Source organism: Muntiacus reevesi, chromosome X (assembly GCF_963930625.1).
Source record: "Muntiacus reevesi chromosome X, mMunRee1.1, whole genome shotgun sequence".
NCBI lineage: Eukaryota > Metazoa > Chordata > Mammalia > Artiodactyla > Cervidae > Muntiacus > Muntiacus reevesi.
Window position 1 is genome coordinate 80055854 of NC_089271.1, and position 72089 is coordinate 80127942.

The window sequence follows — 72089 nt, forward strand, 5'->3', positions numbered from 1 at the left end:
AAAATTATAAAAACCTATCAATATAAGTATCTATTTTATTGTGATAAGAAAACATTTTGCCCACTTTTACCTATTAGCAAACACTAGCATAAAAAAAAACCAGATTCAAGATTGAGTAACATCTTAACTAGCTGAAACAGTAAAAGCAGCAGGGAGGAACAAAAAATACTGGGTTGACCAAAAGGTTCATTTTTTTTTTCCTATAAGATGGCTCTAGTAGCACTTAGTTGTCTTTAACTTCATTTGAAATAACTTTGTTAGATTGTATTGTGACAGCTGTCATATCAGCATGCATTTTGGGAAAAAAACACATCAAAATTGGTGAATTTTTATGTCACCTGCTTCATATTGAAGATAGAACAAAAAAGCAACATAGTTGGTATATTATGCTTTATTATTTCAAGAAAAGTAAAAAAGCAAATAAAACTCAAAAGAAAAGATTTGTGCAGTGTATGGAAAAGGTGCTGTGACTGATCAAACATGTCAAAAGTGGCTTAAAATTTTTCATGCTGGAGATTTCTTGCTGGATGATGATCCACAGTCAAATAGACCAATTGAAGTTGATGGCTATCAAATCAACATATTAGTTGAGAAGAATCAATGCTACATCACGCTGGAGATAGCTGACATACTCAAAGTATCCAAATCAAGCATTGAAAATTATTTGCACCAGCTTGGTTATGTTAATCACTTTGATGTTTGGGTGCCACATAAGTTAAGCAAAAAAAAAAAAAAAAAAAATCCTCTTGACCATATTTCCACATGTGGCTTTCTACTTAAATGTAACAAAATGTTCTGTTCTTAAATTGTGATGGGTGATAAAAAGTGGATATTGAACAATAACTTGAAATGGGAAAGATTGTGGGGCAAGTGAAATGAACCACCACCAACCAAACCAAAGTCTGGTCTTCATGCAAAGAAGTTGATGTTGTGTATGTTGGAATTGGAGAGTCCTCTATTATGAGTTCCTTCCAGAAAACCAAATGGTTAATTCCAACAAGTACTGGTTCCAATTAGACCAGCTGAAATCAGCACTCGATGTAAAGCATCTGGAATTAATCATCACATAGTCAAGATTAGAAAACACATAATCTTCCATCAGGATAATGCAAAACCACATGTTTTTTTTTTTTTTTTTAATAACTAGGCAAAAAAGTGTTATAGCTTGTCTGGAAGTTCTGATTCCTCTGTCATATTCACCAAACATTGAAACTTTGGATGTTCATTTATTTTGCTCTTTATGAGATTCTCTTAACGGAAAAAAAGTTCTGCTCCATGAAAGACTATAAAAGGCACCTGGGACAGTTCTTTGCTGAAAAAGACAAAAAGTTTGGGGAAGATGTAATTACAAAGTTGCCTGAAAAATGGTAGAAGTTGTTGAATATATTGTTCAATAAAGCCCTTGGTGAATGTGTCTTATTTACCTAAAAAACTGAATCAACTTTTTTGCCAATTCAATAAAAATTAGCATCAGAGAATGTAGCCTCAGGTCTTGGTTCTGTCAGTTATCTGCTATCGTTGGAAAGACATTTCACCTCTATGAACTTTACTGTCTTCATCAATCAAATAAGAGAAAAAAAATCTACCTCACATAATTGTGAAAATTTATGGTAGGCTATGGGAAATACCTGGTATATAAGAGCTACCATTTATTAAGTTAGTTTTATAACACCAACCAGTTAAATTTGAAAGAATGAATAGAAAACCCTATATTCATGTTCATGAATAAAGAATAGGGATTGTCAAGATTAGTAAAAGTTCTTGATTCCAATGAGGAACGGTTTCCAACAGACATGAACACCATTCTTCTTGATGTTCAGATCAAAAACCTTAAAGTAACCCTTGATTCTTTCTTTCTCTCATATCCAAATTCAATGCATCAGAAGACTCTGTCAGGTCTGCCTTCAACTATCCAGACTATTCATATCTCACTATCCCTAATATTTTAACTATCATCTCTTTTATGAACAATTGTGATAGCCTAACAATTAGTCTCTTTATTTCTGTCCTTATTTATCTCCATGTGTGTGCATGCTAAGTTGCTTCAGTCATGTCTCACTTTTTTTTAAAATTTTTAATCAGGTTTATTATAAATTCTTAATCAGGTTTATCATAAAGTTGGTCAAGGATGATGAAGAGCTGTGAATCACCATGTCTCACTTTTTGTAACCCCAGGGACTGCACTCCACCAGGCTCCTCTGTCCTTAATATTCTCCAGGCAAGAATACTGGAGTGGCTTGCCATGCCCTCCTGCTGGGGATCTTCCTGACCCAGGGATAGAACCTATGGTTCTTATGTCTTCTGCATTGGCAGATGGGTTCTTTATCACTAGCACCACCTGCCAAGCACCTATTTACCTCCAGTCTTTTTACAAAATAGCAGCCAACATGATCATTAAGAAATATGGGTATCTATTGAAGTTTCATTTTATCAAACTTTTCCAGGTTATTCTATATGAAAGAATTCCTCTATAACACCTACATCCCTTAATTTCCTTTTAATTTTTTTCAATGTGTATATTAAACTAGCAAATATTAACTTATTAGGATTTTTGTGTTCTCTTCTAGAATGCAAGATGTGTATGAGCAAGAAGTTTGTTGGCTTTATTCATCACTGTACTGCAACACTCCTGAAACATAATAGGGGTTTTTGATCTCTTAATATTTTGCTATGAAAATTTTCAAACATATAGTAAAGTTGAAGGAATTTAACAATGAGAACCCATTTACACTGACTCCTAGATTCTAACACTAATAGTTTACTGTACTTTAAAACTTGATTTTGAGGCTAACCTTTGTGATCTAAGGCTTCCTAGGTAGCACTAGTGGTAAAGAACCTAACTACCAGTGTAGGAGATGTAAGAGAAATGGATTTGATCCCTGGGTGGGGAAGATACCCTGGAGAAGGAAAAAGCAACCCACTCCTGTATTCTTGCCTGGAGAATTCCATGGATAGAGGAGACTGGTGGGCTATAGTCCACAGGGTTGCAAAGAGTTGGACATGACTGACACAACTTAGCATTCAGCATTTATTTGTTGTCTAAAAAACACTTCTTATATATTATGAAGAAGGGAAGATATTACTATGCTCATTTTACAAATAGGAGAACTGAAGTTCCAATAAGAAAACCAGCTACTCGCTAGTTCATCCTGTGCTCTGCTATGCTAAATTGCTTCAGTCACGTCCAACTCTTTGTGACCTTATGAACTGTAGCCCACCAGACTCCTTCTGTCCATGGGATTTTCCAGGCAAGAATACTGGAGTGGGTTGCCATTTCCTCCTCCAGATGATCTTCCCCAACCAGGGATCAAACCCATGTCTCCTGCATTGGCAGGTGGATCCTTTTACCACTGCACCACCTGGGAAGACCCAGTTGCTAGTTTAGTACCATGTAGATTCCTTTACATATACAGTGTTTCCTTACCTTGGCTGTACATTGTAATTACTTGGGAAGCTTTAAAAGTACTCATGTTCAGGTTCTAATCTCAGAGATGTTGATATAATTAGTCTGGGAGACTACCTGAAGGTCAGTATTTTTAAACCTGACAGATGTGCACTCAAAATTAGGAACGCTTGCATATTTCTTTGTAATGGTGGTGCAGTTCAGTTCAGTTCAGTTCAGTCACCCAGTCGTGTCCGACTCTTTGCGATCCCATGAAGAGCAGCACGCCAGGCCTCCCTGTCCATCACCAACTCCCGAAGTTTACTCAAACCCATGTCCATCAAGTCAGTGATGCCATCCAACCATCTCATCCTCTGTGGTCCCCTTCTCCTCCTACCCCCAATCCCTCCCAGCATCAGGGTCTTTTCCAATGAGTTAACTCTTCGCATGAGGTGGCCAAAGTATTGGAGTTTCAGCTTCAGCATTAGTCCCTCCAGTGAGCACCCAGGACTGATCTCCTTTAGGATGGACTGGTTAAATGAATACTAAATAAAATGCTTTTAATTAACAACTCTATTTACCTCTAAGTCCCATAAAATATAATTCTCCAATTTTGAGTGTACAATTTAATACTTTTAATATACTCACAGAATTGTGCAAGCATCACCACACTTTTAGAATATTTTTATTACCCTCCAAAAAGAAACTCCATACCTAGTCTCAGTCACTCCTTGTGTTAGTCAATTTAGGCTTAAAAAAAATTACTATGTATTGGGTGACTTATAAATAACACAAGTTTATTTCTCACAGTTCTGGAAACTAGGAAGTCTGAAATCAGGGTGCCAGTATAGTCGGGTTCTGGTGAAGGTCCTCTTCAAAGTTGCAGACTACTGACTTCTCACTTTGTTCTTACATAGCAGAGGGAGTGATGGGGCTCTCCCCAGGCTCTTTTACAATGCCATTCTCATTCACGAGGGCAGAGCTCTCATGTGCTAATCATCTTTCATAGACCTCACTTCCTAATACAGTCATGTTGATTATTATAATTTCAATATCTAAATTTTAGGAAGACACAGATATTCAGACCGAAGCACCCCTAATTTCTTCCAAAACTCTCTACTCTCTAGACCCTTGCAACCACCAGTTTGATTCATCTCTATATATTTATCTTAGATATTACATGTCAATGGAATAATGCAATATGTGGTCTTTTATAGCCAACTGCTTTCACTTAGTATGTTTTCAAGGTTCATCCATGGTATATAGCATATATCAATATTTTGTTCTTTTCCATGTATGAATATAGTATGAATATCCATCTCCCACAATTTTTTATTCATTCATTAATCAGCTCAGTTCAGTTCAGTCGCTCAGTCATGTCCGACTTTGCGACCCCATGAATCGCAGCACGCCAGCCCTCTCTGTCCATCACAAACTCCCAAAGTTTACTCAAACTCATGCCCATCGAGTCGGTGATGCCACCCAGCCATCTCATCCTCTGTTGTCCCCTTCTCCTCCTGCCTGCAGTCCTTCCCAGCATCAGGATCTTTTCCAATGAGCCAACTCTTCACATCAGGTGGCCAAAGTATTGGAGTTTCAGCTTCACCATCAGTCCTTCCAATGACCACCCAGGACTTATCTCCTTCAGGATGGACTAGTTGGATCTCCTTGCAGTCCAAGGGACTCTCAAGAGTCTTCTCTAATACCATAGTTCAAAAGCATCAATTGTTCGGCCCTCAGCTTTCTTCACAGTCCAACTCTCACATCCATACATGACCACTGGAAAAATCATAGCCTTGACCAAATGGACCTTTGTTGGCAAAGTAATGAGTCTGCTTTTTAATATGCTATCTAGGTTGGTCAGTAGATGGATATTTAAGTTGTCTTCTAGTTTTTTACCATTATGAATAATACTGTTATGAACATTCATATATGAATTTTCATGTGAATATGTTTTTAATTCTCTTAGGCATATACCTAGGAGTATAATTGCTATGTCATATGGTAAACCCTTTATCTGAATTTTAGGAGAAGCTTTTCTAAAGCAGCTGTATCATTTTACATTCTCATGCATTATGAAGGGTCTGACTTCTCCACATCCTCACCAATACTTACTATTCTTTTTTATTATAATCAACCCAGTTTTTGTGAAGTTGTACCTTAACAGAGATATCTGATAAATATTTGTTAGGTGAATTAATCAAGTTAGTCCAGAAATGCTGTTGTTGATTTAAAGAATTATTTTATCTCTGAGTTAAAATCAGAACAGGTAGTTTTGCAGTTTCCAGTATCTCTGTCTACTCTGACCAATGGCACCTTCCATATCTCTTTCTTGCCTTTCCCATGCTTGAGTTCCAGTTAGGTAGCTTCTCCCCACACCATTTGGAAAACTGATGCAAGTCTTCATATGCATTCCTTTAACTCTTACTCCACTTCTCACAGAAAGTTAAACTTTATATTTTAATTTTAGTATTTCAGGTAATAGCCAAGAACAAAGAAAGTAAATATGTGTGTGGAGGGACATGAAGTTCATATCTTTATTTGAACAAACAACCATAGAAGCTGGATACCGGAGTAACTAACGCAATTCAAGCTCTAATCACATAAGTGAAAGTGAAAGCTTTAGTCGCTCAGTCATGTCCAACTCTTTGCGACGCCATGGATCCCCTGTCCATGGGATTCTCCAGGCAAGGATACTGGAGTGGGTTGTCATTCCCTTCTCCGGGACATCTTCCCTACCCAGGGATTGAATCTGGGTCTCCTTGCATTGCAGGGAGATTCTGAGTCACCAAGGAAGCCCCAGTCACATAAGTACAATGGTCAGATATGAACAAAACCCTTCTCTGCAAAGCCATTTGTAAAGGATACTGAAGAATGAGAGTTCCTAATAGAATGATTTCACACTGAACATTTTCATCAATCTACTGAACTGTGAAAATAGCTTTACCTCTCCATTAAATGAAGCATTGAAATATAATCAGGTCAGAAAGTCTACATTGCTGCCACTGATATCACATAATTATAAATTCCTCCTTATTTTAAATATATAAACTGTATTTTAACTTCTTTTTTTCATTTATTTTTATTAGTTGGAGGCTAATTACTTTACAATATTGTAGTGGTTTTATTTCTAAAGGTAATGGAAAAAGTACATGCACATTATATTTTTCCTGTTATGATTTTGGGTGTTTTCTAAAAATGTTGCATGCATATAAAAATATTGCTGACATGTAGGGGATGGCAAAAGAAAAGTATTTAGAGAAATGATTTCTGTGGTCTGTTCAGTGAGGAAAAGATAAGTAAAATTAGCAATCCCAGAACCAGGTACTGATAAAGCCCAGAATCACAAACTGCACTAAGAGTAACTTCATAGGAAAGTGCATGAGATAGTCTACTTATCTGTACTATTTTCTACTTGGAGTAGTTTCTTCTAACAATGAATTATTTTGAAAGTTGTATTATTTCACAACTTTTCTTTAGCAGTGTGTGGATGTGTATGGATGTGAATGCCTGCTCATATATTTTGCAAACTAACTGAAATGAAATGCTGATGAAGTCATTCATTTTTCATCATGTAAAACATCAATTTAGTCACTATATTTTCTTTGGTCTAGCAAGAGATTTTAAGAGTTAACATGCAGATATAATTGGTTTTACATTCTTAAAATCTCCAGGCATAATTTTTGTAAATTTATACAACTACAAATTTATCAAAAAAGAACAAATACAATGCATTTTTAGAGATTAAAAAAAAAAAAAAAAGAATCACATGTTCATGCTGCTGGTGGAGATGTATTCTGGCAAGATATTAAGTATTTTGTAGTCTTTCAGTTAAAATAGGATAGATTGGTGTTGATGATTAGTTGCTCAGTTGTGTCCAACTCTTTTGTAACCCCATGGACTGTAACCCACCAAACTCTTCTATGCTTGGGATTCCATGGGATTTCCCAGGCAAGAACATTGTAGTGGGTTGCTATTTCCTTTCTCCAGGGTATCTTCCCAACCCAGCAATCAAATCCACATCACCTGCATTGCAGCTGAATTCTTTATCATTGAGCTACTGGGGAAGCCCATAGTGTTATTATTAGCCTTCTTATATTTAAGGATTTGATTCATTTCATTAAGCCAGTTGATTCAGTGGTTTAAAATGGATGAGATATTCTGTCAGAATCTGATATATTAAATAATTTCCTATGTGAAATGACCTAAGGGATTTAAATAACAAAATTGACACTGAATCACTAAATAAATGATTGAACTCACAATTTTATTTTGTCCATCTTTTACTTGATCCTGGAATGAGATTACGCAAATTATAAGAAAATATATGTGTCCCAAGTCTTTTTAAAAACTTTATTGGAGCATAATTAATTTATAATGCTGAATTAAGATTCTGCTGCACAGCAATTGAATCAATTATACATAAACATACATCCACTCTTTTTTTAGATTTCCCATATAGGTCATTCTAGAGCATTGAGAAGAGTTCCCTGTGCTATACAATAGATTTTTATTAGTTATCTATTTTATATATAATAGTAAGTATATGTCTTTATTCAGGTGCAATTTCAACCTATATTCTAGAGTTTAAAAAACTGCCACCTACCTTGTACTGTCACAATATCATATGGTCATTATTCATGTTTAAAATGATAAAAGAAGCTTTGAATAAAAAAAAAATGTTTAATTAAGTTACCTATACTGTTTTACTAACATGAGGAAGGGGAGTAAATGCATATTAGAAGACTACTTTAAAATACAGCTTCATTACTAAAATGTTTTCAAAATAATTTTAAAATTGTTTATAATTCTCATGCCCAGGCTTCCCAATTGTTATGTATTCTAAGTTCCTGGGAGAGAAATAACATAATGCTGGTACTGACTTTTCATATGATATGCTCTTTTAATTCTGTCCAGATATTTTTGTATGACTACAAGGCAGCAAATGATCCCCTGAATTTTTGTACTACCATGGAATTCAGTTTAAGAAACAGATCTTCTCTTTAAAGAACTTACAATATGACTAGGTCAACAGATCACAAACCAACATTTAAAATATTTTAAGAAAGAAAAGTTTATAGGGTACAAAACTGCATTAGTACAGTCAACTTATACATATGTGGGTCTATTATTTATACCTTATCCATTTTTAATGCCATATTTGCTACCCTCAGTCACTACTATAATTACTGCACCTATTCTTACTAGCGTTTACTGAGTGCTTAAAATGAGCCAGACACAGAGTTTAGAAATTTGCAAATAATATTTCATTTAATATTTGCAATACTGTTATGAGGTCAGTATTATACCATTTTAGAACTATGTAAACTGAGATGTCGAGAGCTTCAATGACTTGTCTGCAAACTCTGAATCTGTCCTCCAAAGAGCTAAGATTTGAACTCAGCTAAGTTGACTTAAAGCTCAACATTCAGAAAACTAAGATCATGGCATCTGGTCCCATGACTTCATGGGAAATAGATGGGGAAACAGTGTCAGATTTTATTTTTGGGGGCTCCAAAATCACTGCAGATGGTGATTGTAGCCATGAAATTAAAAGACGCTTACTCCTTGGAAGGAAAGTTATGACCAACTTGGATAGCATATTAAAAAGCAGAGACATTACTTTGCCAACAAAGCTCCATCTGGTCAAGGCTGTGGTTTTTCCAGTAGTCATGTATGGATGTGAGAGTTTGTGAAGAAAGCTGAGTGCCAAAGAATTGATGCTTTGAACTGTGGTGTTGGAGAAGACTCTTGAGAGTCCCTTGGACTGCAAGGAGATCCAACCAGTCCATCCTGAAGGAGATAAGTCCTGGGTGTTCATTGGAAGGACTGATGATGAAGCTGAAAACTCCAATACTTTGGCCACCTCATGCAAAGAGTTGACTCATTGGAAAAGATCCTGATGCTGGGAAGGACTGCAGGCAGGAGGAGAAGGGGACAACAGAGGATGAGATGGCTGGATGGCATTACCAACTCGATGGACATGAGTTTGAGTATACTCCGGGAGTTGATGATGGACAGGGAGGCCTGGCGGGCTGCGATTCATGGGGCCACAAGCAGTTGGACACGACTGAGTGACTGAATTGAACTGAACTATGACTCCAGAGCTTCTATGTCTATCAGTATCTTATGTTGTCTCCCAGAATTGTGTTCATTTCATCAACAACGCTATATTTTACTAATGTTAAAGTAAAACTGTTAGGAAAGCTAATATGCTACAGCCCATTCCCTGGCATGTCTTAGTGCATTCAAAAACTAAAACTGCTTCTGAAGTACATGCTGGTTTGGATTACTCATGTTCAGGCTACCCTTCTTTAGAGTGAATAATTGACTGCTTTGTTTTTGTTTTTGTTTTGAGCTTACATTGCTTTTTTTAAATGTATTTATTTATTTTTTGGAGTCTAATTACTTTACAATATTGTATTGGTTTTGTCATACATTGACATGAAAAATTGACTGTTAACTGCACTAGTGAAGGGGAATGTGCAGTGAAGGAAAAGAAAGGAAGTGGTGAGTTATATGCTGAATTTGCTTATTTTTGGAAAATAGTGGATAATCCTCTATGACATCTGAGCATATTCTGAGTATAAAAGAAGAAGAATAGCCTATGACATACTACGGTTTTCCTTGCTGGCCTACAACTTATTATCTGTGCTTTATTCTTTGGTTTTGTAAAGTTGTTTTTTTGCCTTTCACACACACACACACACACACACACACACACACACACACACACAAACACATGAGTCTCCATATATTTTATAAGGGAAAAAAAATCTAAATTTATATTTTCCTTGTAATAATTGCAAGTGAAAGAAAAGAAAAGCATTTTTGCTGTCTCATATCATTTTTAACTACCGTAGCTGCACAAACGGCCATATAATTCAGCAATTCTAAGACAAAAAAAATGCCAGATTTTTATAAATTTTCCTAACTTTGTCACTTAACCTTGGAAAGATATTACTCACTCTTTTGCATATACTAATTACTCATACATACAATCTGAGGGAAAAAGATTGGTTACAAATTAATTTCCTTAACCCTTATAGATAAAAAAGCATTATTATTTTAGAAACAACTTCAATTAAATCTAGATAATAGAAAAATAAGAAATGTGTGCATTTTAATATTAAAAAATCACCAGTTTGAGAACACCAAACTAGGAAAGCAATCAGGAAAATATTGAGATATAAATTATAGAGTTAAATAAATAGAATTTGTTAAAAGTTCTTTGTTTCAGAATACCATGATAGATTGAAAAACAAAAGAACAATACTTGTTATGTATATTCTTTTAGAGAAATTTTAGGATTCTTTAAGAAGTAAATTCAGTAAAAAGGATAATACAGAACAAATACAATGTGTTAATTATAACTGTTTTATATTTATTCAAGATGTTCACTAATCTACATGTTCTCTGATTCCTTTCTGATTTCTGCTAGCATTTGAAAATCATATTTCCTCACAGTGGCTTAAAACAATTAGCTCCAAAACTATATCTTTAAATAGATTTCACTTCAGAAACACAGATTGGTTTTGAAGTAATTCATATATATATCAACACAAGATATTGTGGATATTATCATATGCTATCTTTATTGAAGTATTTACAATAAATTTAGATAAGCATAATCAATAGCAGTCTGTTTATAAGTAACACATGCAGTTCATAGAATCCTTCAAATTGAAGGAAAATGCAATTAAACCCTCTAAGAATTTATAGGTGAAATACTAGATGTAAATTTTGAAAACATCCTTTATTTTTCCTTTGAGTTAATCCTCTCCAAATTTAAATAATTTGCACAATTATTATTTTGTTACTTTGGTAAAACTCTAAAGCCCTACCCTGAGCTCTATGGCAAGGCATATCTAAAGAAATGTCTGAGAATTAGAGTAAGCTTAAAATGTATGCTTTCTTTACAATACTCTATTGAGTCATAATTTAAGGTCTGTAGCATAAGCCCATGTGTGTTAGTCACTCATTTGTGTCTGACTGTGGCCTCATGGACTGTAGCCCTCCAGGCTCCTCTGTCCATGGAATTCTCCAGGCAAGACTGAGTGGGTAGCCATTCCCTTCTCCAGGGGATCTTACCGACCCAGGGATCAAACCCATGTCTTCTGCATTGCAGGCAGGTTTTTTACCATCTGAGCCACAGGGAAGCCCAGCATAAGCCATAAATTAAATTGACCCATTAGGTCTGTCTTAATCATGGCAATAAGAATTTAGGTATACTCTTGGTGTATGCTTTTAGGTTTAAGACGAAATGACTTTCAGTTTTTGTTGAAGTCAACCAAAATAAACTTTGAAGTAATGAAATTGCAGACTATGTCAATTTAAAATGTCATTACAAAATTCCACTTGTGGTAAAGACACAGGTACAATTAAGGAACTATACAGAAAAAAAAAAAGAAAGAAAAAAAATTGACCAATATGTCAAGCCATACTTGATAGATTATGTGTCTAAACGTGAAAGACAAAACAATACAAATTTTCAAAGATAATGAAGGAGACTATCTTCACAATATCAGGAAAACTGAATATGCTTAAACAAGACAAAGAAAGCAACATGCAGGAGGAAAAGATTCACAAATTCTGCAACATTGAATTAGAAGACACTACTTAGGAGTGGGGAAAGACAAAATACAAAACTACAAACTGAGAGAAGTTATTTTCAACACATATCTCTAGAATAGGGTATTTGTTGAGTTTTTAATATTTATTTTTATTCATTTTACTGTTTACGTGCAAACAAGGATCTCTAGTGATTGTATGACTTCCCCTACTTGTCCTAGTCTTTGTGATGAAAGCCAGAAGGAAAAAAAATCTACCACATGTGAAATACTCTAGACACACCATAGTTGAGTGGATGGAGAAAATGAATTTTTTCTGCTTAGATAAAGGAGAAAGGGTCAGTTGCCTCTCGCTCCTCTCCTAAAAAATGATAAGACAAAAAAAAAAAAAAAAGACCTTTTTTTCTTGGAGAGATTGAATGGAAATAGTTCTGGGTTCTCATTATAAGCCTTGAAATGTAAATATATTTCCTCCAGAATCAGATAAATTTCAGAGTCTCCATCTTTTATAACCTGGATATACTACTGTCTTCTGGCACCTACTCTCCCCCTCGAAATGTAACCACATACCTCCAGAGTCAGATAAATCTTTTTGTAGTTCTCTCACTATTTTTTAAGTACATACCACAACTTGTTTCAAGAATATATAAAATACTCTTACAAATCAATTAAGGAAAAAACAGCCAAGTAGAAAACTAAGTATGAAACTTGACAAGCATAACATATGATACACCTCAGAGAAATACATCAAGTGATAAGTACCAAGGGGTGTGGTCAAGATGACAAATGAGGAGGACCCTGAACTCACAGCCCCCCGAAGGCACACCAAAATTACAACTACTTACATAGTAAATATCTATGAAAACAAAGTGAAAACTAACACATAGCATTTTTCACAGCTGGAGATATAAGGAAGGAAACACAGTGAGACAGGTAGGAGGGGCAGAAAGGCAGTGTAGTCAAAATCCTCACTCCCTTGTCATTGACTCACAAATGAGTGGAATACCACAATCTTAGAAGTCCTTCCCAAGGAACAAAGAGTCTGAGCTCCACACTGAATTTCCCTGCTCAGGGGTCCTGCCCTAGGAAAATGAGCCCTCAGAATGTTTGGCTTTGGAAACTAGCTGGCCTTAAGTTTGGGATAGTTGGAAGATGAGAGAAAACAGAGACCTTACTCTTATAGGGCATGTCCAAAATCTCACATGCTCTGAGTCCCAAATACTGACCCCAAACTTGCAACCAGGCCAACTCCCACTCATTGTGGGCACCACTAGGGACACCTTCTGTACCATTCTTTTGTGGAAATATTTTGGGCATTAACATCTGGTTGGGAGACTATATTGGAAGGGATAACTTCTAAAATTGTAAGTGCAAATCTTGACCAAGGTGCGTGGTGGATTTTGACTTGAGTGAAATTTTGGATAACGTAGGAGTTAGAGACATCATCTCAGGCTTAGGTCTGAAATGGGTCAGACTGCATCAATCCCAGCTGATACTCCTCTGGACCGTATACTCTGGGATTGGGAAAGATTAGGAAAGATTGGGAAAGATTTTCCTTTTAAAAAGGAAAAAAAAAAAAAAAGAAAGACTTAATAGATTATGTACTCAAGTTTGGCCACAATATGAGTTAGGAAATTTAAAATGGAGTGAAGGATCCTATGTTCAAATTTTCATGGCTTTGTATCTAGGTGTGTGTGTTAGTCACTCAGACATGCATGACTCTTTGTGACTCCATGGATGGTAGCCTGCCAGGCTTCTATGTCCATGGGATTCTCCAGGCAAGAATACTGGGGTGGATTGCCATTCCCTTCTCCAGAGGATCTTCCTGACCCAGGGATCAAACCCTGGTCTCCTGCATCATAGGCAAATTCTTTATCATTGAGCTACAGGGAAGTAATGGAATCCCAGAGGAATTTAAGCTCAGATATGTAACTCTAGGAAGGACACAGAAGCCATTTTAACTGATCCACCCATGGATTTCAAACGAATATGGATCCCTCCTTCCCTTAGGTACAGGCACCTTTGGCTATGCATTTCACAGTTCAATCTGCCATAGACATCAGATGCAAAATTCAGAAAACAACTGCCGGTCCTCAGACTCTGATGAATGATTTGTTCCAATTGGCTTATTTTGTTTTTAATAATAGGGAAATGGTTGAAAAGGCTGAATGCACCCAGAAAAATATGCAAAAAGTTGAAATGACGGCAGTGGCTTTGCCTGCTCAGAGACTACCAAAAGGGAAGTTGGCTTTTCTGGGCCAATCTTGCCCTGACAGACTGCTAGGCCCATGGGTACCCAGACAAGAACAATGTACCCTGTGTAGACACAAAGGGGCACTAGAGGGAGGATTGCAGCTGATGCACATTTTGCAAACAGCCAGGGCATTAGAAGAAGGAATGTCCCAGATGCCAGAGAATGATGAGGTACCCTCAGACATAGATGATTTTGCAATCAGAAGACTGAAGGGCCAAGGTCAAAAGTGACTCTGCTTAAGATACCATCTACAAAACTAATGTCAAGTCTTGGGTGGGCATTGATGTGGTGGGTCATTTGGTAGAATTTCTTATAGATACTGATGCAAACTTTTTGGTCTTAACCCAAAGGATTGGAAACCTTAGCAGGACTATGTAATGGAGGTATCAGGGAAGATGCAGGGGCACACTTTAGTACAAGATCAATGGCCAGTTGTTTTTATGTCCCTTATTTTTCATGCCTCATTGTCCAATCATTTTAATGGGAAGAAATTTATTAACTAAGTTAGAGGCCATTCTGTTTCTTGAAGGACAGGGGGACTACCTTCATCACCAAATGATTCTAACAGAATGTAGAAAGTGATAGATTAAATCTGGAGCAGATATAGAAGCCTTAGTAGACCCTGGAATGTGGAATATCAAGGTTACAGGCTTGAATGAAGATATCCAGCAAATAATTATTAAGTATAAAAAGTTATAGAGTGTCTGAATATAAGGTATATATTTCTTAACCCCAGGGAATATCCTCAAAAACTTTTGTAAATAAATTACCTATGGGGAGGCTACTGGTGTAACTAAATTGACCATGTCCTGATAGAAATTTTGAGGGGAGACCTTCTCCCCTAAGCTAAATGAGGGAAAATTAACCCTTGCAAATAGGTTATAACAGGTGTATCAGCCCTTTGATATCATTCAGGTGGCTACCCAATTCTTTGATAAAGAAAAGAAATAGTCTGTCATTGTTTTATAAATCTATCATTTACAGGATCTAAGGTGTGGGTCCAAATAAAACCCAAAGCCCAGCAATCCTTTTACCACTTTCAAACTCTTCCCAATTTATTTTAAGAGGCTTGTGGGAATTAAAAAGGAGTAAACAAAGTCATCTTAGGAAGAACTTTTTGTCTTTTCAAACTGTCCATGGGTTCTCCAGACAAAAAAACTGGAGTGTGTAGCAATTTCTTTCTTCAATGGATCAAGTTTTGTCAGAACTCTTCACTATGGCACATCCATCTTGGGTGGTCCTACAAGACATGGCTCACAGCTTCATTGAGTTATGTAAGAGCCTTCTCCAAAACAAGGCTGTGATGCATGGAGGGGCCTTTGAATGCATTACTATGAATAAAGCTAGTGAATGTGATGGAATTCCAGGTGTATTATTATTTCAAATCCTAAAAGATGATTCTGTTAAAGTATTATACACAACATGTAGCAAATTTGGAAAACAGCAGTGGCCACAGTAGTGGAAAAGGTCAGTTTCATTCCAATCCTAAAGAAATGCAATGCCAAAGGATGTTCAAACTACCATACAATTAGGTTCATTTCACACACCAGTAGGGCAATGTCCCAAATCCTTTGAGCTAGGCTTCAACAGTATGTGTACAAGCTGGATTTTAAAAACAATAGAGGAAACAGAGATAAAGTTGCCAACATCTGTTGTATCATAGAAAAATCAAGGGAACTTCAGAGAAAAATCTACTTCTGCTCCATTGACTACACTAAAGCCTTGGTGTGAATCACAGCAAACTGTGGGAAATTCTTTAAGAAATGGGAATACAAGACTACCTTACCTGTCTCTTGAGAAACCTGTATGCAGGTCAAGAATCAACAGTTAGAATGGGACATGGAACAACAGGCTGGTTCCAAATTGGGAAAGTGTACATCAAGGCAGTATATTGTCAACCTGATTATTTACCTTATATGCAAAATACATCATGTGAAATGCAGGGCTGGATGATTCACAACCTGTAATCAAGATTGCCAGGAGAACTATCAACAACCCCAGATATGCACATGATACCTTCCAATGGCAGAAAGCAAAGAAGAACTAAACAGCATTCTTTTTGTGTGTGTGTGTGTGTGTGTGTGTATTTTTATTTAGAAAAACTTTATATTATCTATTTCTGTTATGTTCTTATACATTCTATATATTTATATATGTATTTATACTCATGCCAATTACATATATAAGTATATACATAATTATATATTAATATTTTAAAAGTTTTAAAATATTTTTGTTATTGTTCAGTCACTAAGTCATGTTCAACTCTTTGTGACCCCATGGACTAGAGCATGTCAGGTTTCCCTATCCTTCCTATCTCCTGGAGTTTGCACAGATTCATGTTCTTTGATTTGGTGATGCCATCCAACCATCTCATTCTCTGGCATCCTCTTCTCATTTTGCCTTCAGTCTTTCCCAGCATCAGGGTCTTTTCCAATGAGTCGACTTTTATATCATGTGGCCAAAGTACTGGAGCTTCAGCTTCAGCATCAGTCTTTCCAATGAATATTCAGGGTTGAGTTCCCTTAGGATTGACTGGTTGGATCTCCTTGCAGAGTGTTCTCTAGCACCACAATTCCAAAGTGTCAATTCTTCAGCGCTCAGCTTTCTTTATAGTCCAACTCTCACATCCATACATGACTACTGGAAAAACCATAACTTTGACAATACAAACCTTTGTTGGCAAAGTGATATCCCTGCTTTTTATTTATTTATTTATTTTAATATACTTATTTTTTTATTTTATTTTTTTTATTTTTTATTAGTTGGAGGCTAATTGCTTCACAACATTTCAGTGGGTTTTGTCATACATTAACATGAATCAGCCATGGAGTTACATGTATTCCCCATCCCGATCCCCCCTCCCACCTCCCTCTCCACCCGATTCCTCTGGGTCTTCCCAGTGCACCAGGCCCGAGCACTTGTCTCATGCATCCCACCTGGGCTGGTGATCTGTTTCCCTATAGATAATATACATGCTGTTCTTTGGAAACATCCCACCCTCACCTTCTCCCACAGAGTTCAAAAGTCTGTTCTGTACTTCTGTGTCTCTTGTAAACAGCATTCTTGATTAGAGTGAAAAAGCTAGCTTAAAAGTCAGGATTCAAAAAACTTTGATGACGGCATCCATTCCATTCATTCATGGCAAATAGATGGGGAAAAAGTGGATACAGTGACAGATGTTATTGTCTCGAACTCTAAGATCACTGTGGATGGTGACTGCAGTTATAAAATTAAAAAGAAAAGAGAGAGAGAGAGAGAGAAACAAACAAACAAAGCCACTTACTCTTTGGAAGAAATACTATGACAAACATAGAGTATTAAAGAGCAGAGACATCACTTTACCAAAGAAGGTGTGTATAGTCAAAGCTGTGGTTTTTCCAGTAGTCATATACTGATGAGACAGTTAAACTGGAAAGAAGTTTGAGTGCTGAAGGATCGATGCTTTCAAACTGTGATGCTGGAGAAGACTCTTGAGAATCCTTTGGGCAGCAAGGAGATCAAACTGGTCAATCCTAAAGGAAATCAACCCTGAATATTCGCTGGACGGACTGATGCTGAAGCTGAAGCTCCAATACTTTGGCCACCTGATGCGAAAAGCTGAATTGTTGAAAAAGACCCTGACACTGGGAAAGGTTGAAGACAGGAGGTAAAGGGGACAACAGAGAATGAGATGGTTGGATGGCATTATTGACTCAATGGACATGAGTTTGTGCAAACTCCAGTAGATAGTGAAGGACAGGGAAACCGTCCTTCAGGTTTCAGCCCATGGGGTCACATGCTACAGTCCATGGGGTCACAGAGCCATATTCGACTTAGTGACTGACCAGCCATCTAGATAGGTGACCTCGATTTGTTCCATCTGCCAAAAGCACAATTTGATACCAACCTCTTGTAGCTTATTGGTTTTGCACTGCTGTACCTGACTCAGGGCTGAAATTTTGAAATGAAAACTATAGGGTATTGGTTTGTGTTTGCAAGTATCTATGTGTGCTGTAGATGTATGGTATTATCACAATTAATTTGTGAAAGAGTTCTACTTAATTGACTTTAAGGAAGTTAAACATTAATGTAAATACTTAGAAATATAAAACCGGCCAGAATGAATTTTGGTTAACATGGTCTAGGTTATATTTAACGTTAAAATGATATCTGGTATTAGCAACAGTTCCAAATTGGGAAAGGAGTATGTCAAGGCTATATATTGTCACCCGGCTTATTTAGCATCTATGCACAGTACATCATGCTAAATGCCAGGCTAGATGAAGCACAAGCTGGAATCAAGATTGCCAGGAAAAATATCAATAACCTCAGATATGCAAATGACACAACTCTTATGACAGAAAGCGAAAAGGAAATAAAGAACCTCTTGATGAAAATGAAAGAAGAGAGTGAAAAAGCTGGCCTAAAACTCAACATTCAACAAATGAAGATCATGGCATCTGGTCCCATCACTTCATTGCAAATAGATGGGGAAACAATGGAAACAGTGACAGACTATTTTCTTGGGCTCCAAAATCACTGCAGATGGTGACTTCAGTCATGAAATTAAAAGACACTTGCTCCTTGAAAGAAAAGCTATGACCAACTATACTTTTTAGTATACTAAAAAGCAGAGGCATTACTTTGCTGTCAAAGGTCTGTCTAGTCAAACCTATGGTTTTCTAGTAATCATGTATGGATGTGAGAGCTGAACTATAAAGAAAGCTGAGCACCAAAGAATTTATGCTTTTGAACTGTGGTGTTGGAGAAGACCCTTGAGAGTCTCCGGGACTGTAAGGAGATCCTACTAGTCAATCCTAAAGGAAATCAGTCCTGAATATTCTTGGAAGGACTGATGCTGAAGCTGAAACTCCAATACTTTGGCCACCTGATGTGAAGAACTGACTCCTTGGAAAAGACCCTGATGCTGGGAAAGATTGAAGGTGGGAGGAGAAGGGGATGACAGAAGATGAGATGGCTGGATGGCATCACTGACCCAATGGATATGAGTTTGAGTAAGCTCTGGTAGTTGGTGATGGACAGGGAAGCCTGTCGTGCTGCAGTTCATGGGATCGCAAAGAGTTGGACATGTCTGAGTGACTGAATTGAACTGATTAACGACAGTAGCTTAAGTCTGTTGGGCTGATTAATATAGGCATGTCTTTAGAGTCATCAGTGCTATGTATAATATTTCTGCTCTGCCTATTTACTAGACCTTTTATGTATTGCAAATTTGTCATCGAGAAATGTAACTCAATATGGAAAAAATTTAAGGAAAGTAAGATGTATGTTTCTAGTAAAAGGCAAGAGGAATGACAAAATATAATAAAGAAATAACTGTACATTATTAAGACTTTCCAAGATTTGATTAAATCCAGTTGAGTAAATGGATTTTGTTGGGAATGGGCTAGGACAAGTCTGGATTTGATTTCTCTCCCCAACCCCCAATTTTCTTAAAGTGTCAAACTGTCTTTGATAACAAATTTTACGTTTCTTTACCTTGTAAGTTATCTGCTCTTTATTTGCCTTTGGAACCTTTTATTGAATCTTTGCTTAAGATATAATTATTGTCTCACAGTGACCTATGGTCTATCTTATTTGACCAAGTATTTAAAACATTCTGACAAACTTCCCAAATAGCAAATTTTACTTACAGTTCTTTTGGCCTCCGGCTAACATTGGGAAGCCTTAGACGGCCCTTGAGGATCTCAGAGAAATGTTATAACTAAGATTATTTTGTATGTGAAGTTAAATTTCATCATTCATAATCCTGGTTATTTTAACTGAGTTCCTTTATGGATTGCACTGTAATCAGATGTTTAACCGTACTTTTTATGTCTTTTGTCATTTATAGTAATTTTTGCACTCTGATGCGGTTATAAGAAGTGTTTCATAAGATGACTAAGGAAGCAGATGATGGCTATGCAGGAATTTCAGTCCATATGGATTAAAATAAGGCACTATCCTGCCCTGGGGCCTCTAGATTAGGCATACAGAGGTTTTTTTTGTTTGTTTGTTTGTTTTTGTTTTTTAAACTCCCTGGCAGGTAGCATTGATTTCCCTTATTCAGCTTTGAAGTAGTTACAGGAGATGAATCATTCATTGCCCTTCTGCCTTCCATAGGAATATGGGAGTAAAATCTCTGAGGGAGGAGTGAAATAGGAGGAAAGGAGGCAGGATGTAAACGTTAAAAGAATGACATAGTCCAAGGACATGACATAAACTGATTAGAACCAAATAGGCCCAAGATGGTATAGGAGTCAACTTCCACTAGACTTTGAGCCTCGGTATATGCTCTTTGCAGCACACCAGCAAGCTATATGACACACCTACTGATGCCATTACAGTTCTGAGGTTGACCATCAAATCAGAATTTGAGCAGTGGTCCAATTTCTGGAAATCCCCATCCTTCTCCAAAATAATTGAAATAATGCTCCTACTCATTAGTCTACAAAATTACCCAGCCCATAAAAACTATGTCATACTTCCAGGCGGTTTTTGTCTCCTGATATGGCCTGCACTTTACCTGTGAAGTATATTTCTCTCTAAATAAATATATTTATTATCTATCAGAAATAAATAAATAGATAGGTAGATAAATAAAATATTGCTGGGATAATATCAAGCATACCAACATATTCAGTATAGAGGTTCCAGAGGAGAAGAGAGAGAGATAAATGAGCAGATGACTTATTTTTAAAAAAACAGTTGCTGAAAACTATTCTAAGTTGGGGAGGGAAACAGATGTCCAGTTCCAGGGAACACAGGTGTCCCAATCAAGATGAAAGCAAAAAGTTCCATACCAAGACACATTATGATTAAAATGGAAAAAATGAAAGATGAAGAGAGAATCTTAAATGTAATAGGAGAAAAATAACTAGTTGCATTCATGGAAACTCCTATAAGCCTAGCAGCTGACTTTTCAGCAGATATTTTGCAAATAAGAAGGCAGTGGCAAACTATATTCAAATGATTAAAGAAAAAAAAACAATGCAAAGAGCATTCTACTTTCATGACTATCATTCAGATTTGAAGGAGAAATAGAGTTTAAAAGAAAAAGTCTGAGTTCTACACCTCTAAACTAACTTTATAAGAAATGTTAATTAATTTCTCTAAGCAGAACAGCAAAGTCACACAATAAATATGAAAAGTATGAAAGGAAAATTGTCACTGGTAAAAGCAAATATACAGTGATAGCAGTAAGGTAAAGTTAAAGTTTATGTTAAAGTTAAAAGACAAAAATAGCAAAATAATTAGTAATTAAGGGATACACACACACACACACAAAAAAAAAGATGTAGAGTATGACCTCAAAAAATTTTAAATGTCAGAGTGGGAGCAAAAATATAAGGTGGTCAGAACCCATTCAAACTTATGAGATCATCAACTTGAAAAAAAAAATAAGGTTGTTATATATGAACCTCATGGTAACCACAAACTAAAACAAGACAGGAATCTAAGAACAACACCTAAGATCATCATCAGATCACATGCCAAGAGAGCAAAAGAAGAACAAAAACTACAACCAGAAAGAATTAGTCAAATGATAATAAGTATGTGCTGCTGCTGCTTAGCTGCTTCAGTCATGTCCGACTCTGTGCAACCCTATGGACTGCAGCATGCCAGGCTCCTCTGTCCATGGGATTCTCTAGGCAAGAGTACTAGAGTGGGTTATCATGCCCTCCTTCAGGGGATCTTCCCAATCCAGGGATCGAACTCAGGTTTCCTGCATTGCTGGCAGAGTATTAACCCCTGAACCACCAGGGAAGCCCGATACACACACACACACACACACACACACACACACACATCAGTAATTGCTTAAATACTCCAACCTGAAGAAATAGAATGACTGAAATGATTTAAAAATTCACGTATATGATCATATTATAGAGGGTAACCAGCAAAACCTATGCAATCCCTATCAAAATAACAATAGCATTTTTCACAGAACTAGAACAAGTAATTCTATTTGTTTGGAAACACATAAGACCCTAATAGGTACAACAATCTGGAGAAAGTAGCACAAAAGCTAAGGCATCATGCTCCTGTCTTAAACCATACTACAAAGATACAGTAATCAAAGCAACACATACTGGGACAAAACAGACACATAGGACAATGGGACAGAATAAATTCAGACTTATATGGACAATTAATCTAAAACGAAGGAAATTGTGAGGCTGTCACAGCTAACGTCATGACAGGCAGCCTAGATTAGGAGTAGGCCTGGTTTCCCGGGGTAACATAATTATCAGGCCACCTGGAGTCAGCCAATCAGCATGTGCCTAGCAAGAAAAAGGTAACCTATCAGGGGAAAGCTGAAAGCCCACAAGGATTGGGCCATCAAAATTTGCCTTGCAACTGTGTAACCAATCCGCTTGTGCCAACTACCTGATTGTACCCAATAAATACCCGAGAGAACTGGGGCTCGGGGCCTTTTCGTCCTAACACCCTTGGTGAGGGCGGGAGGCCCTGGCTCGAGTCAGTAATAAATTCCCCTATTGCTAGTTGCATTGTCTGGAGGAGTCTTCTTTCCCGATTGGGGATTCGGACTACGGGCAGAACAGAGACATGAATATAAAATGAGAAAAAGCAGTTTTTTCAACAAATCTGTTTTGGGAAAACTGGAGAGTTGCATGCAAAAGAATAAAACTGACCTAATTTTTCACACCATATACAAAAATAAACTTAAAATGGATTAAAGGCTTAAAGGAAGACCTGAAGCCATACAATTCCTAGAAGAAAACAGACATTACCTTCTTTGACTTCAGTCTTATCAATAGTTTTTTGGATCTAACTCCACAGACAGGTAACGGAAATAAAAGCAAAACATAAACAAATAGGACTACATCAAACTAAAAATTTCTACACAGGGAGAGAAACTATCAACAGAAGGGCAACCTACTGAATGGGACAAGACATTTTCTAACAATATATCTGATAAACATATAATATCCAAAATATACAATGAACTCATGCATTGTAAAATGATAAAAATAATGGCAGAGAACCTGAATACATGTTTTTTCCATATAGGTGATCAACAGACACTTGAAAAGATGTTGATCATCACTAATCATCAAAGAAATGCAAATCAAAATCACAACGAGATACCATCTCAGAGCTGTCAGGATGAGTACCATTTGAAAGACAACAAATAACATGTGTTGGTTAGGATTTGGAGAGAAGGGAACCCTCATGTACTGTTGGTGGAGTTGCAAATTGGTACAGTCACTGTGGAAAATTGTATGGAGTTCCTCAAAAAACTAAAAACAGAGTTACCAAAAGATTCAGCAATTTTCTTTCTGGGTGTTCACTGGAAGAAAACAAAACCTTTATTTGGTAGCATTATTTACATTGGCCAAGATATGGAAACCACCAAAGATAAACAGATAAGGAAGAAGTGGTATACATACACATATTAATAATATATATACAAGGGAATATTAAGCAAAATTTTGCCATATGCAACAATGTGAATGGATCTAAACTGAAACTCCAATACTTTGGCCACCTCAAGCGAAGGGCTGACTCATTTGAAAAGACCCTGATGCTGGAAAAGAATGAGGGCAGGAGGAGAAGGGGATGACAGAGGATGAGATTGTTGGATGGCATCATCGACTCAATGGACATGGGTTACAGTGGACTCCGGGAGTTGGTGATGGACAGGGAGGCCTGGCGTGCTGCAGTTCACGGGGCCGCAAAGAGTCAGACGTGACTGAGCGACTGAACTGAACTGAATGGATCTAGAGGATATTGTGCTGTGTGTGCTAAGTCACTTCAGTCATGTCCAACTCTTTGTGACCCTATGGACTGTAGCCCACCTGGTTCTTCTGTCCGTGGGATTCTCCAGGCAAGAATACTGTAGTGGGTTGCTATGCCCTCCTCCAGGTAATCTTCCCAACCCAGAAACTGAACCTACATCTCTTACATCTCCTGCATTGACAGGCAGGTTCTTTACCACTTCCCTGATAACTCAGTTGATAAAGAAACCACCTGCAATGCAGGAGACCCTGGTTCCATTCCTGGGTGGGGAATTTTCCCTGGAAAAGGGAAAGGCTACCCACTCCAGTATTCTGACCTGGTGAATTCCATGAACTGCATGGGGTCACAAACTGTCGGACATGACTAACTTTCACTTTTTACCACTAGCGCCATCTGGGGAAGCTAAAAGGTATTAGGTTAAGTGAAATAAATTAAAGAAAAGCAAGTACCATATTATCTCATATGTGAACTTTAAAAAGCAGAACAAGTAAAGCAAAATGAAAATATACTTTTATATACAGAGAAAAAGTAGGTGCTTGCCAGAGGTGAGGGGTTTGGTGGTGCAAAATAGGTGAGGGGTATTAAAGGTACAGATCTCTAGTTATAAAATAAATGATTTAGGGGGATGTAACATACAACATCAGAGAAGGCAATGACACTCCACTCCAGTACTCTTGCCTGGAAAATCCCATGGACGGAGGAGCCTGGTGGGCTGCAGTCCATGGGGTCGCTAAGAGTCAGACACGACTGAGCGGCTTCACTTTCACTTTCAACATACAACATAAGGAGTATGGTTAATAGTATTTTAATAACTTTATATAGAGACAGTTACTAGACTCATTGTGATCTTTTCACGATGTATGCAAATGTCAAGTCAAATTTTAGTATATTTCAAACTAATATAACTATTATATATCAACAATATTTCAATAAAAAGGCAAGTGTCTGAATGTTTAAAACATCTCTATTATTATATATAAATAGAAGCAATCCAAAAATATATCAACAGTAGAATGGATAAAATGATCATAGGCTATGAGCCAGAGCTGCATATAATGAATAGATCTCATGAATATAATTTTGAAGAAAAAGAAGCCAAAAATAAAATAAAATGAATATTACCTCATTTATATAAAGTTCTAAAAAAGGGAAAGCTAAACCATAGTGTAAGAAATGCATATCAGGACCAAGAAGAAAAGTAAGACAGTGAGAAACAAAAGTCAGCTTTTTAAAAATTTTGTCATGCAGTGTCTTTTAATATAGGTAATATCAGAGAGTATATAAATGGGGCAATTAAAACAAACTTGAGAAGATGAAGACATGTTAGCCTTTCCAGAAGAGGTGATGCCTGACCTTTATTTTGAAGAACAAGTATGAATTATTTAGCTGAAGAAGATGAGGGAAAATCACCTGATTTAGGAAAATTTGAATAGTTCTGTATGACTAGAGCAATGTGATCTTACAAAAATTTTGTGAGAAATACTATATGCCCTCCAATACATTCCTATAACTCTTTTAAAATATTTAAATTATTTCCTAATTTTCTGTTTTCTTCTTAGATTATAAATTCCTTGAAAAGACTCCTATGTCTCTTTACTTCTGTATTGCTATTATCTAGTCCAGTTAAAATACAGAAGATATTCAATAAATATTTATTGAATGGAGGAATAGATAGATGAATGAGTGGATAATTAGATAATGCCTACAGGAAAGGGTTATCAAAGACAGCATTTGATAAAGGAAGAACTTTTAATTAATCTTTTTTAAAAACTATAGAAAAGCATGTTAATCAGGATTCTTTTTCATAAGCAAATATGAATATTCAGAAGTGGCTAATGAAATAAAACTCACTAATAAATAACAAACTGTGTAGGGGGAGAGTACAACAAGGATCTCTCTCTTTTTTCTCCCTTTCCCTCCCTTTATTCGTTCACCCTTACCTTTCTCCCTCAGTCTCTCACTGTCTCATTCTTTCATTTTTCCCTGCTCTATGATTCAGGGATTCCTTCTCAGATCAGTTTTTTATAAGGTCTGGGTGATCCTATAATTTATGGTCCACACTGGAACATTTTGGAGATTAAAAAGAAAGGAATGCTGTTAATACCTACAGGGTGAAAACTGGCATGAACTGAAACTGTCCCCAACAACCAATGAGCTACTTTCACCCAGTGATTACCATATAGAGGAAGATTATGGATAGAATCATTACCTCCTATCTTCTCTGCTTTCTGATCAGAGAGAAAATGACCTCTCTTTCCAAGCCCTACTGCAGAAATTTTGTGAAGGGAATTTGTCCTACTTCTGGCCTTGTGATCAAGGGACTGGATTGTTGTGAATAGCACCTCACCTTGAAATACTTCTGAAACACAATGGATAAGCATTTCCAGAATAATAGTGAAGGAGTTCTAGATTTAAAAATTGAAGTAATGCTTTAAAAGAAATTCAAATATTTCAAGCTGTTGGGGAAGTTTTAGTGGAGGAAGTCTTGTTCAGACTTCAGAGGCAGCCGAGTAGGCCTCTGACATGTTTCTGACCTGCCTGGACATTGTCTTGATTACATGCCTACCCACTAAAGCACTGGTTGTTACCAGAAAGTCAAGTGGCACTTTAGATAAGAAGTGGGGCTCTTGGACTTTTCTTGAGTCCTTGGAAGCCTGGCCAATCCCCCAGAGTTCAGAAAATCTTGTGACTCACAAGATGAAACAAACAGCATTGTAAAACCAGAGCTGCATTTTTATACACAAACTGATGATGATGTCAGTTTGCAGTCTGGGATTATAAACATGAGCCCCTAAAACTGCAATTTGAAATTTCACCCGTAGGGTGGATGCATCACCCAGGATGTTTTCCCATTTGGGACTCCAGATTGCTTTCAAAAAGGGACTTCCCAGCACTGTCCAAGTCTGGATGTATGTATGTGCTGTTATTTTCTCTATTGTTTCTCTTCTTTTAATAACTGTATATTGAAATTAAAACAAACAATTTTCTATTAAATAACAACACTTTTATTGTGTGAGACAAGTGGTTTCTTTTGTTAACAAATCTTTAAAATCTAAAGTGAAAATAAAATTTTTAGCAAAAGACAAGCATATTTGACATGATCAGATTTATAAACTTATGTATGCATGTGCCTCCCTCATTGTCTATATACAATTTTAAGCAGGTTAAACTTGCAGATAACCAAACTCTTCTGTATTTCACTAATAAGCTTTATCTCCCATATTGTATTTTAGGTTTGGGGATTTTATACCCAAATGCTAGATGTTAAATTTAATATTGTCAAAGTAATTTCACCATGCTAGTCTATTAAAATCTTACTGATTTGTTGCCATTGCTATTGGTGTTCAGTTGCTAAATTGTGTTCAAATCGTTGCAGCTCCATGGACTGCAACACACCAGGCTCCCCTGAATATAACCATCTCCCAGAGTTTGCTCAAATCCCAGTCCATTAGTCAGTGATGCTATCTAACCATCTCATTCTCTGCTATGCTCTTTTTCTTTTGCCTTCAACCTTTCAGGCTCTTTCCCAATAAGATGGTTCTTCGCATTAGAACACCAAAGTATTAGAGCTTCAGCTTCAGTATCAGTCCTTGCAATGAGTATTCAGAGTTATTTCCTTCAGGATTGACTGATTTGATCTCCTTGCTGTTCAAGGGAGTCTCAAGAGACTTCTCCAGTACCACAGTTCCATAGCATCAGCTCTTCAGCACTCAGCCTTCTTTATGGACCAACTCTCACATCTGAACATGACTACTGGAAAAAGCATAGCTTTGACTATATGGACCTTTGTCAGCAAGCTGATGTCTCTGCTCTTTAATACACTGTCTAGGTTTGTCACAGCTTTCCTTTCAAGGAGCAAGCATCTTTTAAGTTCATGGCTACAGTCACCACCCACAGTTTGGATAGTAATGTTACTAGTATATTCCAAATTTTGAGTTTTTTTTTTTTTTAAAGCATAAAACACTATAAATTATCTGCATTTTGCATACATGAAGACTGGATTCTCATATTAAATAGATTTTTTTCACTTTACTTTTCAATATTTTGGGGCTCCTCTTGTGGTTCAACTGGTAAAGAATCTGCCTGCCATGTAGTAGACCTGGGTATTGATCTTGGATTGGGAAAATCCCCTGAAGAAGGGAAAAGCTACCCACTCTAGTATTCTGGCCTGGAGAATTCCATGAACTGTATAGTCCATGGGGTCGCAAAAAGTCAGACACGACTGAGTCACTTTCATTTCACTATCAATAGTTTATCTATCATGTTGGCCCCAGATCTTAGTCCCCTTAGAATAATATTTCATTTTGTTTGAGTTTATTTTAGTATGACAATAAAAAGTGACCATAATGGATGTATCACTAGGAATTCATGTTGTGTTTGTAAAGGATCGATTACTGATTCTATGCTCATAATGTGTGTGTGTGTGTGTGTGTGTGTGTGTATCCTTTCAACTCTAAAACTTTGTGATTATGTGATCAAATCTTTAAGTGGCTTCAATTTGTCACTTCTTAATTTAGCCTTTTGGCTAGATAATTTGACAGACATATGCTATCTAACCTGGAGTCAATGAATTAATAGGATATCTTTTCTATCATTTTGTTATCACCTTTAAAATAAATGAAGGCAATATTTAAGTTTGTAAATCAATAAGGTTTCAGTTTATAACCAGATATGTAAAATTTTTGCAAAAATATTATTGATACTATAACAATTGCTGAACAAGTATTTATTGTCATCCCAAGTTTATTATATAATATTGACCTTATATATTTCTGTGTCTCTTTCAGTAAGGCAGATTAGAAATAGTGGAAGGAAAGTATTTACTAAAGAAAAGCTAAACTTTGTTTAATACATGTCTGAAAATTGTTGTACAATAAATTATTGATACAAAATAAGCTGAAAAGCAAACTCATATTTGTTAAATAATGACTGTACAGAAATCTTATTAAACTTTAAAAATTTTATGTTCTTCAGGTTTGTTTTCTTTTGGGTAATCACTTTCTAAGAATCTAGGATATTTATTTAATTTTTAAAAAATTTATGTATTTTTAATTGAAGGATAATTGTTTTACAGAATTTCCTTGTTTTCTGTCAAACACCATTTCTTAAGAAATTGCTGGTACCCTGTTGTAGCTACAGATACAAGGTATCTCATCTACAGAATTTGCTGAACTAGAGAGTATTTGGAAATGAATAAAACATTATGGACTATTCAAAATATATAATATGCCCATCATTGCTTCCTTATAAAAACAATGATCTCCTGTTGAACACTTTTGAAGGTGAGAACCACAAGTATATTAAAACAATAAGAACTCAACAGCATCCCTGATGCCTTCAAGGTTTTGTAACAGTATTTGGTTAATCCAATCATCAGAGATCAGCAAGTTAACTGGAGTAGTTGATGCAGTCATTTAGAAGCACATAAAACTTATAGTTTTAGTATGTAATAAAATTAAAATGTAGCATCAGTGACAAAAAAATATTTGTAAGTAGGAGAAAATGTGAAAAGATAATGAAATTTGAATCTGGTTAGCCAAATAATTACAAACTATATGCTTTTGTAAAAATTATACATGACTTTCACCTGAAGCCTAACAAGTTCTAAACTCACCTATGAATGGATACTTTGAAAAATTCTCAATGATAACTTCTATTCAGTTGAACTTGTATTTACTGTCTATGATGTGGTTGACTGTAAAATGTGAGCACAAAGAAAATATTAGAAGCTGATGTACAAAGAATTCTTAAAACTCTAATTTCTGTATATGTATAACTTTAGGGGCAAACATTATTCTTAGTACTTGATGTGTACTTTCTCATTCCTCTTCCCAAAACTTAAAAGAAACCTATTATTATCACCATTTTACAGTTTCAAGACAGAGGGGCTGCTAGGTGACTTGCTCTAAGCCATCCATGTGATAAGCAATAACATCAGAATTAAATCTCAGTGCAGCATTAAATCTCAGTGTTTGAGTTCAGAGCCCAAAATCTTGAATGCTACTCTATATTAAAAGTTTAAAGTACCAAATTCTATAAAAGTGTAACTTTAACCAAAGTATCTTAGAAATAGAATGTGATGATCCTCTGATTTGAAATCTTTTACTGCATATAAAAACTCCTTTAGAGTTTGAACATTCATCACAGTTATACATAAATGTATATTAAGTGCAGCCCAATATGCAAAAAATGACAATTAAAGAATGTCTAAATCAGGATACAAGTTGTATGCTAAGTCATTTATTAGCTTATAGTTAGGAGACCTTTATTTCCCTTTTAGCCTTGTGTTTCAGTCAATAGCCTTCTGTTTTTGCTTTCTCATATATTATCCCTGATACATTTTGCCCCCTTCTTTTCCTCCATCCTGCAACCCATATCCATGCTTCTTAAAAAACAACAGCTTCCACAGCATCGGGTGCAACTGAGAAAGTGATCACTTCAGATTTGAAACAATGAGGAAGAGTGATTAACATGAAAATCTCTTCCATGTTCTATTCTGAGTAGTAGCTTCTCTTAAGACTTCGAACACATGTTCCAGAAAACAATGGAAACAACTCTAGCAACTTTATTTTTCACTTAAGCATTGATTGTTCATCTCTTTACCATCCCCCCAACTACCATATTTGTTTACACCCTTAGTATTGGAAAGATTTGTTCCAATAAAAATATAATAATATCTTAGGACAAATGTTTTTCTTGATGAACTTACTCCAATGAGTGGTAATGTACAAGTTAATTATGAGACAGAGTTTGATCCATAGTCATGCGCAAATTGTCTTGGATTCATAGTTTTTTTAATCTGGACTAAAAGAAAAATGTGGAAAAAAATCAAAAGGGCAACAATTCCAAATGCAGCAGGAAATAATGTAGCTAGGGGAATATTTTCATAGGGAAATATTCAGACTCAAACACTTCATGACTACGTCTTTAAGTAACATACACCAATTTTGATGCTTATTTTAAGAATTTTACTATGGAAAAAATTGTTTACTAGAGCTTTTTTTAAGTAAGTGATTCCTATATGCCCAAAGAAAATTTGCTGTTGTTTATTCCCTCACAGTGTAACTTGTGTATATGACTTAAAGAAGAAGAAAATTTTGAAGTAATTTCCTTATAAATTCATATCAGTTTAATATGTAATTGAAATAAATATATGCTGATAATTAAAGATATATAAATAAGCATTTACATATAAACACCAGTCAGTCAGTCAGTTCATGTCTGAAACTTTGCGACCCCATGAATCACAGCAGCTAGGCCTCTCTGTTCATCACAAACTCCCGGAGTTTACTCAAACTCATGCCCATCAAGTCAGTGATGCCATCCAGCCATCTCATCCTCTGTCGCCCCCTTCTCCTCCTGCCCCCAATCCCTCCAAGCATCAGGGTCTTTTCCAATAAGTCAACTCTTCACATGAGGTGGCCAAAGTACTGGAGTTTCAGCTTCAGCATCAGTCCTTCCAATGAACACCCAGGACTGATCTCCTTTAGGATGGACTGGTTGGATCTCTTTGCAGTCCAAGGGACTCTCAAGAGTCTCCTCCAACACCACAGTTCAAAAGCATCAATTTTTAGGCATTCAGCTTTCTTCACAGTCCAACTCTCACATCCATACATGACCACTGGAAAAATCACAGCCTTGAAAAGACAGACGTTTGTTGGCAAAGTAATGTCTCTGTTTTTTAATATGCTATCCAGGTTGGTTATAACTTTCCTTCCAAGGAGTAAGCGTCTTTTAATTTCATGCCTGCAGTCATAATTTGCAGTGATTTTGGAGCCCAAAAAAATAAAGTCTGACACTGTTTCCACTGTCTCCCCATCTATTTCCCATGAGGTGATGGGACCAGATGCCATGATCTTAGTTTTCTGAATGTTAAGCTTTAAGCCAACTTTTTCACTCTCCTCTTTCACTTTCATCAAGAGTCTTTTTAGTTCCTCTTCACTTTCTGCCATAAAGGTGGGGTCATCTGCATATCTGAGATTATTGATATTTCCCAGCAATCTTGATTCCAGCTTGTGCTTCTTCCAGCCTAGCATTTCTCATGATGTACTCTGCATATAAACGTACTTGATTCTTAAATCTTGATATTTATGTTATTTTAATCACATTTTCTTTCATGACCTCTTTAAGAAATTGAAAGTTGATATCCTTCATTTCTAAATGGTGGAATATCAAACACAGGTACAGTAATTCTCAACTTTCTTTCTGCCCCAATGTACCTGAAGGACATAATATATTGCAATAAGCAATCGTTCTTTAGATTAGCAATTATCTAAAAAAATTAGAATGTGTGAGAGTGGGTGGAAGTAGTAACCGACACTAATCAATCCGTTAATAAAGAACAGTCTCTAAGAGCAGTAGAGTTCAAAAAATTACTCCACATCATTTTGATATGTCAAATCACCTTCTAAATCTTGGTTAAGACTCATTGTTTTAAAGAATGCACTCAAGCTTTAATGCAAACTCTCATTTAAACATAATCTAAACAACTGTGTCAGAAAATCTACTAAGGTCCTACTATTACTGCATGTTACTTTTAAATACCAATCAATTATCCAACATCACCTAGTGTCTATAAGTTAACTCAATTTTTATACTAACTTTCCATAGTGAAGGTCCCACAAGTTTTTTTTTTTTTTTGAGTTCCTGATATTTTGAACTCTTTTTCATTAAATAGAACTTTTAAAGAAACTAAACTTAAATAATATGGTACTATATTTTGTATAATCTTATCTTTCTGTAAACTTTTGTCACTAGAGGTAGGAATATTTTACCCACTTGATGATTAAAATGCTTTCATACTTGTCCATAAATAAGATAATATGCTTACTTCTTCACTCCCACTCTACCTCTATACTCTAATTTATTTTATATAAATTTATTCATTTTAATTGGAGGCTAATTACTTTACAAATATGTATATATATATATATATATATATATATATATATATATATATATAAACCAGGTGTCAAGATATTGAATTTTCAAATTCAAAAGAAAGCAGCTTAAACTATAATTTCATATTTTATCCCATGTCATTAATTTTATTTAACTATTAGTTTACTGGTTTTCACAATAAAATCATACTTATACTGGGTGAATATCACCAACTTTGATGTCATGTAATTTAATACTTTCCTGAGAGGCATATTTCATTTAAGCATGACATTTTTTAAATAATGAAAAATTAGGATAATTAAGTAGAACTACCATGTCAAAAGTTATATCTTAAAATGTTCAGTAAATGTAAAGTAACCTAAAAGCAATAATCAAAAGTAGAGTTGTGGCTTTATGATGGACATACAACCTTAATGAAAATAAACTTGGGACTTATATGTATTTGTTTTCTTTCAAAATCAGATTAGTGTTTGCTTTTTATGAATTTTTTGCCATTCCTTTAAATAATGATTTTTTTCCCCATAGTAAACTAGAGTGTGGTAGTTTTATAGTTAGTAGGGTTTAAAAAAAAAAAAAAGTAAAGCTACAATAAGCTCAAGTGAGAAATTCATTGTGCATTCATCGATGTGTTTTATTTATTTATATAGTGGGAACTATTTCTCCTTTTGGCTTCCCAGGTGGCTCAAGCATAAAGAATCTACATGCTAATGCAAGAGACGCAAGAGATGCAGGTTTGGTCCCTGGATCAGGAAGATCCCCTGGAGGAGGAAATAGCAACCCACTCCAGGATTCATGCCTGGGAAAATCTATGAAGAGGAGCCTGGTGGGCTACAGTCCCGGAAGCCACAAAGAGTCAGATAAGACTGAGAGACTGAGCAGGCATGCATTTTTTTCTTTCATTAATGTGTTCTTTTAAATGTATATTTAATTTTTTATTTTTCTAATATTGAATTTCCTTTTATTAAATGCCTATTTAATTTCTTTTTTTAAATTTATTTTTTATTTGGAAGATGTTACTTTACAATATTGTGAGACAGGTGTAATTATACAAAAATCCCCTCTGTCTTGAGCTTCCCTCTCCTCCTCAGTCCCACCTGTCTAGGTCATCACAGAGCACCAGGCTGGGCTCCCTGTAATATAACAACTTCTTACCAGCTTGCTCTTTTACATATGATAGTGTATGTATGTCAATGCTAATTTATCCATGCATCCCACCCTCTCAATCCCTCACTGTGTCCACCAGTCCGTTCTTTATATCTACATCTCCATTCTTTCCCTGCAAATAGGTTCAATACCTTTTTTCAATATTCCATATACATGCATTATTACATAGTTGTTTTTCTCTTTCTGACTTACTCTACTCTGTACAACAGGCTGTAGGTTCACACATTTCATAAAACTGACTGAAATTTGTTTTTTATGGATGAGTAGCATTCCATCATATATATGTACCACACATTCTTATTTCCATTCATCTGTCAGTGGAAATCTTGATTGCTTCCATAACCTAGTTATTGTAAATAGTGCTGCCATGAATATTGGAGCACATGTGTCTTTTAGAATTGTGGGTTTCTCAGGGTATATACCCAGCAGTGAGCTTGCTGTGTCATATGGTATATTTATTCCTAGATTTTTTTAAAGAAATATCCACACTCTTCTCCATAATGGCTATATCCATTTATATTCCCACCAACAGGGTAGGAGGGTTCCCTTTTCTCCACCTCCTCTGCAGAATTTATTGTTCATAAGATTTTTTGATGATGGCCTTTCTGATTGGTATGAAGTGATACCTCATTATAGTTTTGATTTGCTTTTCTCTAATAATGAGCAATGTTGAGCATTGTTCCTTAAGTTTATTGATCATCTGTCGGTCATCTTTGGAGAAATGTCTGCTTAGGTCTTCTGCTCATTTTTTGATTGGACTTTTTTTCTGATATTGAGCTGTATGAGCTTCTCACATATTTTGTAAATTAATCATGGGTTAGATGTTTCATTTGCAATTATTTTCTCTCATTCTTAGGGTTGTTTTTTTAATCTTGTTCATTTTTCCTTTGTTGTACAAAAGCTTTGGAGTTTAATTAGGGCCCATTTTTTTGTTTTGCTTTGTTTTTATATCCTTTACTCTGGGAGGTGGGTCAGAAAGAATCTTGCTCTGATTTATACTAAAGAGTGTAATGCCTATGTTTTCATCTAAGAGCTTTATAGTTTCTGGCCTTACATTTAAGTCTTTAGCCCATTTTGAGTTTATTTTTGTATATGGTGTTAGAAAATGTTCTAGTTTCATTCTTTTACATGCAGCCATCAAGTTTTCCCAGCACTAATTTTTGAAGAGACTGACTTTTCTCCATTATATATTCTTGCAAAAAAAAAAAAAAATGACAACCTGAAAGAAATGGAAAAATTCTTAGAGAAGAACAATCTTCCAAGTCTAAACCGAGAGGAAATAGAAAATGCAGCATATTGATCATAGTAATCTCTTATGATCATTTGTATTTCTGTGGTGTCTGTTGTGACTTCTTTTTCATTTCCAATTTTACTGACTTGTCTTCTCCCTGTTTTTCTTGATGCGTCTGGTTAATGGTTTGTTAATTCTGTTTATCTTCTCAAATAACTAACTTTTAGTTTTGTTGATCTTTGATATTGTCTTTCTTTTTCACTTATTTCTGCTCTGCTCTTTATTTCTTTCTTATTACTATCTTTGGGAATTTCTGTTCTTTTTCCAGTTGCTTTATGCATACGGTTAGGCTGCTAATTTGATGTTTGTCTTGTTTCTTGGGGTAGACCTGTATTGCTTTAAAAATCCCTCTTAACACTGCTTTTCCTGCAACCTGTAGATTTTGAGTTGTTGTGTTTTCATTGCCATTTTTCTTTTTCATTTCTTCTTTGATTTCTTCAGTTACCTCTTGGTTGAATAAAAGCATATAATTTAGCCTCTATGTATTTACAGTTTTTATAGTGTTATTCCCTGTATTTGATATTTAATCTTATAGTGTTGTGGTCAGAAAAGATGCTTGATATGATTTCAGTTTTTAAAAATTTACCAGGGCTTGATTTGTGATTCAAGATGTGTTCTATCCTGAAGGATGTTTCATGTGCACTTGTGAAAAATTGAAAGCTAGTGTTATTGGATAAAATGCCCTTAAATATCAGTTAGATCTCTAAATGGCAACCTACTCCAGTGTTCTTGCCTGGAGAATGCCAGGGATGTGGGAGCCTGGTGGGCTGCCATTTATGGGGTCGCACAGAGTCGGACACGACTGAAGCGACTTAGCAGAAGCAGCAGCAGTAGTCCAATATACTGTTTAAAACTTTTTTCCTTATTAATTTTCTGTCTGGATCATCTGACCATTGGAGTGAGTGGGTTGTTAAAGTACCCCACTGTTATTGTGTTACTGTTGATTTACCTTTTAATAGTTGTCAGCATGTGTGTATGTACCTTATGTATTGAGGTGCTCCTATGTTGGTGCATTTCTATTTATAAATGTTATTTCTTCTTCTTGAATTGATCTCTTGATCATTAATTAGTTTCCTTCCTTGTCTCTTATAATAGTCTTTATGTTAAAGTCTATTTTATTAGATATAAGTATTGCTACTCCTACTTTCTTCTGATTTCCATTTGCATGTACTGTCTTTTACATGCCCCTCACTTTCAGTCTATATCTACCTCTAGGTCTGAAGTGAGTCTCTTACAGACAGCATATATATGGTTCTTGTTTTTGCATCCATTCAGCTAATCTGTGTCCTTTGGCTATAGCATTTAATCCATTTACATTTAAGGTAATTATTGATGCGTATAATCATATTGGGATTCCCAGGTGGTGCTTGTGGTAAAGAACCTGCCTGGCAATGCAGGAGACATAAAGAGATGCAGGTTCAATCTCTGGTTTGGGAAGATCCCATGGGGGAGGGCACAACAACCTACTGCAGTTTTCTTGCCTGGAGAATCCCATGGACAGAGGAGCTTGGTAGGCTATACCTCATAGGGTCACAAAGAATTGATGACTGAAGTGACTATGCAAACACACATGATCCTATTATCATTTACTTTGCTATTTGGGGTTTGTTTATGTAGTTTGTGTGTGTGTGTGTGTGTGTGTGTGTGTGTGTGTGTGTGTGTGTTTCCTGTCTATATAAATTCCTTTAGCATCTGTTGTAAAGCTGTTTTGGTAGTGCTGAATCTCTTAACTTTTGCTTATCTGTAAAGCATTTGATTTCTCCTTTGAATCTGAATAGGTTCCTGGTTCAGTAGACTCATCTTAGTTGTAGGCTTTTTTCCTTCTATCACTTCAAGTATATCCTGCTACTACCTCTGTTCTACAGACTTTCTGTTGAGCAATCAGCTGTTAGCCTTATGGGGATCCCCTTATATGTTATTTCTTTCTTTCCCCTTGCTACTTTTAATATACATTCTTTGTGTTTAGTTTTCATTAGTTTGATTAATATGTGTCTTGGCATATTTCTCCTTGGGTTTATGCTGAATAGGACTCTGTGGGCTTCCTGGACTTGGTGGCTATTTTCTTTCCCATCTTAAGGAAGTTTCCTACTATAATCTCCTCAAATATTTACTCATAACCTTTCCTTTTCTCTTTTTATTCTGGGACTTCTATAATTTGAATGTTTATGCACTTAATGTTGTCCCAGAGGTCTCTGAGACTGTCCTTATTTCTTTCCATTCATTTTTCTTTATTCTGCTCTGCTTCAGTTATTTTCAACATTCCATCTTCCAGCTCACTTATCTGTTCTTCTGCCTCAGTTATTCTGCTATTGTTTCCTGCTAGTATAGATTTTGTCTCAGTAATTGTGTAGTATTACTGATTGTCTATTCTTTATTTCTTCTATGTCCTTGTTAAAGATTTCTTCTATCTTCTCAATATGTGCCTCCATTTTATTTATCTCTGCCTCCACTTTATTTCAAAGATTTTGGATCATCTTTTTCAAGTATACTGCCTACTTCCTCTTCATTTGCTTGGTCTTGTGTGTTTTTATCATATTCCTTCATCTTCTGCATGGTTCTCTGTCTTTTCATTTTGTTTAACTTAGTTTGTTTGCAGCCTCTTTTCTGATGGCTGCAAGGTTGTAGTTCATTTTATTTGTGTAGTTGGATCAGTGCCTTGTGAAGTTTTCCTGACTGGGGTCAGGGGTGGGGGGATTTGTACCTGCATTGATGGATACAGCTGGATTGTTTCTTTTGTGATGTCTATGGGCTTGGAATGACTTTAAGGGATACTTCCTGCTAATGGATAGGGTTGTGTTCCTGTTTTGCTGAAGATTTGGCATGAGGTGCCCAGCACTGTAGCTTGCTGGCTTTTGAGTGGTGTCTGGTCTTAAGTGTTGAGATAGAGGTCTTCCAGAGAGCTCTCACTAATTAATATTCCATGAGGTTGGGAGCTCTCTGGTAGTCCAAAGTCCTGGCCTCAGGTCTCCTACCCCAGTGGTTCAGACCTGACCTTTTACTGTAGCACCAAGACTCCACAAGGTACACATCAGAAAAGATACAAGCCCAAGACAAATGGTGAAGGTGACATTCAACAGCCAAGAACACCAAAGAAACTCACATTTACAAAAAATAAAGAAGAATGAAAAAGAGGGAAAAAAAGAATAAATGCATGAAAGAAGTAAGTAATCAAGCCAACAAACAAACCCGTAAATGAAAATGAATACCAAAAGCTAGACTAGCAAAAATATAAAATCAAAAACATGGAAAAGTGTATTATAACTAAATATTACTATAAAAAATAGGAAAAACATAAAATAAATTTATTTTAAAATAAAATGTTTTAAAAAAGAAAAAGCAAGTTAAAATAAAAACTTAAGCAATAGTAAAGAACATTAGACCAATACAAAAAAGAAAACAAATCAAAAAATTAGAGAAAAAAATTTATATGAGAGAATGCTAGTAAGAAGATTGTCATCCTGATTCCTCTATTGTCCTCTCCACACAGTGAGCACCAGCCAAACTATCTACTCAGAAAGTCCTCCAACATTTCTAGGAAGACCTCTGAACTTACTGTGGGCACTGTGGGGTCAGCTTAGACTCAGATCTGGCCTTGTTTCAGCTTGTACTTGTGCCCAAAGTCCACAATTGCCTCCAAAGTCCACAGTCTTAGGCTAACTGCAGGCATTAACCTGCTGCACCTGCAACTTCAGGAGTGAATTCCTCCCCCCTTCCTTGCTCACACAGCCCCTGATGCTCTGCTTTGGTTTTGGGCCCACTACTACTTGTAGGCCACCCTCCAGAGTCTGTCCCCCACCCAGACCAGAGGAGGCAAAGGTAACAACTTATTAGGGCTCACTTGCTCAGTTGCGCTGGGGAGAGGGAAGGGTATGGAAGCCACAACAGAGGTGTGCAGGGATCTCCTGCTGTGGCTGAGGCCTGCAAGAAGTTGCTCTGGTTTGAGGTAGGCCATGTGCTCTCCTAGGGGGATTGGCTGGGGTTGTGTGTCCCTCAGCAGAGCCAAGTTTCATAGGCTCATAGGAAGGTGTGGGCAGTAACCTTCGCCTGCTCATGGCTTAGTGGTAGCTGCTGCCTCTGGGATCAGGACGGTGGTAGCAGGGTTTTGTCTCCTGCCTTAGGCACTCACGCCGGCTTTGGCAGTGGCCAGTCAGCTTGTATTCTCTTTCTGGGATTGTAAACCACAGTCGTGTCTAGTTCCACCTCTGGTGCTCCTGCTGGCTTGGTGGTGGCCAGGCAGATCTACCTCTGTGGTTGGACAGCTCACAGCTTTTGCTCATCCCACCTATGGCATTCTCGGAGCTGGGTTCCTGGAATCTGTGAGTGTGGGGAGTTAGAGGGCCCCTGCAGCAATGATGTCTTTCCTCTCTGGGAAGCCTAGGTTTTTTCCTGGACTCCCTCAGCTATGTCGTACTAGCCCCTCAGAGTATCTTCACAGCAGTCAACCTTGGTCTTCTCCCTGGGCCCTCTCCTCTCCTCGGTCCTCTCTCCTCTCCCTTCTGACTCCTGAAGCCTGAGCCTTAGCACCCAACCCCCTCTCACTATTGTGGGTCTGCAAGATGTTTCCTGACTGGGAAGTGCTGGTCAGCCATGATCTCTGTGGTGAATTATTTGTTTTGCCTTCTAAGCACCTGTTGCTGCATTCCTCTTTGAGATGCTTAAGCTCCCCCCTGTTCCCACCCATGAGGGAGTTTCCGAGTGTGTGGAAATTTTCCTTCTTTCACAGCTTCCTCCCCAAGGCACAAGTCCCCTACCCAAATCTTTTGTCTCTTTTTTCCCTCATATCCCTTGCTCTACCTCATGCTGTGGAGCTTAGCTTGTCTTTTTGGATGTCTGGGATCTTCTTCCAGGATTCAGTAGGTGTTATGTAAGAGTTGTTTCACATGCAGGTGTATTTTTGATGTATTTGTGGGGAGAAAGGTGATTTCCTTGTCTTACTCCTCCACCATCTTGATAGTCTCCCTTATTAAGGTTCACTGATGTGTTTTAGAGTTGTTTTCTTTTTTTTAACTTAGGTTCCATTTGCAGAAGATAAGGTAAGGATTATAACTCCTTACCTTCCTCCAACTCTAAATGTGCTTCTAGGTGTATGTTAAAAGCACAGAAAACATTTCCCAAAGAGCAAGATGTCTAATACCCTATCAGTACTTTCCTCATATTATGTTGATGTTATTTGAGAGCACGGATACTTCATCCAGTCCTTAAAAAGTGGAATCAGTCCTGAGAAATATCTTTGGCATATGGTAGTGAAAGTGAAATTTGCTCAGTCGTGTCTGACTCTTTGTGACCCCGTGGACTATAGAGTCCATGGAATTCTCCAGGCCAGAATACTGGAGTGGGTAGCCATTCTTTTCTTCAGGGGATCTTACCAACTCAGGGGTTGAACCCAGGTCTCCTACATTGCAGGTGGATTCTATACCAGATGAGCCATGAGGGAAGCCTAAGATTACTGGAGTGGGTACGATGGGCACATGGTAAGTGTTCAACAACTGTGTGTGAGATATACAGTTTAGGAAAATGTTCTACAAATTTTTATTTTAAATGAACTTTATATTTTTAGAGCAGTTTTAGATTTACAAAAACTTGAGGAGAAGATACAGAGACTTCCTATATAGTGTCTACTTCCACACATGGACAGACTTCCCCACTGTCAACATCCTCTACCAGGAGGATGAACTTACATTGACACACCATTGTCATCCAAAGTTCATAGTTTATATTATACTCTGAGCATTGCATGTTCTATGAATTTTAGCAAATGTATAATGATATGTATCCATCATGAAAGCATCATACAAAGCATTTTAACTGTCATAATAAACTCTATGATAAGCTTATTCATTCATCTTCTCCTTTACACATTGATAACCACAGACATTTTTACACTCTAATTTTGTCTTTTCAGAAACATCATATAGTTGGAATCATACAGTATGTGGCCTTTTAAAATAGCTTATTTCACTTATTAATATACATTTAAGCTTTCTTCAAGTTATTTTGGATATAGTAGCTCATTCCTTTAAGCTCTAAACAGTATTTTATTGTCTGGATCACCAATGTCCATTTATCTACTTATCTACTAAAGGACATATTAGTTGTTTCAAGTTTTCACAATTATGAATTAAGCTGCTATAAATATCCTGGAGGTTTTTCTGTGGAACTAAGTTTTCAGCTCCTTTGAGTAAATACCAAAGTGCGTGATAACGGGATTGCATGGTAAGAGTATGCTTAATTTCATAAGAAACTGCCAAACTCTTTTCCAAAGTGCCTATACCATTTTGTTTACCCATCAGCAGTGACTGAGAGTTTTAGTTGTTCAAAATCCTCATCAGCATTTGGTATTGTTAGTGTTCTAGGTTTTGGCTATTCTGACAGGTGTGTAGTGGTAACATTGTTGTTTTAATTTGTATTTCCCTAATAACATTTGATGTGGAATATCTTGTCACATGCTTGTTTTCCATCTTCATATTTTCTTTGATTAGGTGTCTGCTAAAATATTTTCATTGTTTTCTTTTAACAGAGTTGTTCATTGTCTTATTGCTGAATTTTAAGGGCCTTTTTATGTTTTAGATAATGATTCTTTATCAGCTATGCTTTTCCAGGTAATTTTCTAGTCTTTAGTCTATCTGTTCATTCTCTTAACTGATTTTAGTGGAATTTTTCTGAACTTTTTCTATCTAATGAGTGCCATTTTATCAACTATTTTTTAATGGATAATTCATTGGTGCTGTACAGTGTACCCCCCATATCCTCAGATGCAGAACCTGTGAATGCAGAGAGCCAACTGTCAGGGACTTGAGCATTCATGGGAATGTTCATATGGAGTCCTGGAACCAATCCCCCAGGGATACAAAGGAACAACTATATATAAAAGTTTTTACCAAATACATTGTTATCTAAGTTCTCTCCTGTTATCTTTTAGGAGTTTCATATTTTTGTATTTTACATGTAGATCTTTGATCCATTTTGACTTAATTTTTATGAAGGGTTAAGGTCTGTGTCAAGATTTAGTTTTGCATGATGTTCAGTTGTTTCATCACCATTTGTTGAAAAGACTACTTTTCTTCCTTGCAGTACCTTTGTTCATTTAATTTCTATTCTTTTAAATGTTTGAAACTGAGTTTTATGACATACAATATGCTCTGTCTTGGTGTATGTTCTATATGAGTATGAGAAGTATGTTTATTCTGCTGTCATTAAATGAAGTTGTTCACAGATGTTGATTTTATCCAGTTGCTTGGTGGTTTTATCAAGTTCACCTAAGTCTTTACTGATTTTCTCCCTGCAGTATTTGCCTATTTCTGATAGTGGAGGGTTAAAGTCTCCAAGTATAATAGTGAATCCATCTACTTCTTATTATAATTCTATTAGTTTTGGCTCACATTTTTTTTCTTTTTAATTTATATTCTTTATTGAAGGATAATTGCTTTACAGAATTTTGTTGTTTATCCTCACATATTTTTATGTTTTTATTAGATTAATACACATTAAGTATTGCTGTATCTTCTTGGAGAATTGACCCATTTCTACTATGTAATACCTCTCTTTATTCCTGATAGTTTTCCTTGCATTGAACTCTGGACTATCTGAATTTAAGGTAGCTAACATAGCTTTCTTTTGTTAGGTGTTGACATAATATAATTTCCACTGTTCTTTTAGTATTAATCCATGTGTTTGCATTTATTTTTGCAGTGGGTTTCTTTTAGATGGAGCATGTTCCCTCTTGTTTTTACATCTACTCTGGCAATTTCTGTATTTTAAATGCTATATTTAGGATATTGATGTTCAAAGTGACTCATATAGTTAGATTAATAGCTATCATATCTATTACTGTTTTTTTATCTGCTGCTTTTGACCCTTGTTCTATTTTTGTCTTCCATTCTTTTCACCATTTATGGTTTTAACTGAGCATTTGATATGATTTTGTCGTTTCTACTTTCTTAACATATCAAATATACTTCCTTTTTAACATTTTTAAACTGGTTGTCTTAGTATTTTCAATATATTTTTACAACTAACTCAAGTACACTTTCAGATAACAGTATACCCCTTCACAGGGAGTGGAAATACCATGTTGCTGTTGCTGTTCTTCAGCTGCTAAATATCGTCTGGGTCTTTGGGCCCCCATGGATTGCAGCATGTCAGGCTTCTTAGTCCTTCACTATCTCCCAGAGCTTACTCAAACTCATGTCCATTGAGTCGGTGATGCCATTCAAACATCTCATCTTCTGTTGCCCCCTTTTCCTCTTGCCCTCAATCTTTCCCAATATCAGTGTCTTCTCCAATGAAATGGCTCTTCACATAAGGTGGGTAAAGTATTAGAGTTTCAGTTACATAATCAGTTCTTCCAATGAATATTCAGGGTTGATTTCCTTTAGGATTGATTGGTTTGATCTCCTTCCTGTCCAAGGGACTTTCAAGAGTCTTCTCCAGCACCACAATTTGAAAGCATCAATTCTTTAGTACTAAGCCTTCTTTATGGTCCAACTCTCATATCCATACAAGACCACCAGAAAAAAACATAGCTTTGACTATAAAGACCTTTGTTGGCAGAGTGCTATCTCTGCTTTTTAATATGCTGTCTAGGTTTGTCATAGCTTTTCTTCCAAGGACCAAGCATCTTTTAATTTTGTGGATAAAAGTCACCATCCACAGCAATTTTGGAGTCCAAGAAAATAAAAACTACCACTGTTTTCACGTTTTCCTCATCTGTTTGTCATGAAGTGATGGAACTGGATGCCATTGCCTTGGTTTTGTGAACGTTGAGTTTTAAGCCAGCCTTTTCACTCTCCACTTTCACCCTCATCAAGAGGCTCTTTAATTCATCTTCACTTTCTGCCATTAGAGTAGTATCATCTGCATATATGAGGCTGTTGATATTTCTCCTGGCAGTCTTAATTCCAGCTTGTGATTCATCCAGCCTGATATTTTGCATAATGTACTCTGTATATAAGTTAAATAAATGGGGTGACAATATTCAGCCTGAATGTACTCCTTTCCCAATTTTGAACCAGTCCACTGTTCCATGTATAGGTTCTAACTGCTACTTATTGACCTGCATACAGGTTTCTCAGGAGACAAGAAAGGTGATCAGGTAGAATTTTCTACAATTTGTGTGACCCATACAGTCAAAGGTTTTAGTGTAGTCAGTGAAGAAGTAAATGTTTCTTACTGGAATTCCTTAGCTTTTTCTACGATCCAATGGATGTTGACAATTTGGTCTCTACTTCCTCTGTCTTTTCTAAATCTAGCTGGTATATCTGAGAGTTCTTGGTTCACATACTGTAGAAGCCTAGCTTGAAGGATTATGAACATTATCTTATTAGCATGTGAAATGAGTACAATTGTATGGTAGTTTGAACATTCTTTGGCATCACCCTTCTTTGGGATTGGAATGAAAACTGACTGGAGTCCTGTAGACATTGCTGAATTTTCCAAATTTGCTGACATATTGCATACAGCACTTTAACATCATCATCTTTCAGGGTTTGAAATAGCTCAGCAGGAATTTCATCATCTCCACTAGCTTTGTTCATAAGGAAGTACCTTACAATAACAAAATACGTCTAATTCCTTCCTCAGGTCCTTTGTATAATCACAGTCATCATTTTACTTATACATGACAACAATGAGAATGCTTATTGACCTTGCTTATTTTTCTCTGATGCTCTACCTTTCTATATGTAGAAATGAGGTAAAGATCTGCATAGATTTCCTTTTCTCTGAAGATTTTTTAATTTTTTTTTCATTTCTTGTAAAGCAGGTCTACTCTAAAGCAACAAATTTTCTCAATGTTTACCTGAGAAAATATTCATTTCTTCTTCACTGCTAAAGGACAATTTTACAGAATGTAGAATTCTAGATTGGGGCTTTTGGTTTTGGTTTAAATTCTCTCAACACTTTAAATGTTCATTTCATTCTCTTATTGCTTGTATGGTTTTGAGGAAAAGTTGAAGATAACAATTACAATCCATTTTCTTCAAAAACATATAAGCAAGAGGAGAATGAAGCTAAATATTTAAGTTGTTTAGAGAAATAAAACCCAAATTCCAAACTAGAATTCTATATTCTGTAAAATTGGCCTTTAACAGTGAAGGAGAAATAAATACTTTCTCAGGTAGACACTAAGAAAAGTAGTTGCTTTATAGTAGACTTGCTTTATAAAAATTTTTTTAATTATTCAGAGATAAGGCATTTGTTGTAGATCATTAACACATATCTACATATAGAAATCTATAATATCAGAGAAAAATATACAAAGTCAAATAAAATAGAAAAGGGAAAAGTGGAAGCAGGGAAAGATTTTATTTTCTTGATTTCCAAAATCGCTGAGGACAGTGACTACAGCCATAAAATTAAAAGACTCCTTGGAAGGAAACCTATGACAAACCTAGACACTATATTAAAAACAGAGGTGTTACTTTGCTTACAAATGTCCATATAGTAAAAGCTATGGCCTTCTCAGTAGTCATGTGTGGATGTGTGAGCTGGAAAAGAAAGAAGGTTGAGTACTGAAGAACTGATGCTTTTGAATTGTCATGCTGCTGTAGACACTTGAGAGTCCCTTGGACTGCAAAGAGATCAAACCAGTCAATCTTAAAAGAAATCAACTTTGAATATTCATTGAAAAGACTGATGTTGAAGCTGAAGCTCCAAAACTTTGGCCACCAGACGTGAAGAGTTGACTGATTGGAAAAGGCCCTGATGCTGGGAAAAATTGAAGGCAAAAGGAAAAGGGAATGGCAGAGGATGAGATGGTTAGATAGCATCACTGAAACAATGAACATGAATTTGAGCATACTCCAGGTGATAGTGGAGGACAGACCAGCCGGGCATCCATGAGGTTGCAAGCAACTGAAAAACCACAATAAAATTATTATCTTAGCTCCTCTTTATAGGTAAGGTTTCTGTCAAGACTCTGTCTTTGACTTTCTGCAGTTTGACTGTGAAAGGTCTAAGAAGGATTTTTGGCTTTTATTCTTCCTCATGCTGATCTTCCTATATCTGTGGTTTAGTGCTTGACCATAGTTTGATGAAATTCTCCAATACTATTGCTTCAAAAATATCTTCCATTCCTTTTTTCTTGTAGTATTCTCAATATGTGTACATTGTGTTTTACCTTTTATAATTGTCCCACAGTACTTGAATTTTCTGCTTTATATTTTCCTTTATTTTTTAGTTTGAGAAGTTTATATTAACTTATATTGATGTATTCTCCAGCTCAGAGATTCTTTCACCAGCAATTTCCATCTTAATAATGAGCCCATTGAAGACATTCTTCATTCCTGTTGTAGTGTTTTTAATCATTTGCTTTTTTTTTTCTTCTAAGTTTTCAAGCTCACTGCCTGCATTATGTTTGTTCTTGCATGTTGCCTATTTTTACCATGGTGGCCTGTTGATTGAGAAAAAAAAAAAAAAATGCACAAGCTAAAAGCTGAGAATTTCATTTTATCCTGCAGACATTCTTAGGACTTCAAGCCCAGGAGATAGCATTTCAGATAATGCTGAGAAAACTGCTCTGAGGAGGTGGTGGAAGCGGAGACATTTACTGTTAATTAAAGAAAACCAGATATCTTAAGGAATTTAATGCTTTTCTGTATATGGGAAGATGCAAGAGTCTCGGCTCACTGAAATAATTCCTTTGATAAGGCACCTCAGCTATCTGGGGCCAGTATCCTGTGTTTTCTCATCCTGAGTTTCTTCAAGCTGCACCATCAAGAGGGACTGTAGTCTCATGACAGCTAAACGGCAGCAGGTATTCCTTGTTTCCATCCTGTGTTCCCTCAAGGTTCAACATTGTGGGTGGTTATAATCTCTGTTGTCTGCAAATCCTTTGCTTACTTTTGTGGGTGGCTGCATTCTTAGCTGATAAGTCTTTAGCAAATTAATCACAGTATTTTTTTTTTCTAATTTATGATCTAAAATCTCCAACATTTTTGCCATGCCTCACTCTAGTCCTGATATTTTCTCTGTTCCTTCAAACTGTTTTTAGCAACCTTTTATTATTCCTTACAACTTTTTGTTGAAATCTAGATATGATGAGTTGGTTAAAAGGAACTCCAATAAATGGACTTTAGTGATGTGGTATAAAGGTCTGGAGGGAGGGAAAGCATTCTATAGTCTTATGGCCAGTTCTTAGTCTTTAAGTGAGCTTGAGTCCCTTGGTTGTAAATCACGCAAGTATCTTTTAGTTCTCTTCCTCCTGCAAAGGATACTGAAAAGGACTGGGACTGGGTATTTAACTCCTCTCAAGTCAGTTAGCTTTGATAAAATTCCAAAAGGTTAGTCCTTGGTAATACAGTTTCTCTTGAAAGAAAGCCTTGTTAAGTATAGAACGTTCTGACATATTTCAAAGTTACATTCCCATTCCATGTTGGAAGCCCTGACATATTTCAAAGTTACATGTTCATTCCATGTTAGAAGTTCTGACATATTTTTTTTTCATTTCTTTTTACTAATTGGGGGCTAATTACTTTACAGTATTGTAGTGGGTTTTGTCATACATTGACATGAATCAGCCATGGAGTTACATGTATTCCCCATCCCGATTCCCCCTCCCACCTCCCTCTCCACCCGATTCCTCTGGGTCTTCCCAGTGCACCAGGCCCGAAGTTACATTCCCATTCCATGTTGGAAGTCCAAAGGAAATTTTCTTTGATTTTCACTATGAGAATCTTGTAGAGCTCCAGGAAAAAATGCTCACAAAAGCCGGGGGACTCCCCAGGAGTTTTTAAGTCTAAGGTTTCTCCACTATGAGCCTCCAAATATTTGTCAATTATGGTTCAGATTTTTCTAACCTGATATGGATTCCTGCAAAGTTTTCTGATTGGAAGGGGTTCTGCTTTGGTAAAATGTGATTTTCTGTATTAATCTGTCTCTCAATCACTGAAGATGGTGACTTCAGCCATGAAATTAAAAGACGCTTGCTCCTTGGAAGAAAAGGTATGACCAAACTAGACAGCATATTAAAAAACAGAGACATTACTTTGCCATCAAAGGTCTGTCTTGTCAAAGCTAGTTTTTCCAGTAGTCATGTATGGATGTGAGAGTTGAACTATTAAAGAAAGCTGAGCTCTGAAGAATTGATGTTTTTGAACTGTGGTGTTGGAGAAGACTCTCAAGAGTCCCTTTGACTGCAAGGAGATCCAACCAGTCTATGGAAATCAGTCCTGAGTATTCATTGGAAAGATAGATGCTGAAGCTGAAACTCCAATACTTTGGCAACGTGATGCGAAGAACTGACTCACTAGAAAAGACCCTGATGCTGGGAAAGATTGAAGGCAGGAGGAGAAGGGGATGACAGAGGATGAGATGGTTGGATGGCATTCCTGACTCTATGGACATGAGTTTGAGTAGGCTCTGGGATTTGGTGATGGACAGAGAAGTCTGTCATGCTGCTGTCTATGGAGTCGCAAAGAGTCGGACATGACTGAGTGACTGAAAGGAAATGAACTGATTAGATCATGGAACAAAGTAAGACTGCTGCAGTTTGTGCAATTACTGTAGGCAACAGAAAACTAAGATGCTAATTGCAAACTCTTTGGGCAAGACAATTAATTTTTACAACTAGAGTAAAGATACAACCCAGAAAGTTTGTAATAGGGTTTGTAGGATGGCATTTCCTCTTGTTAATCCAATCTTTATTGCTGACATATACATCCTGTAACTTCACTAGAGGGAGTAAAGGACTATCAACAGTTGAAATAGATATGGCATAAAGACTACATGAAAAAAGTTTCAACATCACAAAACTATGACTTAGCAGTACTTTGGACTTCCCTGGTGGCTCAGATGGTAAAGAGTCTGCTTACAATGTGGAAGACCTGGGTTCGATCCCTGAGTCAGGAAGATCCTCTGGAGAAGAAAATGGTAAACCACTCCAGTACTCTTGCCTGGAAAATACCATGGACAGAGGAGCCTGGTAAGCTACAGTCCATGGGGTCACAAAGAGTTGGACATGATTGAGCGACTTCACTATAGATAAAAAGAAAATATGTCTTTTTGTGTATGGTGTTAGAAAGTGTTCTAGTTTCATTCTTTTACAAGTGGTTGACCAGTTTTCCCAGCACCACTTGTTAAAGAGGTTGTCTTTTTTCCATTGTATATCCTTGCCTCCTTTGTCAAAGATAAGGTGTCCATAGGTTCGTGGATTTATCTCTGGGCTTTCTATTCTGTTCCATTGATCTATATTTCTGTCTTTGTGCCAGTACCATACTGTCTTGATGACTGTGGCTTTGTAGGAGAGTCTGAAGTCAGGGAGGGTGATTCCTCCAGTTCCATTCTTCTTTCTCAAGATTACTTTGGCTATTCGTGGTTTTCTGTATTTCCATACAAATTGTGTAATTATTTGTTCTAGTTCTGTGAAAAATACCGTTGGTAGCTTGATAGGGATTGCATTGAATCTGTAGATTGCTTTGGGTAGAATAGCCATTTTGACAATATTGATTCTTCCAATCCATGAACACGGTATGTTTCTCCATCTGTTTGTGTCCTCTTTGATTTCTTTCATCAGTGTTTTATAGTTTTCTATGTACAGGTCTTTTGTTTCTTTAGGTAGATATACTCCTAAGTATTTTATTCTTTTTGTTGCAATGGTGAATGGTATTGTTTCCTTAATTTCTCTTTCTGTATTCTCATTGTTAGTGTATAGAAATGCAAGGGATTTCTGTGTATTAATTTTATATCCTGCAACTTTACTATATTCGTTGATTAGCTCTAGTAATTTTCTGGTAGAGTCTTTAGGGTTTGCTATGTAGAGGATCATGTCATCTGCAAACAGCGAGAGTTTCACTTCTTCTTTTCCTATCTGGATTCCTTTTACTTCTTTTTCTGCTCTGATTGCTGTGGCCAAAACTTCCAAGACTATGTTGAATAGTAGTGGTGAGAGTGGGCACCCCTGTCTTGTTCCTGATTTCAGGGGAAATGCTTTCAATTTTTCACCATTGAGGGTGATGCTTGCTGTGGGTTTGTCATATATAGTTTTTATTATGTTGAGGTATGTTCCCTCTATTCCTGCTTTCTGGAGAGTTTTAATCATAAATGGGTGTTGAATTTTGTCAAAGGCTTTCTCTGCATCTATTGAGATAATCATATGGTTTTTATCTTTCAATTTGTTAATGTGGTGTATTACATTGATTGACTTGCGGATATTAAAGATTCCTTGCATTCCTGGGATAAAGCCCACTTGGTCATGGTGTATGATTTTTTTAATATGTTGTTGGATTCTGTTTGCTAGAATTTTGTTAAGGATTTTTGCATCTATGTTCATCAGTGATATTGGCCTGTAGTTTTCTTTTTTTGTGGCATCTTTGTCTGGTTTTGGAGTTAGGGTGATGGTGGCCTCATAGAATGAGTTTGGAAGCTTACCTTCTTATGCAATTTTCTGGAAGAGTTTGAGTAAGATAGGTGTTAGCTCTTCTCTAAATTTTTGGTAGAATTCAGCTGTGAAGCCATCTGGTCCTGGGCTTTTGCTTGCTGGAAGATTTTTGATTACAGTTTCGATTTCCTTGCTTGTGATGGTTCTGTTAAGATCTTCTATTTCTTCCTGGTTCAGTTTTGGAAAGTTATACTTTTCTAAGAATTTGTCCATTTCATCCAAATTGTCCATTTTATTGGCATAGAGCTGCTGGTAGTAGTCTCTTATGATCCTTTGTATTTCAGTGTTGTCTGTTGTGATCTCACCCTTTTCATTTCTTATTTTGTTAATTTGGTTCTTCTCTCTTTGTTTCTTAATGAGTCTTGCTAATGGTTTGTCAATTTTGTTTATTTTTTCAAAAAACCAGCTTTTAGCTTTGAACACTTTCTAACACCATACACAAAAATAAACTCAAAATGGATTAAAGATCTAAATGTAAGACCAGAAACTATAAAACTCCTAGAGGAGAACATAGGCAAAACACTCTCTGACATAAATCTCAGCAGGATCCTCTATGACCCACCTCCCAGAATATTGGAAATAAAAGCAAAACTAAACAAATGGGACCTAATGAAACTTAAAAGCTTTTGCACTACAAAGGAAACTATAAGTAAGGTGAAAAGACAGCCATCAGATTGGGTGAAAATAATAGCAAATGAAGAAACAGACAAAGGATTAATCTCAAAAATATACAAGCAACTCCTGAAGCTAAATTCCAGAGAAATAAATGACCCAATCAAAAAATGGGCCAAAGAACTAAACAGACATTTCTCCAAAGAAGACATACAGATGGCTAACAAACACATGCAAAGATGCTCAACATCACTCATTATTAGAGAAATGCAAATCAAAACCACAATGAGATACCATTACACGCCAGTCAGGATGGCTGCTATCCAAAAGTCTACAAGCAATAAATGCTGGAGAGGGTGTGGAGAAAAGGGAACCCTCTTACCCTGTTGGTGGGAATGCAAACTAGTACAGCCACTATGGAAAACAGTGTGGAGATTTCTTAAAAAACTGGAAATAGAACTGCCATATGACCCAGCAATACCACTTCTGGGCATACACACCGAGGAAACCAGATCTGAAAGAGACACGTGCACCCCAATGTTCATCGCAGCACTGTTTATAATAGCCAGGACATGGAAGCAGCCTAGATGCCCATCTGCAGATGAATGGATAAGGAAGCTGTGGTACATATACACCATGGAATATTACTCAGCCGTTAAAAAGAATTCATTTGAATCAGTTCTAATGAGATGGACGAAACTGGAGCCCATTATACAGAGTGAAGTAAGCCAGAAAGATAAAGAACATTACAGCATACTAACACATATATACGGAATTTAGAAAGATGGTAACGATAACCCTATATGCAAAACAGAAAAAGAAACACAGAAGTACAGAACAGACTTTTGAACTCCGTGGGAGAAGGTGAGGGTGGGATGTTTCAAAAGAACAGCATGTATATTATCTATGGTGAATCAGATCACTAGCCCAGGTGGGATGCATGAGACGAGTGCTCTGGCCTGGTGCACTGGGAGGAACCAGAGGAGTCGGGTGGAGAGGGAGGTGGGAGGGGGGATCGGGATGGGGAATACGTGTAACTCAATGGCTGATTCGTGTCAATGTATGACAAAACCCACTGAAATGTTGTGAAGTAATTGGCCTCCAACTAATAAAATATAATTTAAAAAAAAAAAAAAAGAACAAAAAAAAAAAAAAAGAAAGAAAATATGTCTTAAGACAGTCACTAGATGACTTTTCATGAACTTCTGCATATTTTTCTAAATAAATTGGCTTTCTTCTTCCTTACAATGAAACATCAAAGTTTGTTCAGGTTGAAACGTTGTGTTTATTGTAATATCTTTTTAGTTTCCAATTTATTTGTTTTTACAGAGAAGACTTTGAGTTTATTGTTGTACTAGAATTTGCCATACACATATACACAAACACATGCAGACGTTACTTTTTAATGAATTGATATATCTTTCTTGCTTAACAGGGCAGATATAAGTACATATATGTTGTGAAATCTAACTGCTTTCTTTAAAATAAGAATAATGAGCAAACAAACCCTTCATTCCTTATTAAAAACTTTTACAAAATATCCTTCTGTTGTGGTACATGAGGTGCAAACAGCAGGAAAAAATGTAATGGTTCTTTCAGGGACTGCAATAAATAAGTAGGAACCTGACTGTGCCATTGATTTTCTTTTTGACTTTGGATAGGTTGCTGATCCTTTTACTTTTCATTTCATGTATTACCTTGAAATAGATTACTAACCCATTCCCAAGTCTTTTTATGAATACTACTTTGATGCAAGTTCATATTTAAAGGCAAAGATAAATTCAAATATATACAGTAAACTGTTCTTATTATTTTCTTAATCTTTTATCAAGTCATAATTTTCTTTTTGCTTTTCCCTTAGAATTTTTTTTCTGTGTGCCTGCCTGTGTTTTAAACCAATAGCGCTTTCAATGTTCATTTTAAAATGTCTGTATATGTATTTTCTATATATGTTTTGATTTGGTTTGTAGAGTAAGTGTTCTACAAAAGTGTCTTAGCTCTTTAACAGGTATTCATTTAAGTGAAACCCACTGTAATTTGTTAGTCTTCTATGATAATTCAAGATGTTCTTCACATTCTGATTTAAAGGTTGAAAAGGAATAATTTGCATATATTTTCAGAGTTGAACATGCTGAGAGGTAGAGAATAAGATGTTGTCTAATAAGACATTCATTACTAAGAATCATTTTTAAGTTCAAATTTTTAACATGGTTCAAGATAATAGCTATGTTTAGAGCTACTGCTGCAGTTCAGATGCTTTGACTTTAATATCTGTCGTGCAGTTAGTTTGCAAAGACACTTTTTTTTTTTTTTAAATGACAAAGCCTGCTACTGGATCTAGGAAAGAAGAAACTTCTTATTTAAAATCTATCATATCTCACATCAGTGGATCAAAGACATTTTAATGCAGTATTTGTCAATGTTTCCTGTGGAATGGAGTTTTAAAAGTTTTGCCTAAAAACTTTCTAGTCTATTTTCAGTGACTTGAAAAATAACGTAAAATGGTTTCAGGAAATAAATCATTACATTTATTAGTGTTTTTCTCCTAATGCATTTTCCCAAACATCTCTAAATAATATATGCATTTCTATTTATAAAATGAATATGCATTTGTTTTAAAAATAGGAAATAGAAAAGTGTGGAAAATATTTGACGGATTAACACTTGTAATAATTTGGCTTATTTTATGCCAGTATGTTTCTATTCAACTATGTATGATATAGTTGGACCCGTGTTCCATATACAGTTGTTTTTTTTTTTTTTTTTTTTTTTTTTTTTTAACTTGAAAATGAAGAATTTGCCTAGCCTTTGTCCCTGGAATGTAGCCTCTAATTTTTTTTTTTTTTTTTTTTTGCATTTTCCTAGTGATAGGTGTGAGTTTGTTATTCATTTTGGGCCCCTCCAAACATATCTGGATCACGCTGATAAGATGACTAATGGTAGATCCATAGAGAGCTTAGGGCAATACAATGATACAGCATGGGGGCTGGTCATGGAAGAAAGGTCAATTATGTGATTAGAGAGTTGGAGCTTTGGACCATATGATATTTGCCTTTCCTCCAGAGAGGGAAAAATGGCTGGAGAGTAGTTTCAATCAAGTGCCTAATAATTTAATATATCATGCCTATATAATGAAACTCTCCCCAAAATACAGACACCAAAACTCAGATGAGATCCCTTAACATGGAAACAATGCTCCTTGTAGTCACACATTCGTATGTCAGGAGGGTGACTTGCCTAAATCCCTAGGAAGACTAAAATGAAAGCTTATAAGGTCCTCCCATACCTCATCTTGTACATCTCTCCTTTACCTGATTCTGAATTGTTTCTTTTTGCTGTAACAAACTACAACTATATGTATAGCACTTTCCTTACTGTTGTCACTATAGTGAATTATTGACTCTGAGGGGAAAGTCTTCCAATATTATAGCCAGCTTTTCAGAATTACAGGAGGCCTGGGATCCCTTAAGCTTACAGTTGATGTCTGAAATAAGTAGTCTTGTTCAGAATTGCACCTTTAACTTGTGTCATTTTATCCAAATCCATTGAGTTGTATCAGAAGTCATCACACAATTTTATAATAGTAATTTCTATTATAGTTAAATTTATTGGAAAATTTTAGTTCTAAATATTTGAGTGGTATAATAGTTGATCTTTATTTAACCATTTTTAATCATTCTGTAATGAGTGTATAATTTTTATTATCAAAATTTTCTATTTTATAAGTTAGTACATATATACCTTGATGAAAAGTTGGAAAATAAATAAACTTAAAAATGAAAATGAAATATTCTTATTGTTTTGGTTTATATTTTTCATAATTTTATTTATAGAATGCTTTACATCAATTCATAGTTTATTATACCACTGTACTTTATTAAAGAAATTTGAGTATGATAAAATTTTCAATAATGTAAGGAAGGCTATGATAATCTTCTAGATAAATCAATGTGCAATATTTAACCTTTGATTACTTCCTTTGCATAAAACTCTAAAACCAGATTTAATGTTTAATGAATATTTTTGAGGTAAATAGTAGAATGCCAAAATGTTTCTAAAACACTTATGTGCAAAAAATACCTATTTCCCGACTGTTGTTTAATAGCTAAGTCATGTTGGACTCTTTGCAAACCCATGGAATGTAGCATGTCAGACTCCTCTGTTCTCCACTATCTGCTGGAGTTTGCACAAATTCTTATCCATTGAGTCAGTGATGCAACCTAACCATCTTATCCTCTGCTGTCCCTTTATCCTTTTGCCTTCAAACTTTCCCAGCATCAGGGTTTTTTTTGTTTTTTTTTCCAGTGAGATGGTTCTTCACATCAAGTGGCCAAGGTACTGGAGCTTCAGCAACAGTACTTCCAGTGAATATTCAGTGTTAATTTCCATTAAGATTAGTTGGATTGATCTCCCTGCTGTCCGAGGGACTCTCAAGAGTCTTCTCCAGTGTCACAATTTACACAGTTTGAAAGCATCAGTTCTTTGGTGTTCAGTCTTCTTTATGGTTCAACTCGCACATCCGTACATGACTACTGGAAACACCATAGCTTTGATTATGTGGACCTTTGTGGCAAAAATGATGTCTCTTCTTTTTACTGTGCTGTGTAGGTTTGTCATAGCTTTCCTCCAAAGGAGCAAGCGTCTTTTAATTTCATGGCTGCAGTCACCATTTGGAGTGATTTTGGAGCCCAGAGAAAATAAAACCTGTCACTGTTTCCACTTTCCCCCCTTCTATTTGCCAAGAATTGATGAGATAGGATGCATGATCTTAGTTTTTTGAATGTCGAGTTTAAGCCAGCTTTTTCACTCTCCTCTTTCACCATCATCAAGAGGCTCTTTAGTTACACTTCTTTTTCTGCCATTATAGTGGTATCAACTACAAAACTGAGGTTGCTGATATTTCTCCCAGAAATCTTGATTTAGTTTTTCATGATCTGTTTTCAAGTTCACTGATGGCTTTATCTATTTGTATAATTCGCTTTTTGCACCCTCTAGATAAATTTCCAATTCGGTTTTCATAACTTTCAATTTCAGAATTGCACTTGTTTCCTTTTTAAATCTATCTCTTTTGATATTCTCATCTAAGTAATGTATCATTTTCCTGAATTTTCCTAACTCCTTTGCCCCTGTTTTCCTTTAACTCTTTGTGAACATTTAAAATAGTTGTTTTAGAATATTTGTCTAGCAATACATTGATGCCAGCAATTCTTCAGAGGTGATTTCTGGAGGTTTATTTTGCAAAGTACATCATGAGGAACACTGGGCTGGAAGAAGTACAAGCTGGAATCAAGATTCCCGGGAGAAATATCAATAACGTCAGATACGCAGATGACACCACCCTTATGGCAGAAAGTGAAGAGGAACTTAAAAGCCTCTTGATGAAAGTGAAAGAGGAGAGTGAAAAAGTTGGCTGAAAGCTTAACATTCAGGCAACTAAGATCATGGCATCTGGTCCCATCACCTCATGGGAAATAGTTGGGGAGACAGTGGAAACAATGTCAGACTTTATTTTTGGGGGCTCCAAAATCGCTGCAGATGGTGACTCCAGCCATGAAATTAAAAGATGCTTACTCCTTGGAAGGGAATTTATGACCAACCTAGACAGCATATTAAAAAGCAGAGACATTACTTTGCCAACAAGGCCCATCTGGTCAAGGCTATGATTTTTTCCAGTGGTAATGTATGGATGTGAGAGTTGGACTGTGAAGAAAGCTGAGCACCAAAAAATTGATACTTTTGAACTATGGTGTTGGAGAAGACTCTTGAGGGTCCCTTTGACTGCAAGGAGAACCAACCAGTCCATCCTAAAGGAGATCAGTCCTGGGTGTTCATTGGAAGGACTGATGCTGAAGCTGAAACTCCAGTACCTTGGCCACCTCATGTGAAGAGTTGACTCATTGGAAAAGACCCTGATGCTGGGAGGGATTGGGCACAGGAGGAGAAGGGGGCGACAGAGGATAAGATGGCTGGATGGCATCACCGACTCAATGGGCATGAGTTTCAGTAAACTCCAGGAGTTTGTGATGGACAAGGAGGCCTGGCATGCTGCGATTCATGGGGTAGCAAAGAGTCGGACACGACTGAGCGACTGAACTGAACTGAACTGATTTTGCTCATTTGAATGGGCTGTATTTTCTTATTTCTTATATAAAATGGTATGAAGACATATATTACGTTTTAGCCTGACTTGCTAATTTTCTCACTATACTTTTGTGAGGCATATCTTCTCCACTGATTAAAAAAATGAAACGTATATTGGAGAGGGTAGTACAGTTTAACCTTTTTTTTTTTCCTAAATGTTTTCCTGACAACACTAGTAGTCTTGAGTTTTTGTAGTTTTGATATGAATAGGGTTAAGCTTAGTGGGTAAAGAAGCGACCTGTCAATGCAGGAGACACAGGAGATGTGGGTTGGATCCCTGGGTTGGGAGGATTCCCTGGAGAAGGGAATGGCAACCCACTCCATTATTCTTGCCTGGGAAATCGCATGGACAGAGGAGCCTGGTGGGCTATCGTCCATGAGGTCGCAATGAGCTGGACACGACTGAGCAACTAAGCATGCAAGCATGTAATGGTTGTTAAACAGATTAAGGAAAATAAAAGGGCTTAAACCTTGTCTGTGCATCTTTGATTGCTTTAAACTAGAAAAAAAAATCCATCAGAAACTGTAGAAATTCTTAGGAAGTCAGCACTTAGAGGAAATTAAATTCTCATCTAATACAGCTTCTAAGGTATAATGGTGTTGAATCAACATAACTTCATAACTTTGCCCTTTCCCTCTTAAAGGGAAATTAATCAATTTATACACAAGACAAACTTTGTATCTAAATCTGATACCTTTCTTCTTTAGCATGTCAATTAAGATTAATAGACACAAGGCAGTTAAAGTAGGTGGTTAAATGTGGCAATTAGTAAATTCCCCCAGGACAAATTCTGAGGCCATTTCCAAGAAGATTGGAACAGAGGGAATTACTGTTAATATAAAATATTATTATTATCACTGTTAAAATTGCTATCTGGTGAGTATATATCACTTTTTGATATTATATTTTTTCTTATTTTAAAATAAGTACATCATTATGGATGAAAATTTAGAAAATAAAAGATAAAACATAAAAATGGGAATGAATCAAACTTTTGATTCATATTTTTCAGAATTTTCATGTGCACAGATTTTTATTAGTATTTTGTGTTAGAAGTCTGAAAATGATTATCATTTTTGTCACCAAATAACTGCTGCATATCCTCACTGCACATTTCATACAAATACAATTGTTTATGTGATCTTTGTGACCACTGACTTCTTTTACTTAATATTTTCAGAGTCTATCCATGTTGTAGAATTCCATTTCATGGCCAAATTAAATGTCACATTTTATTCATTCAGTCATCTGTTGATAGACATGTGAGCTGTTTACACTCTTTTGGATATTATGAATAACACTGAGGTGAAAATTCATGTACAGTATTTTGAGTGGACACAGGTTTTAATTACTCTTGGTTATGTATCTACAGTAGAACATGGAATAGCTGGATCATGGAAAGTCTATATTTAACAGTTATAAGAACTGTCAAAATTTTTACAAAGTGGCTGCAATTTTATATTCCCATAAGCAATGTGTGAATATTTCCATTATCCCCATCCTTGTCAACACTTATTATTTGCATTTGTTATTATAGTCATCCTTGTGTGTATGTGATGGTATCTCATATTCATTTTGTTTTGCTTTTCCAAAGTGCCTAATGGTGCTGAATATCTTTCCATATGCTCATTGGTCATTTTACATTTATTTTGGATAAATCTGTTTGTATTTTTGCATAATTAGGCTATTTACCTTTTTACTATTGAGTTGTAAGAGTTCTTTATAGAAACTAGATATAGTTCTCTTATCAGACTTATTATTTAAAAATATTTCTTCAGTCCTCTCTGTAAGGAACTTCATCAGCTGAACTTTCTGTCCACTACTTAATATCTAAAATTACCGTGAAAGAAAGAGGTAAGCATCTTTGCATAAATCAATGTGTATTTGTGTGAGTGTGGCAGGCTAAAACAATTTGCCACCTGTTAGTTTCCAACAGATTACTGGGGAAAATCAGTCTTTAAATAAACCTGACTAGCACATATGGATATAGATATATAATATATAGTAAGATATATACTAGAATCGGAGAAGGCAATGGCAACCCACTCCAGTACTCTTGCCTGGAAAATCCCATGGGTGGAGGAGCCTGGTAGGCTGCAGTCCGTGGGATCCCAAAAAGTCGGACACAACTGAGCGACTTCACTTTCACTTTTCACTTTCATGCATTGGAGAAGGAAATGGCAACCCACTCCAGTGTTCTTACCTGGAGAATTTCAGGGATGGGGGAGCCTGGTGGGCTGCCATCTGTGGAGTCACACAGAGTCAGACATGACTGAAGCTACTTAGCAGCAGCAACAGCATATACTAGAATATTACCTAATATATATTAATTAATATACACATTAGTTTTTTACATTCACATGAAGAGATGTAACAAGATTTCATGTGAAGTCATAGGCCAAAAAAGCAGCTAGTTAAGGCTAAGTCAGAAGGAGCAGTATAAGACAACATACTTACCTTGTGATAGCACCCTAATTGCATTATCTTTCATTACAGATAAAACTTGAAATTAGGTAAAAGTATCACCATTTCAAAAAGTGAAATATGCTAATATGAAGGTGTCTGAAGCAGTAATTTGTCAAGAGTTTTCTCACTGGAGAAAACTTAAACCGCATCTTTATTAACTTTAACACAGCATACAGAAATTTGGATATGGCAACCAACTCCAGGCAGTTCCTCTGGCCACAGTGCAATGACAGTGCTTTAATTCTGTCATCTCAGATCCATAAAGCTATTGCTCATCATTTCAGGGAGGTAATCAACTACTTCAGTTCAGTTCAATTCAGTCGTTCAGTTGTGTCCGACTCTTTGCGACCCCATGAACTTCAGCACGCCAGGCCTCCCTGTCCATCACCAACTCCTGGAGCCTACCCAAATTCATGTCCATTGAGTTGGTGATGCCATCCAACAATCTCATCCTCTGTCGTCCCCTTCTCCTCCTGACCCCAATTTTTCCCAGCATCAGGGTCTTTTCAAATGAGTCAGCTCAAAAAACAAAACAAAACAAAAAACAAATGAACCAGCTCTTCACATCAGGTGGCCAAAGTATTGGAGTTTCAGCTTTAACATTAGTCCTTCCAATGAACACCCAGAACAGATCTCCTTTTGGATGGACTAGTTGGATCTCCTTGCAGACCAAGAGACTCTCAAGAGTCTTCTTCAACACCACAGTTCAAAAACATTAATTCTTCAGTGCCCGGCTTTCTTTATAGTCCAATTTTCACATTCATACATGACTACTGGAAAAACCATAGCCTTGACTAGACAGAACTTTGTTGATAAAGTAATGTCTCTGCTTTTTAATATGCTATCTAGATTGTTTATAACTTTCCTTCCAAGGAGTAAGCATCTTTTAATTTCATGGTTGCAATCACCAACTGCAGTGATTTTGGAGCCCAAAAAAATAAAGTCAGTCACTGTTTCCCCATCTATTTGCCATGAAGTGATGGGACTGGATGCCATGATCGTAGGTTTCTGAATGTTGAGCTTTAAGCCAACTTTTTCACTCTCCTTTTTCACTTTCTTCAAGAGACTCTTTAGCTCTTTTTCACTTTCTGTCACAAGGATGTCATCTGCATATCTGAGGTTATTGATATTTCTCCTGGCAAACTAAGGGTTTTGAAAATAAGCAGATTTCATTTGAAAGTGTTGCTGAAATTTTGAATCAGCACAAACCTATAATCTCTAATGCTCTTTTCGTTTTTATTGACCCTTTGCCATGCCTTAATCTTATTTCCTTAACTGTTGGTAAAACTGGTAATGGAGAAGGTAAAGCTAATGAAAGAAATTTGATTCCTCTATATATTAAATTACCTTTGATTGTAAAATAACACTTTACCACTTAATGTATCATTTTAGCTGATTTATTAGCAAATATATTAAGCATACATTAGCAAATGGTACTTTAATAAATGTAATTATAATGCAAATTAAACTGCATATTGCATACCTTCAAGGAATCTACTTACTAATAGACACTGACATAGATATATATACAAATGTATATATTTATAAAGTGACTATAATTTTATTTATATTTATTTTAAGTAGTTAGGTTAATATTAATATAACAACAGCACAAACCAAGCTTTCTTTCTACATTATGCAAGTTCATAATTTTTGCTAGCATAATAAGACTGTATTTTTTGAGAAAATCATTATATATTACTTAAGTATGACAATGCTTACTGAGGAAACAACAATTTCTGTAATAATTTTACTCATAATTTAAATGCAGCTGCTTAAGTTGTTTATATTTATTTGAAAATTTATCTCTTTGTTCCAAGAAACAATTTTTGAACTCAGGTTTATCTCTTAAAATGCATGTAAGATAAATAATTTAGCTCTTAGTTATTATGCACTTTAGAACTTCAATTATGTAATTATATGACAGATTAGCTGAAAACTAAGCAAAAAAGCAGCATTATACATAGATTAGGGGAACCATTATGTATAACTTTAGAACTATAGAAAGTTTTAAATTCTTCTAGCAGATCTAAATTGAATAAAACCTAAGTTGTGATCTTCACAAAAATTATGTCAATGATATTCATGTCTAAATACAGTATATCAACTATTAGTAGAAAATTTAATGATTTAAAGTATCAATTAAAGATTATGTCTATTATAGTCAAGTCATTTCATGTCTGAATATGTAATTGCTAAATTATGAAGATACCTTAAAGAAAGCATGATAATAAACTGTATATTAACAAGAAAAGGATGTAAAATTTTGTCATATATATTCAGCAATGTACTGGATGTCAACCAGAGCAATTAGGCAAGAAAAGTAAAAGTATCAAAATTAGAGAGCCAGAAGTAAAATTATATATTTGCTGACAACATGACCATATTTGGAGAAAACCCTAAAGACTCTACAAAAACCTTAAAAATAATGAATTCAGCAAAGTTGCAAGCTAAGAAAAGCAATCTGTAAAATCAGTTTCTATGTTATACACTAACAATGACAAATATAAAATGGAAATTGTTTAAGATTAAAGCTTAATCAGTGAAAGTGAAAAACTTATAAAATCAACACAAAAAAAAATTGCTGAAAGAAATGAAAGAAGATGCCAATAGATAGATATCCTGTGTTCATGAATTGGAAGACAATATTGCTAAATATAAGCACAACCAAAAGTAATGCAATTATTATCAAACCTTAAAAACATTTTTGCATACATAAAAAAATACATCCTAAAATTCATACAGAATTTCAAGAGATCCCAAATGGGAAAAAAAAATATAAAAAAGAAATGAATTGAAGGGCTTATACTTCCTTGCATCAAAACTTACTACAAAACTATAGAAATAACAACAATATGGTACTGGCATAAATGAAGACATGCAATACAAAAATAGAATAAAATCAAAAGCCCATAAATACACTTTTCATGTACATTAAAATGATTCTTGTAACTATAAATGGCTTAAAAATTTGTGAATTGTGAATCACTATATAATCCTAATTAACAATAAATCAGGTGGGCAAATAATATTCATGGTTTACAAATAAAGAAAGTGAAAACCACAAATCAAAAAGACACATGTATCCCAATGTTCACTGTAGCACTATTTACAAAAATCAGGACGTGGAAGTAACCTAGATGTCCACCAACAGTTGAATAGATAAAGAGCTTTGGTGCATATTTACAATGGAATATTTGTTGTTCAGTCACTCAGTCATATCCGACTCTTTGCCACCCCATGGACTGTAGCATGTCAGGCTTCCCTGCCCTTCACCATCTCCCAGAGTCTGTTCAAACTCATGCCAATTAGTTGGTGATGCCATCCAACCATCTCATCCTCAGTCGTCCCCTTCTTCCCCTGCCTTCACTCTTTCCCAGCATCAGGGTCTTTTCTAATGAGTCTTTTTCTAATCTCTTGGCATCAGGTGGCCAAAGTAGTGGAGCTTCAGCTTCAGCATCAGTCTTTCCAATGAATATCCAGAGTTGATTTCCTTTAGGACTGACAGGTTTGAACTCCTTGCAGTCCAAGGGACTCCCAAGAGTCTTCTCCAACACCACAGTTCAAAAGCATGAATTCTCCAGAGTTCAGCCTTCTTCATAGTCCAAATCTCACATCTGTAATGACTACTGGGAAAGCCATAGCTTTGACAGTATGGACCATGATCAGCAAAGTAAAGTCTCTGCTTTTTAATACACTGTCTAGGTTTGTCGTAGCTTTTCTTCCAAGGAGTAAGCATCTTTTAGTATTATGGCTGCAGTCACCATCCACAGTGATTTTGGAGTCCAAGAAAGTAAAGTCTGTCACTGTTTCCATTGTTTCCCCATCCATTTGCTGTGAAGTGATGGGACCAGATGTCGTGATCTTCATTTCTTGAACGTTGAATTTTAAGACAGATTGTTCACTCTCCTCTTTCACTTTCATCAAGTGACTCTTTAGTTCCTCTTCACTTTCTGCCACAAGGATGGTATCATCTGCATATGTGAGGTTATTGATATTTTTCCGGCAGTCTTGATTTCAGCTTGTGCTTCATTCAGCCCAGCATTTTGCACGATGTATTGTGCATATAAGTTAAATAAAGGGAGTGACATTATACAGCCTTCACGTACTCCTTTACCAACTTGGAACTAGTCCATTGTTCCATGTCTGGTTCTAACTGTTGCTTCTTCACCTTCATACAGGTTTCTGAGAATACAGTTAAGGTGGTCTGGTATTTCTATCTCTAAGAATTTTCCACAGTTTGCTGTGGTCCACACAGTCAAAGGCCTTAGTGTACTCAATGAAGCAGAACTAGATCTTCTTCTGGAATTTTCTTTTTCTTATGATCCAATGGACATTGGCAATTTGATCTTTGGCTCCTCTGCCTTTTCTAAACCAGCTTGAACATCTGGAAGTTCTCAATTCACATACTATTGAAGCCTAGCTTGAAGGATTTTGAGCATTATCTTGCTAGCTTGTGAAATAAGGGTAATTGTGTGGTAGTTTGAACACTCCTTGGCATTTTCCTTCTTTGAGATTAGACTGAAAACTGATCTTTCCCAGTCCTGTGGCCACTGCTGAGTTTTCCAAATTTGCTGGCATATTGAGTGTAGCACTTTCACAGCATCATCTTTTAGGATTTGAAATACATGGACTGGAATTCCATCACTTCCACTAGCTTTGTTCGTAGGGATGCTTCCTAAGGCCCACTTGACTTCACATTCCAGGTTGTCTGGCTCTAGATGAGTGATCACACCATTGTGGTTATCTGGGTCTCTAAGATTTCTTTTTTAATAGTTCTTCTGTGTATTCCTGCCACCTCTTCCTAATATCTTTTGTTTCTGTTATGTCTACACAGTTTCTTTCTTTATTGTGCCCATCTTTGCATGAAATGTTCCTTTGGTAGCTCTAATTTTCTTGAAGAGATTTATTGCCTTTCCCATTCTATTGTTTTCTTCTATTTTTTTGCACTGATCACTTAGGAAGGCTTTCTTATCTCTCCTTGCTATTCTTTGTAACTGTGCATTCAGATGGGCTTGTCTTTCCTTTTTTCCTTTGCCTTTCACTTCTCTTCTTTTCTCAGCTGTTTGTAAGCCCTCCTCAGACAAATATTTTGTCTTTTTGCATTTTTTTCTTGGGAGTGGTTTTCCTCACTCACTCCTATTCGGTTTTATGAACCTCTGTTCATTGTTCTTCAGTCACTCTGTCCATCAGATCTATTCCCTTGAATATTTTTTTTCACTTTCACTGTATAATTATAAGGGATTTTATTTAGGTTATATCTGTATTGCCTAGTGGTTTTCCAAGCTTTCTTCAGCTTAAGTCTGAATTTTGCAGTAAGGAGTTCATGATCTGAGCTACAATCAGCTCCAAGTCTTATTTTTGCTGACTGTATGGAGCTTCTCCATCTTCAGCTGCAAAGAATATAATCAATCTCAATTTGGTGTTGACCATTTGGTGATGTTGATGTGTAGTTGTCTCTTATGTCACTGGAATATGGTATTTGCTCTTACCAGTCTGTTCTCTTGGAGAAGAAAATGGCAACCCACTCCAGTACTCTTTCCTGGAAAATCCCATGGATGGAGGAGCCTGGTAGGCTACAGTCCATGGGGTCTTGAAGAGTTGGACACGACTGGGCAACTTCACTTTCACTTTTCACTTTCTCACACTGGAGAAGGAAATGGCAACCCACTCCAGTGTTCCTGCCTGGAGAATCCCAGGTATGGGGGAGCCTGGTGGGTTGCTGTCTTTGGGGTCGCACAGAGTCGGACACAACTGATGTAACTTAGCAACAGAAGCAGCAGCAGTGTGTTCTCTGAGCAAACCTCTGTTAGCCTTTGCCCTGCTCTGTTTTGTACTCTGGGTCCTTGGTGGCTCAGATGGTAATGAACCTGCCTGCAATTCGGGAGACCTGGGTTCGATACCTGTGTTGGGAAGATCCCCTTGAGGAAGGCGTGGAAACCCACTCCAGTATTCTTGCCTGGAGAATCCCCATGAACAGAGGAGCCTGGCAGGCTACAGTCTATGGGGTCGCAAAGAGTTGGACACGACTGAGTGACTAAGCACATTTTGTACTTCAAGGCTAAGCTTGCCTGCTACTCCAGGTATCCTTTGATTTCCTACTTTTGCATTCCAGCAATGGAATATTACTCAGATGTAAAAAGGAACAAATCTGAATCAGTTTTAGTGAGGTGGATGAACCCAGAGCCTGTTGTTCAGAATGAAGTAAGTCATAAAGAGAAAAACAAATATAGTATATTAAAGCATATATATGGAATCTAGAAAAATGGTACTGATGAACCTCTTCACAGGGAAGAAATGGAGACACAGGTATAGAGAATGGAATTGTAGACACAGCAGGGGAAGGAGAAGGTGGATCAAATTGAGAAAGTAGCATTGACATATATAAGCTACCATATGCAAAATAGATAGCTAGTGGGAAGCTGCTATATAACACAGGATGCCCAGCCTGGTACTGTGTGGTGACTTAGAGTAGTGGGATGGGGGGTGGGGCTCACAAGGGAGGAGATAGATAGATAGATATCATTATGGCTAGCTTGCAGTGTTGTTTGGCAGAAACCAGCAAAACATTGTAAAGCAATTACCCTGCAATAAAGAATAAAAAAGTCAGGTCCAGAGAAAATGATGCACAATCACACATCAAGTAAGTGAACTGCTGATTAAAAAACCAAAAACACTTTGTTGAACTGCTTCTCTTAACTCATTCCATGTTATTTAGTCCTTTCTGTAATCATAGGACCGCTACTGTTGTACTTTTCTGAATAGAAAATATGAGGTACTGAGAATCTAATTTGCCTCAAATCATGTGTATTCAGAATTTGTTCACATGTCAATTTGACTCTGAAAACCTGGACCTCAAATTCTCAACAATGCTGTAACTCTTCATCTTACAATTTATTCCTTATATGTCCACAAAATAAACTAAAAAATCACAGAGTATGTTTTTAATCAGAACATTTATCCCTCCCAAAGAAAAAAGAAAATGAGAAAATTTTAAAAGCAAACAAAAATTGTGGAACAACAAATACATAAAAGAACTTGTACTTTTAAAAATGTTCAAAAAAATAGATTTTTCACTAATTAGCCTAAAGAAGTGGGAAAAGAGAAATAAGTAAACACACAACATTAAAATAGCTAATGAAGAAACAGACCTGGATAAAGAGGACATACATAAAAATAATGAGATAATAATTTATTCAAGTCCACAAAAGTAAAATCAAAGATCTAGATAAAATATATGGGTTTTTAGGAAATATAAAATAAGAAAGTTGCTTAGAAAATATAAACAGGTAAGCTACTTTTGGATGCATACAATTTGAGACTGTCATCCAATTACTACTACTAAAAACAACTAGTCAGAATTTTTTTTTTTAGGTGAACTATTTTAAATTTAGAGGAAGTCCAATAGTTTTAAAATTATTTTTATAAGTTAGATTATCCCCCCACCCTGACAAATTTTTTATATGTTGAAACCTTAACATTCAGTGCCTCAAAATGTGACTATTTTCAGACAGGGCCATTAAAAATATTATTAAATTAAAATAATGCTTTTGTGTGTGCATCATCACTCAGTTGACTCATGTTCGACTCTTTGTGACCCCAGGCTTCTCTCTCCATGGAATTCTCCAGGCAAGAATAGTGGAGTGGGCTGCCATTCCCTTCTGCAGGGGATCTTCCTGACACAGGAATCGAACCTGGGTCTCCTGCATTGCAGGCCAATTCTTGACTGACTGAGACAACCTGATGTACTTATAAGAAGAAATTTGAACACAGAGAGAGACACCAAGTGTGCACATGCACGGAGGGAAGACCAGGTGAAGATACAGCAAAAAAATGGACATCCACAAGCCAAGCAAAGAGGTATCAGAACAAATAAAACTGAAGAAACCTTGATTTTGGACATATAGCTTCAAGAACTGTAAAAAATAAATTTCACTAGCTTAAGTCACCCAAACTATCGTACTTTGTTGTCGCAGCCCTAGTAAACCAACACAGTTCCAGAGCACAGGGGAAAACTTCCAAATCCATATTTACAAGCCCATGTAACACTGATACCAATCTTTACAAAGCACACAAATAAAAAGAAAATCACAGAACAATTTCAGGTGGAAACATTGATGCAAAACCTTAAATAAAATATGAAGTTCAGTTCAGTTCAATCGTTCAGTTGTGTCCGACTCTTTGCGATCTCACGAACCGCAGCACTCCAGGCCTCCTTGTCCACCACCAACTCCTGGAGTCCACCCATACCCATGTCAATTGAGTTGGTGATGCCATCCAACCATCTCATCCTATGTCGTCCCTTTTTCCTCTTGCCCTCAATCTTTCCCAGCATCAGGGCCTTTTCAGATGAGTCAGCTCTTCGCATCAGGTGGCCATGGTATTAGAGTTTCAGCTTCAGTATCAGTCCTTCCAATGAATAGTCAGGACTGCTTTCCTTTAGGATGGACTGGTTGGATCTCCTTGCAGTCCAAGGAACTCTCAAGAGTCTTCTCCAACACCACAATTCAAAAGCATCATTTCTTCTGTGCTCAGCTTTCTTTATAATCCAACTCTCACATCCATATATGACTACTGGAAAAACCATAGCCTTGACTAGACGGACCTTTGTTGATAAAGTAATGTCTCTGATTTTCCATAGGAAAAGTTTAATCTTAGATAAATATTTTACATAATTAATCATACTAGTAAAAAGTCAGTGGAATTAAAAACATACAATAATTTTAATAAACACCTGGTGGTGTTTGACAAAAGTCAACATTAAAACATAAATTCTTGACTAAATTTTTTCTTAACAAAAATATTAGTAGCTGGGTATTCCTGTCTTCCCAGGTAGCTCAGATGGTAAAGAATCCACCTACAATGCATGAGACCCTGGTTTGATTCCTGGGTTGGAAAGTTCCCCTGGAGAAGGGATAGGCTACCCACTCCTGTACTCTTGAGCTTCCCTCATAGCTCCAATAGTTAAGAATCTGCCTGCAATGAGAGAGATCTGGTTTCGATCCCTGGGTTGGGAAGATCCCCTGGAAGAGGGCACACAACTTACTCCAGTATTCTTGCTTGGAGAATCCCACGGACAGAGGAGCCTGGCGGGCTACAGACAATGGGGTCACAAATAGTCAGACACAACTGAGCGACTAAGCACGGCACAGCATATTCCTTTAGAAGCTCTAGATATAATTATAGGTAAATATATATATATATATATGTGTAATTATAGGTAATAATTATAGGTAAATATATATATAATAGGTAATATTTATATATTATTTATATATATTTTATTTTATATATAATATAAATTTTATATATATATATATATATCTCAAAACAAAAACCAGCACCATTTTATTGAAATATCATTGATATATAACATTGTGTTATATTCTTAGGTGGGAGGTTAAACTGGTGATTTGGGGGTGAGGGTGGGCATCTATCAGAATTTAAAGTACAAGAATTATTTGAAGCACTATTTCATATCTAGGAATTTATTTGCAGATGTAACCATATAAGTTCCCAGAGATTAATAAACTATTTATTATAGTGTGTGTTTGTGTACACGTCTGTCTGTCTATCTGTATGCCATGCTCAGTCTCTCAGTCATATCCAGCTCTTTGTGACCCCATGGACTGTAGTCTGCCAGGCTCCTCTGTCCATGGGATTTCCCATGCAAGAATACTGGAGTGGATTGCATTTTCCTCCTTCAGAGGATCTTTCCACCCAGGGATCAAACCAGGGTCTTCTGAATGGGCAGCCTCTTTACCACTAAGCTACCTGGGAAGCCCATCTATCTGTATAGCTTGTACATTCTTAATCCATTTCTTGATGGATGCACATACACAAAATCTGTTAAATCTGTTAGCAGTTTGTTTGTGTAGTGGAATTACTGCAGTCAGGGGTTATAAGCTTTTACACTCTATAAAAGTTGATATTTTTGCATTTTTACCATGATTATGTGCTTTTAATAGTAGAAGCTTTAATTAAAAATAAGTAATTTACATAAATACCAATATGACATACAATTAAGCAATTTTAAACAATGTTTTATTATAAATTATTACTCAAATATGCACATAAATAGATGACAAATAGGATCATAAAAAATGTATAAAAAAGAATTGTACCAAAAAATAATAGATTTCAGTATCTTCCTTTGTGTGAATATATCAAAAATTGTATGCATTTTTAGAAAGTTTCCAGAGCATAACTCACACAAACAGTGTGAGGAAAGCCTTTAGTTTAAGGCATCTAGATATGAAATATGTGTTCTACAGTTTAACATATGAACATTCAAAATAAGCATGAGACAAACTGAGGAAAGTTATATATACATATATATGTAGATACAGTAATATACATCAAATATTTATCCATCTAATATTATATATGTGTGCATATACATATATACACATATATTCACCACTTTTGAATATTTTTTCTCCCAAAACCATAAAATTACAAATGGTTTAGGCTTCTTTCGAAATACTAAATCACTTAGTCAATATGATTTTTATGATATGGTTTTATATTTTATTGTAAAAGTACATATAGGTCTAAAAATTTGTTATCCAAATGGCACACTAAACTGTACATTATTTGATCTATTAATTGACTCCTTTTTTTTACAAAGTGAATACAAACCATAGGTGTTCATTCTTTTTTTTTACCAAATGTCTCCAAACTGTAAAATGCCCATATTCAAATATTTCTACTTGGAGCTGTAACTTATACTTCATTGTTTTTTAACAATTTTTAAAGCTTTGGTCTGTACCTAGTAACACTTTAGAAATAAGTAAGTGCTTTTTAGGGGACAATAATTCCTCTCACATTAATTCTATGAATCTTTAACAAACTTCCCATTTGAAAAATTTCTAGTGCTTTTCACACTACTCCAGTGCATATTGGCTATCATTCAACAGAAGAGCTTTAACAGACTAGAGTTGTAAATATATATTGTCTCAGAATAATAGCATTGAAGATATTTCTAACAAAAGGCATTTAAGTATTTTCCTAGATATGTAACTATTACTTGGAAGATGAGGAGTTTAGTTCAAAGTATGCCCTATGTGGAGAAGGAAATGGCAACCCACTCCAGTATTCTTGCCTGGTAAATCCTATGGACAGAGGAGCATGGCAGTCCGTGAGTTCACAAAGAGGTGGGCACGACTTAGTGACTAAACCACACATGTCCTTATGGTATCCCTGGATATTCTACAGTCAAATTTTAAATGAGCTACTGTTTGTTTGTTTGTTTGTTTTTCTATTTATTTTTATTAGTTGGAGGCTAATTGCCTTACAATATTGTAGTGATTTTTGCCATACATGTACATGAATGAGCCATGGATTTACATGTATTCCCCATCCTGATCCTCCCTTCCACCTCCCTCTCCACCTGATCCCTCTGGGTCTTCCCAGTGCACCAGGCCCGAGCACTCGTCTCATGCATCCAACCTGGGCTGGTGATCTGTTTCACCCTAGATAATGTACATGTTTCGATGCTGTTCTCTCAAAACATCCCACCCTCGCCTTCTCCCACAGAGTCCAAAAGTCTGTTCTGTACATCTGTGTCTCTTTTTCTGTTTTGCATATAAGGTTATAGTTAGCATCTTTCTAAATTCCATATATATATGTGTTAGCCAGGACATGGAAGCAACCTAGATGCCCATCAGCAGATGAATGGATAAGGAAGCTGTGGTACGTATACACCATGGAATATTACTCAGCCATTAAAAAGAATTCATTCGAATCAGTTCTAATGAGATGGAAAGATAAAGACTAATACAGTATACTCACACACACACACACACACACACACACATATATTAATATATTGGGGCTTCATAAAAATTTCTAAAAAATAAACAAAGGACTACTTTCAATCCACTAAAATATCAACAACACACACATTTTAAAAAGTGGTAGTGAAAGAAAATGAAAGTGGTAGTGGTACCTGAGAAAGGAAGAGAAAGATAAAATGAAATCAAATAGAAGTAATTAATGACACATAGGTATTATAAAACTGATTTTTCTTTCTTCTAATTGAAATACTGTTCATTTTCATTATTATCTTGTTTCAGATGTACAGCATAGTAATTCAGTTTTTTTTCTTATTTTGCTTGATTTTATACATTAAAATATATGTGCATAAACACACATATATATGCAAGTATATATCATAATGTCA